Source organism: Hemiscyllium ocellatum, chromosome 18 (assembly GCF_020745735.1).
Source record: "Hemiscyllium ocellatum isolate sHemOce1 chromosome 18, sHemOce1.pat.X.cur, whole genome shotgun sequence".
Classification (NCBI taxonomy): domain Eukaryota; kingdom Metazoa; phylum Chordata; class Chondrichthyes; order Orectolobiformes; family Hemiscylliidae; genus Hemiscyllium; species Hemiscyllium ocellatum.
The window spans coordinates 50,797,028-50,854,463 of NC_083418.1; the positions used below are offsets into that span (position 1 = coordinate 50,797,028).

At 41.8% G+C, this 57,436-nt stretch overlaps 1 protein-coding gene across 1 annotated transcript; it reads right to left on the reverse strand.

The window, feature by feature from the left end:
- Positions 1-5,055: 5,055 nt before the first annotated feature.
- On the reverse strand, positions 5,056-44,120 carry si:ch211-210p4.6 (malignant fibrous histiocytoma-amplified sequence 1). The gene is made up of 11 exons (XM_060838532.1): positions 44,106-44,120; positions 39,751-40,636; positions 35,264-35,558; positions 34,411-34,597; positions 29,426-29,604; positions 24,811-25,298; positions 23,729-23,886; positions 11,258-11,420; positions 7,255-7,370; positions 6,548-6,645; positions 5,056-5,634 (listed from the first exon to the last, which is right to left on the reverse strand). The coding sequence occupies exons 2-11, from the start codon at positions 40,584-40,586 to the stop codon at positions 5,623-5,625; spliced, it is 2,532 nt and encodes an 843-aa protein (XP_060694515.1). The 5' UTR covers positions 40,587-40,636; positions 44,106-44,120; the 3' UTR covers positions 5,056-5,622.
- Between the last annotated feature and the right edge of the window lie 13,316 nt (positions 44,121-57,436).

Here is a 57,436-nt window from a genome sequence, read left to right on the forward strand (position 1 = left end):
GACTTGTAGTCGCTGTTGCAACTTGAAAAGATGAAAGTCAATTCCTGAACAAGCACGTCCCAATTACAGTCACAGGCAAATAATCCTGAAGGATCTCCTTCTTTGCAGTAAGCATTCTTTATCAGAGGTAGAGAGGTTTCGGAAGAGAATTCCAAGGATTTTGGTTCTGGCAATCTCCAGACTGGATCTCCAAACCAGTATGAAAATGTGTTGCTGGTCAAAGCACAGCAGGCCAGGCAGCATCTCAGGAATAGGGAATTCGACGTTTCGAGCATAAGCCCTTCATCAGGGCTTATGCTCGAAACGTCGAATTCCCTATTCCTGAGATGCTGCCTGGCCTGCTGTGCTTTGACCAGCAACACATTTTCAGCTGTGATCTCCAGCATCTGCAGACCTCATTTTTTACTCCAAACCAGTATGGTTTATTAACAACTTTGTGAAGTGACTCAGAGCAAGGCCTTCCATTGTGACAGGCTACAAGATATTCAAGAAGATCAACCAGCAGCCGACTCCATCACAAGCTCGATGGGGGAATAACTTGCTTCTGTGCAGTGCCCTTCCAGGATATAAACATTCTCAAAGTGTTGTAGATCATGATATCCACTGATCTTCAGAACACAATGCAATCCATGACCAGCAGCAAAGAGATATTAAGAACTGCAGATTTTCTTCCATTCCTTTCCAATATTTCAGCTTACTTACAGTTAAAATGTTGGAGAGGGTAGAAAAGACTGTTTGTCCATCAGGGCTGTGATAGAATGATGATGTGCAGATAGAACAGCAGACATTTGATTCACTAAAATAGACAAAGGTCTTCGACACAGGTACTACTAACTCTATACATTGTTCAAATGGAAACTGGTATTGAGTCATAGAGATGTACAGCACAAAAGAGACCCTTTGGTCCAACACGTCCACGCCGACCAGATAAGCCAACCCAATCTAGTCTCACCTACCAGCACCCGGCCCATATCCCTCCAAATCCTTCCACAAAATACACCCATCCAGATGCCTTTTAAATGTTGTAATTGTACCATGGTGGCACAGTGGTTAGCACTTCTGCCTCACAGCGCCAGACACCCGGGTTCAATTCCCGACTCAGGCAACTGACTGTGTGGAGCTTGCACGTTCTCCCCGTGTCTGCGTGGGTTTCCTGTGGGTGCTGTGGTTTCCTCCTATAGTCCAAAGATGTGCAAGTCAGGTGAATTGGCCATGCTAAATTGCCTGTGGTGTTAGGTAAGGGGTAAATGTAGGGGTATGGGTGGGTTGCGCTTCGGCAGATCGGTGTGGACTTGTTGGGCCGAAGGGCCTGTTTCCACACTGTAAGTAATCTAATCTAATCTACCAGCCTCCACCATTTCCTTTGGCAGCTCATTCCATACACATACCATCCACTGAGTGAAAAAGTTGCCCCTTAGGTCTCTTTTATATCTTTCTCCTCTCATCCTAAACCTATGCCCTCTAGTTCTGGACTCCCCCACCCCAGGAAAAAGACCTCATCTATTTATTCTACCCATGCCCCTCATGATTTTATAAACCTCTACAAGGTCACCCCTCCGCCTCCGATGGTCCAGGGAAAACAGCCCTAGCCTATTCAACCTCTCCCTATAGCTCAAATCCTCCAACCCTGGCAACATCCTTGTCAATCTTTTCTGAACCCTTTCAAGTTTGGCAACATCCTTCTGATAGAAAGGAGACCAGAATTGCACGCAATATTCCAAAAGTGACCTGACCAATGTCCTGTACAGTTGCAACATGACCTCCCAACTCCTGTACTCAACACTCTGGCCAATAAAGGAAAGCATACCAAATGCTGCCTTCACTATCCTAACTACCTGTGACTCCACTTTCAAGGAGCTATGAACCTGAACTCTAAGATCTCTTTGTTCAGCAACAGTCCCTCGGACCTTACCATTAAGTGTTTAAGTCCTGCTAAGGTTTGCTTTCTCAAAATGCAGCATCTTGCATTTATCTTAATTAAACTCCATCTGCTACTTCTCAGCCCATTGGCCCATCTGATCAAGACCCTTTGTATTTTGAGGTAACCTTCTTTGCTGTCCACTACACCTCCAATTTTGGTGTCATCTGCAAACTAATAACTTTCCCTCTTATGCTCGCATCCAAATCATTTATATAAATGACAAAAAGTAGTGGACCCAGCACTGATCCTTGTGGCACTCCACTGGTCACAGGCCTCCAGTCTGAATAACAACCCTCCACCTCCCTCTGTCTTCTACCTTTGAGCCAGTTCTGTATCCAAATGGCTAGTTCTCCCTGTATTCCGTGAGATTTAACCTTGCTCATCAATCTCGCGTGGGGAACCTTTTCAAACACCTTACTGAAGTCCATATAGATGACGTCCACTGCTCTACTCTCATCAATCCTTTTGGTACTTCTTCAAAACATTCGAGTTTGTGAGACATGATTTCCCATGCACAAAGCCATGTTGACTATCCCTAATTAGTCCTTGCCTTTCCAAATACAGGTGCATCCTGTCCCTCAGGATTCCCTTCAACAACTTGCCCACCACTGACATCAGGCTCACTGGTTTATATTTCCCTGGCTGTCCTTACCACCCTTCTTAAACAGTGGTACCATGTTAGCCAACCTCCAGTCTTGTGGCACCTCACCTGTGACTATCGATGATACATTTTATGGTTTGGTTTTAACCTAGACCCAACCATTCTGTTATTTTTATTGTGTTAAGCAGGAGGCTGGAAGAACACAGCAAGCCAGGTAACATCAGGAGGTGGAGAAGTCAACATTTTGAGTGTAACCCTTGTTCAGGATTGGGAGTGTGTATAGGGGAGCTGCAGATAAAGGGGGAGGCGGGAGGAGGGTGGTGAAGTGGGGCTAGGTGAAGACAGGTAGAGGGTATGTCCTGATTGGTCAATGGGAGAAATGAATCTGATAGGTGGCTGGGAGGAGTGGAATGGAGGGAGAGGGTCTGGGAAAGGAGTCAAGGAAAGGGGAGGGAGGTTCTTTGAAATTGGAGAACTCAATGTTGAGTCCTTCGGGCTGAAGGCTGCCAGGCGGATGCTGAGATGTTGTTCCTTCAATTGTGCTGTGATTCGTTGTGGCAATGGAGGAGGCCAAGAATGCTCATGTCGGAAAGGGAGTGGTTAGGGGAATTGAAATGGGCGGTGACTGTAAAGTCTGGTCAGCCCCTGCGGGCCCGGCTGGGATGCTCAGTGAACTGTTTCCAGGTTTACGTTCACTCTCCCTGATGTAGAGAAGACCACATCAGTAGCACCTGATGCAGTAAACTAGATTGGAAGAGGCCGGTGAATCTCTGTCTCACCTGGAGGGACTGTTTGGGGCCCTGGATGGAGCTGAGGGGGGTGATATACCGACAGGTTTTGCATCTTTTCCAGTTACAGGGGAAGGTTACTGTTATTGTGTTAGCATTTCATGTTACGGAAGCAACTAATTCCCATTCTCCAAACATTAACCCTTCCATTACCTCACCATCCAATAACTAACAGACGTCACAAATCTGAGCTCAGTGAGGAGAAAAGTAATTTCTTTATTGAGGATTTCCTCTCTTTTGTTTTCACAAAACTGAAGAGGCATTTTATGAGCAGAAACACTTGTTAATGAAACACTTTTCCAATGCTCAGTAATTTCCCACTGAGGGGGGACTGACCCTATCGCCCAGGCCAAAGATTCCTGCTGACACAGTCCAGGTGTTATCATTGTTCACATAAAAGTTACCTCATTAGGTAACAGTCAAAAATGAATCAGTGGCACAGAAATATACGATCAACTTAATTCAATCAAGCTGACATTAAATTAGTAGGTTTACTGAAACAGAGTCCAATTCTAACATTGAGGATGCAATACATCTCAGGAGATAGCACAACACCCTGCATAATCACTATCATTCATTTTGGACTTATTGCACAAAAGCAACACGTGTTTACATAGTGTATTTAACCATAAAGTGTTCCAAGGTGCTTTAGAAATATTATAATGCAAAATATACATTCAAGCTACGCCAGGTGATATTAGAGGAGCTGGCTGAAAGCTTGGTCAAAGTAGTAATTTCTAAGAAATATTTTGAGCCAAGAGCCAGAGGTAGAGAGGTGCTGAGGTTTAGGAAGGAACCTGGGTCCCAAATAGCTGAAAGCATAGCCAACAAACGTGAAGTGATTAAAGTCAGGGAGGCTGAAGAGGTCAGTATGAGAGGAGCTCAGGTCTCATGAGAGTTGAAAGGAAGAAATTACAGAGAAAGTAGGGGTTAAGGCAATGTAGGTTACCAAGCAGGAAATGAATCTCACCATCATAATCTCATAAGAGAAACACAATATTCTGATCACATGGCTCCTCAGTTGTGTAATCACAGTGCTGACAACAGCAACCAACTACAGTGGAAGTCGTCAGTTGGATTATGAGTCAAGGGGAGTACTAAGAAGAAAACAATGTAGCAATCACCACTTTCTAGCACTCTCACCTCTCCGAGTGTAGAGGCTACAACATCAACTACTCCTTATATAGTGTGTTTAATGTAACCTCCAAAAGATATGTCATAAATGTTCTAGATTAGATTACTTACAGTGTGGAAACAGGCCCTTCGGCCCAACAAGTCCACACCGACCCACAACCCACCCATACCCCTACATTTACCCCTTACCTAACACTACGGGCAGTTTAGCATGGCCAATTCACCTGACCCGCACATCTTTGGACTGTGGGAGGAAACCGGAGCACCCAGAGGAAACCCACGCAGACACGGGGAGAATGTGCAAACTCCACACAGTCAGTCGCCTGAGGCGGGAATTGAACCCGGGTGTAGGTTCTGGTGTAGGCTCCTTAGTTATGCTTCCATGCAACCTGCTTCACGTGCTGAGGGGATGGAAAATAAGATGAGCAGCCTCAAAAATATATATTGGAATGGTTGCAAAGATCATGGGGTGGCACGGTGGCTCAGTGGTTAGTACCGCTGCCTCACAGTGCCAGGGTTTGATTCCAGCCTCAGGCGACTGTCGGTGTGGAGTTTGCACATTCTCCCTGTGTCTGCGTAGGTTTCCTCTGGGTGCTCTGGTTTCCTCCCACAGTCCAAAGATGTGCAGATTAGGTGGATTGGCCATGCTAAATTTGCCCATAGTATTCAGGGGTGTATAGGTTAGGTGCATTAGTCGGGGTAAATATAGGGTTGGGGAATGGGACTGGGTGGGTTACACTTCGGAGGGTCGGTGTGGACGTGTTGGGTCGAAGGGCCTGTTTCCACACTGTAGGGATTCTATGCTGTTATCTAATTACAACTTTTTGGACGAATGAAGGGTCACAAAAGAATTGAATATGCTCAATTGTCTTCTCCTCATCCTGGTGTTGAATCTTCCTTGAGTCATTTCACAGGACCAAATGCTCAGGACACTCAGGAATAGTGTGCAAACAGACCTGCATAACATAGACTGACCAAGCAAAGTGGGTCCCCTGTGATTCAGCAGGGAACAGGCAGGTCCAGATTGAACAGCATGGGAGGAGAATGGTGTCGCTGAATGCTGCTCACATATGGATTAGAGGTTAAGGAAAATGTACTTGGTTTCTCCAAATCAATCAGTTCTTCATTTTCAATTCCAGAAATGTTGCCATCACTTTGACTTGGAATGGTTTTGACTATTAATGGAATTCCTGCAGAAATAAAATATTCCATTAGGTTGCAAACTTCTTAATTTGCAAAATAATACAAATATTTCCTAAAGTAGATCGTTAACATTATACCAGTAGGTAATATATTTACAGCCGGTAAAATGGTACATCAAGTACATGTTTTCTGTTCCATTTGGACCCTGTATCACACTTAAAAATAGCAGTGACCTTTCCAAGGTCTTGCATGATTCTGACACAATGAGCTCAATCTTTTCATGTGATTCCATGTTTCAATCCAGCTGAGATGGATGTGAAAGATTTTCCATTTCTTCCTACAACATGGGTTTGGTTGTCTCGATCTTACTTGAAGAGAGGCTGATGATGGAAAGTTGAATACCACTCGGCCCCAAACCGCTGCAGATTAATGTTGGTATCAGAGTGGTGCACAGTCAAGGTCATTCACCAAGTGACTTGTTCTCTATGGCCTTTGATGAATTCTCATCCAAGGTCCTCAATCAGCACATCATCCTCAAGCATTGACATCCCGTAACAAACAGACCACCACAATATGCAGTAGTAGATATGGCATTATGTCAATGCTGAAAAGGTGACCAGAGGTATAAGACGATGATTATCTGTAAATAGTGTTAACCTAACTGTGACATTTTTAATGACACATCTATATGTTTGCAGAGATGCTCATTTATTCAATGTAAGTGGGTTTAAGCCGATGCTGAGATGGTGACCAGTGCAAAATCACATAACTGGCTTAGTGTGGGTGAGTGAGCATTAAATAATGTGAAGATTTCTGTCAGTACTAATTGTGCAGTTCTCTAACAGGCATGGACATTCATGGATCAGCTGTGAGATACGGATTTGTAATAATAGGAGTGAGCAGTCTAGTTCAGCATTTTATTCTAACAGAGTTCTCTCACAACCAAACTCATAGATTTACCTGTTCGTTTATATTCACTGAGCAGGAGCCACTGACATAATTTCCAGTTACGTTGTAAGTGTTTTGGATAGTCTGTTGATTCACAAAGCTGTCTGCAGCTGTAAAATCAAAGGAATTAACTTTATCCCAAGAATCGGAAGACACTCGAGTTAGAATGTGCATACCCGACTTATTTTGATTCATCCGAAATAATTCTACACCCACCCCCACCCGACTCCTGCCCCATTAAACTATACATTCATTAGTTCAAACACACCTACCATCCTCTAACCAAACTGCACAGGCTGCCAGTATCTTACAATACTTACCATTATTTACACCTTTATACCTCAACCTTAAACAGATTATCGGGACACTTAGAAAAAACAATTATTATGTGGAAAAAGCAGGCAGCAGGAAAAATTGGGTTGTTCCTTCAATGAACGAGTACAGAATCAATGTGTCCAACAACTTTCTTTTGTAATGTGTAATTACCTGAGTTGTTTTGTTATTTCTGCAGTTTTATAGTGTGCAGGTTGGCCAGTGCAATTGTGTACATTACCACACTGGCTACATTTTTAAAGTAACTGGATTTAAATTGTTGCAAAGGCACTTCAGACATTCTGAGATCATCAGTGCTATACAACATCATAAAACAATGTGCCAAGAGGTAAAACAGACCATGTACATTTTGCAGCACTTAAGAACCCTGGAAGAGTATTACTAACCTTTAGTTGTCCCATTTGAACCCTGCGAGCTTTGCCCTGTACAGAACAGGAGGTTGGCCGGGAAATCTTCACCACAGTTCTCACATGTCTTTATCTTCTCCTCCCAGAACTGCTCACTGTTAACAGCAACAAAGTCCATTCATATGGTGCTTTTAAAGGAGTAATTTAGCCAATGATGTGTCACAGTTGCCCTAACACACAAACTTTGAGACTGCTGTATAAGGGGATTAGGACCCTGGAGTAACCTTGCGATGATGTGGGCAGACATAGAACATGTTAGTCTTTAGAGAGACTAGAAGGAACATTATAGAAGACACTCTCGAGTGAAACTGTCTGGAAGAAATATGAAGAGCACATGGACATGAACATATAGAGCATGAATTAGTCAATCCCCAATATAACTAAGTCAGAGCCTGGTACATCCAAGGTGACCGTATTTATCAGTATTCAGTGTGAATGTAAACTAAACAGTTACTTCAAAATCTAAGTCCAAAAAACAGTCCTTGATTTTGCATTTTCCTTGACAGACCTGTAAAGAATCCAAATTCATACTGTGGCATGAAATCACACAATAACAGAGACCAAATGCCTCCTGTGGAGATATTAGGACAGATGGACAAAAGATGTAGTTTCTATGGAGCACCTTTAAGGGACAGGAAGAGACAGAAATTGAAATTGGAGATTTGTAAGAGCCTAGAATTTGAAAGCTTTAGTAACAGAGGATATTCGAGTTAGACATGAGAGAGTTGAAGCCATAGAAGGGTTTGAAAACAAGTTTGAAAATTTCAGAGTTAGGTCCTGATTGACCAGAAGCCAAAATATCTTGATGAGCACAGGATGTTCGGAAATGGGACTTGGTGTGAGATAACAAAATTTTGGGATTACCTTAAGTTTACATAAGGTAGACCAGTCCAGAGTGCAGTGAAATGGTCACATTTATAGGTAACAAAAACCTTTATAAGAGCTTTAGCAACAGATGAATAATGCAAGTGGGTATTAGGTAATGCTACAAAGGTGGAAAGCAATAATCTTTGTGATGGCACAAATACATGATCAAGAAGCTCATCTCATGGCCAAATACAGAGATTATGAACAGTCCAGTTCAGCCTCAGAGATTACTAGAGAAGTGCCTGGCATTAATAATCAAGGAATTCAAATCTTATTTGTCAAGTACAAACACTTTGCAATCAAACCCAACCAAAGCCTCAGATGCTTTTGCCTGAAACATCAATTTTCCTGCTCCTCGGATGCTGCCCGACCTGCTGTGCTTTTCCAGCATCACTGTAATCAGCAACAGTCAGTAGGTCCAGCAACATCAGAAGGGACAACAGACTGATTAACATTTTGAACTCCTCACTTTATCCAGGAAAATAAAAATGAGTGATATTCAAATAGATTAGAATTAGGGAAGGGTGGGCGAGAGACAATGTCAGAAATAGAAGAGAGTCTAATCTAGAGGGCACCTCATGACAGCTCCACACCTGAACAGGCACTTTAACTCCACTTACTCACTCTAGCCTTCATCTGGATTTGCTGAAAGACCAAGATCTGCCTATCTCAGCCCTAAATATACTCAGCAATGGAGCATCCTTTGGGGTAGAGAATTCCAAAGATTCAGACCACTTTGAGTGAAAATATTTCTTTCCATCCCAGTCGTAAAAAATCAGTCTCCCAGGTAACCTCTGTGTCTAACCTGTCAAACCCCATCATATTTCAATGAAATACTCTCTTATTCTTCTGTATTCCAAAGAATATAGGTCCAATTTACTCAATTTCCCATCTGAGGTCAACCCTCTCATCCCAGGGACCAACCTAATGAATACTTGCTGTACCAACATCAATGAAAGAATATCCTTCCTTAAATATGGAAACCAAAACTGCATAAGTCCTCGAGGAGCCATGTACAATTGCAGTAAGATTCCTATACTCTGGTACTCCCACTTCAATAAAGATCAACATTTCTTTCGGTTTCCTAACTGCTAGCTTTCTCTGCTACTGTATGAGAACACCCAGGTCTCTCGGAACTTAAAAATTTACAAGTGCCGTGCCTTTTAAAAAAATTCTACTTTTCCATTCTTCTTACTAAAGTGGATAAGCTCCCACATCCCACATTGTACTCCATTGTTGTCCACTCATTTAACCAACTCATACCTTTGTCCCCTGTTAGGTTAGAGTCTAACAGGTTTATCTGAAACCACAAGCTTTTGGTGCTCCTTCCACATCTCGTGTTGTGTGATTTTTGACCTTGTCCACCCCAGTCCAACACCAGCACCTCCACAATTTTGTCCCCTAACCGAATACAATCCTACCTACTTGCATCATAAACTAACGTGCATATATTACTGTTGGCTTCTTTGTCTAAGTCATTAATATAAATGATGAATGGTAGATATATTGATCCTTACTGCACACCACTAGTCACAGTTTGCAAACTCACAAATGCCCTGTTTAACCCCAGTCTTTGCTTAATGTCCATTAGCCAATCCTCTATCCATGACAATCTCTCATTCCAAGGCCACGAGACCTTAGCCTGTTTTAACATTTTGTCAGACCTCTTCTCTCATACCTTTTGCTGCCAGACTGGTTAAAAAAACAATTTTGTTTTCCCCTACAGGACATTAGGAAACAGTTATATTTCTATTACAATCCCATGGTTTTATGGTCACTATAACTGATACTAGATTTTTTTTATACCAGATTTAATTAATTGGTTTTAAATGCCCACAGCTACTGGGTAGGAATAGAACCCTCGCTTCCAGATGATTACCAGGTGTTCTGGTTGTTAAATTAAAAACCAAAAGAACTGCAGATGCTGTCAATCAGAAACAAAAATCAGAAGTTGCTGGAAAAGCTCACTTGGTCTGGCAGCGTGTGTGAAGAAAAGGCAAACTTAATGTTTCCGGTCCAGTTCTCAGGAAGGGTCACCGGGCTCGAAATGTTACCTTTGATTTCTCTTCACAGATGCTGCCAGACCAAGTGAGCTTTTCCAGCAACATCTGTTTTTGTGCCCGGATTACTAGTCCAGTAATGTAATCATTATTCTACCATCACACGGACAGAGGAGCTGTGCTTTGGGTTTATGATGAGATTCAAAGGTACAGTGGAGGAAACCAAAGAAAGCAAGATCAGTGCAGATGGTTTAGATCTAGAATTCCCTGGATAGCCTCGGAGCATCCATCAATGCCAGCAATGTCCACCTGTCCCTACAGTGTGGAAACAGGCCATTTGGCCCAACAAGTCCACACCAATCCTCTGAAGGGTATCCCACCCAGACCCATTCCCCTTCCGTATTACTTTACATTTCTCCTGACTAGTGCATCGAACCTACACAGCCCTGAATGCTCTGGGAATTTTGCATGGCTAATTCACCTAACCTGCACATCTTTGGACTGTGGGAGGAAACCCACACAGATACGGGGAGAATCAAACCCAGGTCCCTGGTGCTGTGAGGCAGCAGTGCTAACCACTGAGCCACCATGCCGTCTATTGTATGAAGCAAGGAATTCAAGATCAGAGTTTCAAATTAAGTTGTATATTTTTCTTGTTGAAAATGGATCTGAGTTCTGCTCTCCTAATTTCTAAGAAATTCTCACTTAGAATTTAGAAATTGGAAAATTCAACATGAGGCTCCAATTGAGACTAAACCAGGTAAGTATGAAGGCTTGGTTCAACTTTCATTGTTCTTGTAATCTCTGTCTCCAGAAATCTACTTTCGCTATAGAAATATCAGCATGTACTGTGCTGGGAAAGCCCCACAGCTAATCTGAACAATCTCATGCCTGGGAAATACATATATGGTGTCAACCCAACTTTGTATTTCTCCCAGCTACAACTCTCTTGTTCACAGATCTGCAGTCTTCACGGGTTTTTTGAACCATTCCATGTTAGAATCTCTGCTGCATTCTCCCACCTGATGAAACATTCTAAGGACCAACTTACCAGCTTTTGGAATCAGCCCAACTAAAATTTTAATTTGAATGGATGATCTGAGGTGAAAACTTACATGTCTCTGTCTTTCTCATCTAAATCCGGCCAGTCAAAGTAATGCCTGCAGGAAGGGTTCCTGCACGGTGTTTTCAATGAATAATGGAGACCTGGCCAATCTTCTAACACTTTCTTCACTTTCTGAATGGCCATCATAATCAGGCACCATCGCCCTTCAAAATCTGAAATAGCAACACACGGGATAAGGTGAGTTCTGACAGCAGGCCATCGACCTGAAATGTTAACTTTTCCAGAGTCCATGCAAACCGCTGAGTCAGAGAGTCATAGAAATGTACAGCGCAAACACAGACCCTTAGGTCCAACCCATCCATGCCAACCAGATATCCCAACCCAATCTAATCTCACCTGCCAGCACCCAGCCCATATCCCTCTAAACCCTTCCTATTCATACATCCATCCAGATGTCTTCTAAATGTTGCAATTATACCAGCCTCCACCACATCCTCTGTCAGCTCATTCCATACACGTACCACCATCTGCGTTAAAAGGTTGCCCCTTGGGTCTCTTTTACATCTTTCCCCTCTCACCCTAAACCTATGCCCTCACTCCCCCCACCTCAGGAAAAATACCTTGTCTATTTACCCTATCCATGCCCCTCATGATTTTATAACCTCTATAAAGTCACCCCTCAGCCTCCAATGCTCCAGGGAAAATAGCCCGAACCTATTCAACCTCTCCCTATAGCTAAAATCTTCCAATCCTGTCAACATCCTTGTAAATTTATTCTGAACCCTTTCGAGTTTCACAACATCTTTCCGATAGGAAGGAGACCAGAATTGCACACAATATTCCAAAAATGGCCTAACCACCGCAACATAACCTCCCAACTCTTGTACTCAATACTACGATCAAAAAAGGAAAGCATATCAAACATCTCCTTCACAATCCTATCTACCTGCGACTCCACTTTCAAGGAACTATGAACCTGCACTCCAAGGTGTCTTTGTTCAGCAACACTCCCTAGGACCTTACCATTAAGTGTATAAGTCCTGCTCAGATTTACTTTCCCAAAATGCAGCACCTCGCATTTATCTAAATTAAACTCCATTTGCCATTCCTCAGCCCATTGGCCCATCTGATCAAGATCCTGTTGTAATCCGAGGTAACCTTTGTCGCTGTTCACTACACCTCCAATTTTGGTGTCATCTGCAAGTTTAATAACTAAATCTTTTAAGTTCACATCCAAATCATTTATATAAATGATGAAAAGTAGTGGACCCAGAACCGATCCTTGTGGCACTCCACTGGTCACAGGTCTCCAATCTGAAAAAGAACCCTCCACCAACACCCTCTGTTTTCAAGCCAGTTCTGTATCCAAATGGCTAGTTCGCCCTGTATTCCATGAGATGTAACCTTGCTAACCAGTGTCCTATGGGGAACCTTGTCGAACGCCTTACTGGAGTCCATATAGATCACCTCTATCACTCTGCCCTCATCAATCCTCTTGACAGTTGAAGATTCAAAATCATATTCTGTAATCCCTCAAATATGGAAATTAATGTCTCATTGGACCTTCCTGTCCTATTATGGTATTGGATACAAGCAAGAGAATCTTCAAGAAGAATGCAGAGGGAGATAAAAGGGGCAACCTAGAGCCCAACTCATTGTGCTTTTTGCACCTTCTTCAATGGCGTCTCAAGAGAGAACCACTTCAGTGAGACAACCTGAAGATGTGACGCAGCCTTAAAAGTGAATGAGTGGTTAAAAAAGTAGGCTAAGAGGTATAAGAGTCATCCTGTATCAATGCATGTGATGTATGTGTGTCCATACATGTTAGACTTCCAGCATTTTCTGTTTTTATTTCAGATTTCCAACAACTGCCATATTTTGGTTTTGTTGTGGGGTGGCGGTGCTGGCCATGTGCCACCGTGCCACCCAAAAACAAATAAGAATGCGGAATACAGCGTTAAAGGTAAGGTTCTTAGTAAGGTGGAGGAGCAGAGGGATCTTGGGGTCTATGTTCATAGATCTTTGAAAGTTGCCACTCAGATGGATAGAGCTTGTAAGAAGGCCTATGGTGCATTAGCACTCATGAGCAGAGGGATTGAATTCAAGAGTCGTGAGGTGATGTTGCAGCTGTACAGGACCTTGGTAAAGCCACATTTGGAGTACTGTGTGCAGTTCTGGTCGCCTCACTTTAGGAAAGATGTGGAAGCTTTGGAGAGGGTGCAGAGGAGATTTACCAGGATGTTGCCAGGAATGGAGAATAGGTCGTATGAGGATAGGTTGAGAGTGCTAGGCCTTTTCTCATTGGAACGGCGAAGGATGAGAGGTGACTTGATACAGGTTTATAAGATGATCAGAGGAATAGATAGAGTAGACAGTCAGAGACTTTTTCCCCGATTACAACAGAGTGTTACAAGGGGACATAAATTTAAGGCGAAGGGTGGAAGGTATAGGGGGGTTGTCAGGGGTAGGTTCTTTACCCAGAGAGTGGTGGGGACATGGAATGCCTGCCTGTGGGACTGGCAGAGTCAGAATCATTGATGACCTTTAAGCGGCAATTGGATAGGTACACGGATAGGTGCTTAAGCTCGGACAAATGTTCGGCACAACATCGTGGGCTGAAGGGCCTGTTCTGTGCTGTATTGTTCTATGTTCTAAGAGCTTGTCAGTACTTGAAAATCAACTCCCCTCTATCGCTGCCCATCAGTTTCTTTGTCTATAAAGAGAAAGTCCCTACATCTATCGCTTTGCCTGTCTTCCTCTCTCTCTCACACAGTCTCCTTGTTTTTCAATAGCTCTCTTCTCTATCTCTGCTGTTTTCAAATACACCTTTCTTTCTCAATTGTTCTGTGTCTCTTACTCTGTGTCTCTGTCTCTTCTAAGAGACATAAAGTGTTCTATTTCAGTTTCTCTGTGTGTCTCTCAAGTTCTGGTCTGTCATTCGCTTTCTCAGTCCTTCTGACACTCCCTATATCAGGTTGTAACCCTCTTGTTTTTTCTCTGTCTCTTCCTCTCCCTGTGTGTCTGACTCACTCTCTGTGTTTCCACTTCTATCTCTGATTATGAAAATAGGGATGGGTCGAGGCCATTTAGTCCCTCCATCCTGTTCCACCATCCAACGTGATTACAATCAATCTGCAATCCAACTTCATGTACCTATATTTGCCCCATATCATTTAATACATTTGGCTAATAAACATCTATCAATTTAAAATATACAATTGATTTGCATCGACTGACTTTTTGAGAAGAGATATAAATTCTATCAACTTTTGTGTTTGAATGTGTTTCCTTTGTGAAAACTCTGGTTCTAACTTTTAAACTATGCCCCATAGTGTTGGGCTCCGAAACCACCAGAAATAGTTCCTTATCTCTTTCTGTTCCTTTTAATACCTTTTTTCACTGTGTCCACCCCAGTCCAACAATGGCACCTCCTCATTATTTTAATACCTTGAAGATTTTGATTAAATCACCTTTCAACCTTCAAAAATATAGTGAGTTGTATCATCTTACCTCGTAGTTTATCATCTCTTCTTTTGGAAGAAAAACAGACAGAGGCAGATCTCCAGCAGATACATCATGATACAGGAGTGGGATAAAGACATGTCAGTAAGTGCAGCCTACGGACATACCCTCAAAGAGAGGAGTGGGCAGAGACAAACCTGCAGGAGATGCACAGAGCAGGGATAACGATAAATCTTGCCCAGGGAAGGTGGCCTACACTCCAGGCCTTTGGGGACAGAACCTGAAAGAGGTGGGTCTACAGAACTTACACAGGGTTGGGAAAAGGCTAACTATGCCGGGTTTGAAAAAAAAATCAAACAGAGACATCACAAAAATGTGTGAGCTGATTGGATGGTAAGTAACTACTGTTAGGGATGGTGATGACATGGAGGAAAATTTATTTTTTAAAGTTAGTACAGCAAAGGGTAGTGAGAAGAGACATTAATTTACTTAATAATTAATTAATAGCTAATTACTGAATTCAGACACAATAAACATGACAGAGCAAGTGGTGTGCTGCAACGACAGAATGTGGGTCTTCCCAAACGCCAACGTGGTCCAAGTCAAACATGTCGGCAGCAGTTTTGGCTAAGAGGTTATGAACTGGACATTCAACTACAGGAACCTCAACACATCGGGAAGGGGTAAGTTACCTGGACACTTTACTGCAGGAAGCGGCTACACCCTTAGGCTAGAGTCTTCTGATTTGGTCACGGGTCAGGGAAACAAGATTATGACTGTGACTGACACAGATCAGTGGATCCTGAGGGCAGTGGTGTAAGAGCTTCAATTGTTGCAGTTGTCCAATAGGTTTGAAGTTCTTTCAGCTTGTTTGGATGAGAGGGAGAGCTGCAGGATGTACAAGCTACCCTGATGATTGTAGACAAAGCCAATCGAATGGGAGGAATGTTATATTTGTAGGGGACAGTATAGTGAGGGGGAATGGTCATTATTCTCTGCAGCAGAGAGTGACAGTCTAGAAGGTCCATTGCCTGGCTAGTGCTAGAGTTTGGGAAATCTGCTCAGAGCTGGAGAGGAACCTGCAGTGAGAGGGGGAGGATCCAGTCATTAAGGTCCACATAGATGTCAATAACTTAAACAAGACAAAGAAAGAATGCTTGCATAGCCATTAAGAGGAGCTCGGCATAAAGGTAAGAATAAGAACATCAAAATTAATAACCTCTGGATTATTACTTAAACCATGTAAAAGTTGGCATCTGGAAAATCAGATAATATAAATAAATCGCATGCTGAAACATTGTCATGGTAGAAGTGGTTTCCAGTTCATGGGTCACTGGCATGAGGACTGAGGAACGTAAGGGATGTGCCTTTTGGATGGTCTACACCCAATGGTGCTGGAACCAGTGATCCAGTGAGGCATACGTAACTAGGGAAACAGTGAGGGTGTTAAAACAAATACTGGAGACACGGGATAACATTTGGGAAAATATAAACACTGAAATAATGGATGCAAGACACGAGAGAATTGTATGAATATGGGAAATGATAAACGAGCTGTGACAGGAAGGAATGGGGAGTACAACTTTGAGAATAAATTAACAGAGGAGGCGAGAAGTTACAAAGATGAGGAAGGTCAAACCTAAAGGCTCTGTAGCTGTATGCAAATAATATTTGAAACAAACCAGATGAAATCATTGTGCAAGTGGAAATAAATAACTAAAATCTGATAGTCATTACAGCTGCATGGCAGCAGGAAGATATAGATTGAAACATGCATATAGAAAGATGCATGAGGTTGAATAAAGAAAAGAAGCTAGGACTAGAAGTGTGAGATGGCTCTGTCAATTAATGACTGTATTAGCACAAGTGAGAGCAGGATAGGGTTAATAGGCAAAGTCTTTTCCCTGGGGTCGGGGAGTCCAGAACTAGAGGACATAGGTTTAGGGTGCGAGAGGAAAGAGATAAAAGAGACCTAAGGGGCAACTTTTTCACACAGAGGGTGGTACGTGTATGGAATGAGCTGTCAGAGGAAGTGGTGGAGGTTGGTACAATTGCAACATTTAAGAGGCATTTGGATGGGTATATGAATAGGAAGGGTTTGGAGGGATATGGGGCAGGTGCTAGCAGGTGGGACTAGATTGGGTTGGGATATCTGGTCGGCATGGATGGGTTGGACCAAAGGGTCTTTCCATGCTGTACATCTCTATGACTCTATGACTCTATGACCTAAGTTCAGGAAAGCAGGATGTAGAAGCTGTTGAGAAAAGCCCTTGGCTTATGCCCGGAACATCAATTCTCTTGCTCCTCAGATGTTGCTTGACCTGCTGTGCTTTTCCAGCACCACACTGTCAGCTCTGATCTCCAGCATCTGCAGCCGTCACTTTTCCCAGGATAAAGATAAGAAATGCTTGGGTAAAGGTGAGAAATGCTAATGGCAAGAAGTCTCTTGGTGGGATTGATGTACAGACCTAACAGTATAGTAGCATAGAATATAAAGAAAACAATTATGGAAAATTGTCCGAAAGGCTTAGCAATGAGGGGTTTTCATCTATGTGTACACTAGAAAAAAAAGTGATGAACAAAGACAGCCTAGATGAGGGCACACAGAATGTTAACAGGGTAGATTCTCAGAAGAGTACATTCTACAGTCAACCAGAGAGCAGAGCATTCTGGGCCTGGTATTGTACAGTGAGCTTTGGTGAGTTAATTACATCATTGTAAAGGTGCTCCTAGATATAACGTAACATGATTGAGTTTTTCTTCCAGTTTGAAGAAGAGGGATTCCAGGTTAATGTGTTAATTTTTAAAAAGGCAATTATGATTGCTTGAAAGTGAGCTTGCTAAAGTCAACTGGCAAATTAGATGAAGGGATAGGCCAATAGATTTGCAGTGGCAGACATTTAAGCAGTTATTTTAGAACAAACACAATAGATGGGCTATAATGAGAAAGGAAAGAATCCCTACAATGGACCCACCAGCCATGCTTCACCAGAACAACTCCAAGGCATAATCAAACTTAAAGAAATAACTTAAAAGAAAATGCACAAAGATGGGTGAAAGGATAGATGATTGGACAAAATATATTAATAAAAAGCAAAAAAATGACTAATACTTTAAAAAGGATGGAAAATTAGAGCACAGGAGAAAACTAACTTGACGCTTAGGATAGATTGTAAAGGTTTCTCCAGATTTCTTCTTAAAATGGAAGTATTGGTCCTATCGAAAGTGAGTGATAGGAATTTAAAATGGAATATATGGAGAGGGCAGATGAAATGGACAGTTATTTTGCATCAGAGTCAAAAAGGGTGGCACTGGAAAAGCACAGAAGGTCAGCCAGCATCCGAGGAACAGGAGAGTTGATGTTTCGGGCAAAAGCCCTTCATCAGGAATGTTTCTGCCTGAAATATTGACTCTCTTGCTTCTTGGATGATGCCTGACCGGCTGTGCTTTTCCAGCGCCACACTCTTTGACAGTGATCTCCAGCATCTGCAGTCCTCACTCTCTTCTAGGTGTTTTGCATCAATCATCACGACACAAGGAACAAATAATATCCTAGAAATAGCTCTAAGTTAAGAAATGGAAGGGAGCAAGAACACAAGAAAATTACAATCATCAGAGAAATGGTCGTGAACAACGTTTCGGAGCTGCAATCTGACAAGTCTTTAAATTCTGAAGGATTTCATCCTAGTATTTTAAATGATGTGGTTATGGAGACGATTAATGGGTTGGTTCTAATTTTACAAAATTCCAAAGATGTTGGGAAGTTTCCATTAGTCTGGAAAATAGCCGATACAACTCCGTTATTCAACCAAAGAGGGAGACAAAGTTGAAAACTACAAACCAATTAGCTTAATATCTGACAGTTGGAAAATATTAGAAACTACTATCAAAGATCTTATAATAGGGCATTTAGAAAAGTTCAAAGTAATTAGGCAGAGTCAATATTGTTTTATGAAAAGAAAATCATGATTTTTAAAAATCAATTCATTTGAGTTCTTTCAGGACATATCACGTGCTATAAAGAAAGGGGAACTGGTGAATATATTGTACTTAGATTTCTGGAAGACATTTCATAAAGAGCCACATCAAAGTTTATTGTAGAAAATAAAAGCTTATAACGTACAAGTTAACATATTGATGCAGAGGATTGTCTAAAAAGGAAGAAAACAGAGATTGGGAATAAACTGAGTCATTTACTGGCTGCAAAGATCTAAAGGGTGTTATGCCACAGGTATCAGTGCTGGGCTCTGAATCTGTACAATCTATATAAATGAATTGAATGAAGGGATGGAAGTTATGGATTCTAAATTTGCTGATGACACAAAGATAGGTAGAAAAGGAAGTTGTGAATGTGACATAAAACATTTAAAAAAGGCTACTGGTAGTTTACCCATGTGGACAAAGATCTGTCCAGTGGACAATGTAGGAAAATGTGTATTGTTTATTTTGGTAGGAAGAATAAAAAAGAAACATATCATTTTGACGGTGAGAGATTGCAGAGTTCTGAGGTGAAGAGAGATTTTCAGTGCCTAAGTGCATAAGTCACAAAAGATTAGTATGCAGGTACAGCAAGTACTTAGGAAATGTTTACTGAGTTATCATTTAGAAGAAAATGAGGAGTGTAGATGCTAGAGTATCAGAGTCGAAAAGGGTGGCACTGGAAAATCACAGCAGGTTAGGCAGCATCTAAGGAGCAGGAGAGTCAACATTTTGGGTGTAAGCTCTTCATCAGGAAATTAGCTTAATATCTGTCAGAGGGAAAATGTTCGAAACTACTATTAAAGATCTTATAATAGGGCATTTAGAAAAGTTCAAAGTAATTAGACAGAGTCAAATAGCTATATGAAAAGAAAATCATGTTTTTTCATCAATTCATTTGAGTTCTTTCAGGACATTTTTGTGCTATAGAGACAGAGGAACTATGCCTGAAATGTCAACTCTCCTGCTCCTCGGATGCTGACTAACCTGCTGTGCTTTTCTAACACCATCCCTTTCGACTCTAGGCTATCATTTATCATTTATCATGAGAAGAACTGAATACAAAAGTATAGAGGCAATGGTTCATACAGGTCATTGGTGAAACCACAGCTGGAGTACTGTGTCCAGTACTGGTCTCCTTATTTAAGAAAAGGTGAGGGTGTAATTGTGTTACAAGCAGTTCAGAGAAGGTTTACTTGATTAAATACCTGGACTGGGCAGGTTGTAATATGAGGAAACATTGGAGGGCCAGGGCTTTTAGCCACTGCAGTTTAGAGGATTAAGAGACAACCTAATTGAAACATATCATATTTTACAGGGCCTGGACAGGTGGATGTTTACTGTAATAGGGAGTCCAGAATTAGGAGTCACAGTCCTTTTAGGAAAAAAGGAGTTCTTATTTTAAGGCAGAGATGAAAAGGTTTTTTTCTTTCAGAGTCTTTGAAAATCTCTTCCTCAAATCACTTGAAACAAAGTCATTTGAGTTTTTTTTTAAGATAGAGATAGGTAGATTCTTGATAAACATGAGGATGAAAGGTTTTCTGAGATAGACTGGAATGTGAAGTAATCAGATCAGCCATGATCCTATTCATTGGTATAGCAGGCTTAGGAGCCCTGAGTGGCCTCCTCTACGCCTAGTCCATGTGGTCAGAACCTTGGAGTCCAACTATATCTTTCCAAGCCCAATATATCCTCCCTAATGTATGGTGCCCAGATGTGCTAACAATGCTCTGGGTGTAGTCTAATCAGGCGTTTGACTTGCTGTAACATGACTTCCATCCACTCATATTTCAGTGCTCTCAATATAAAGACCAGATTGGCCCATCAGCATTTGATTGATTTTCATAATACCTTTATGACCTGTGTACCCACATTCCAAATTTCATTGAGCATCCACTGTTTCTAGTTTTGCATCATTTATAAATCACTCTATTCTTTTCTTTATAGCTCCAAATATGGATGACCTTATATTTATTTACATTGAAATCCATTTGCCACAATTTTGCCTATTTATCAATATCACCTGTAATGCAATGCTTTCATCTAAATGATTTACAATATTGCTTCATATTCTGTAATCTGCAAATATACTTAAATGGTTATCACTTCATCTAAGTTATTAATAAGCATGGTGAGTAGTTGATGTTGGGTTTGGTCTCCCAGCTACAATACAGTATCATGGCATTTGACCTGATGAGGTCGACGTCTTAGACTCCCACCTTACTGTGGCTACCTGTAGTATGTCATATTGTGGAAGGTGTGGAAGTTTGTAATCCCAGACGGACATGAGAATGCTCATCATTGGAATCACTCATCACATCCTGCCAATTAGAGTACTTACTCTCAGCCCTTATCTCTGTCTTCTGCTACCCTGCCTATTTCCTAACCCAGGTGAAATAATTACCTTCATTTCCACGGACTTCAATTGGCCATTAGTCTCTTATGCAAATTGTATCAAATAAATGCAAATGAGGTTATGGGACAGATCAGCCATGATCTAATGGAATGGTGGAACAGCGTAAGAGGAAAAATGGCCACTTCCTTTTATAAAATGGTGAACAACTGGGAGGATGCTTCATGACACAGACACATTTTACATTTAAGCAGTGGGTATACAAAGTATAAAATCCTCCAGAAATCACTGTCACTCAGAAAGCCTGGTTCCACTGAGTGATTTTGGAAATGATGATCTGGCACTGTCGTTTGGGAGCTGCTCTCTGAGACTGGGGCTAAGATGCAGAGTGGGAAAACTACACTCGGCAACTGCTTGAGATGTTTCTGTCCCAAGCAGAAAATACATATTTGTGTGTTTTATTTGTGGGAAGTGCATTTTTGTTTAAGACAGTTAAAATATCCTACAAGCAAACTCCAAAATCAAAAAAAGGAACTTCCTGACTGCCAAATGTTCTGCAGTCAAAAGTGAGCATATAGATTTTCTCCCCATCATGTTCCTCACTGTTGCAGGACAGAGCCCAGAAATAAGTCATGTCCTGTACAAGGAGAAAGTTCACTATCCCTACTGCTGTTATAACAAAATCTCTAATACCTAATAATCACTGATACAATAGAGATAGAGATACAACAACAAATTGCAATTATATAGAACCTTTAATAAACTAAAATGTTGCAAGATGTTTCAGAGGATTGTCATCAATGAAATCTGACATTTGATTCACTTATGGAGGTACTAGGTCAGATCACCAAAAATAGAGGTCCTAAAACAAATTCTTTAGGAAGAGGAGAGGTGGGGACAGAGTTCCAGAGTTTAGGATCCATGCAGCTGATTTTACAGCCACCAATGATGGATTATGAAAATCAGGAATGCACAAGAACCCTCTTGTTGCCTGTGACCTACTCTCAGGAAATGTTTGACCACTGACATGTCCCTTCCTGGCCTCCATGTTAGCTCATATGGTTAACGGTTCCCTCTCTTCAAGTACTGTCTGACTCCACTTGAAAATCTTCCCTCGACCATCCTCTCCTCAAAAAGCTCATCCTCAACCTGTGACATTGCTAATTATGGTTAAAGGTGTGATATAAATGCCAATTGGTGTGTTTTAACTCTGGCCTCTTGTGTCCTTCAGATTTTCAGTGCCCCACTCTTGCTGACCATGCCTCCAGCTGCCTGGTCTCTAGGCTCTGGAATTCCCTCCATCTCTCCAGTACGTCTGCTCCTTTTCTGCTTCTCACAACCTACCACTTACAGTCGCCTGCTCTATTATTCTTTATGACCTCAATGTCAAAGTTTGTGACATAATATTCCTGCAAAACACCTTGGAACATGTAACCTTCTCAAAGGGGCCATATAATTGCAATACGTTGTTCTGGTGGTCATAGAATACTGAGTCTGTTTTCATCCAGCACCTCAGAGAAAGTGAGGACTGTAGATGCTGGAGATCAGAGTCTAGAGTGTAGTGCTGGTCAGGCAGCATCTGAGGAGCAGGAGAATCAACGTTTTGGGCACAATCCTTTCATCAGGTCCTACGTAGCATACCTTGTTCAGCTGAGGAGAATATAGTACATCTAATATTTTAAGGGTTTAGTGCATTCCCTTATTTCTTTAATTGATATTTTAACAATTGTAAAGGAATGGAAAACCACATTAGTCTCCTCTACCAGATTGTAAATTTGCTCGCTGAGCTGGTAGATTTATTCTCAAATGTTTCATCACCACGCCAGGTAACATCATCAGTGAGAAGTGCTGATGATATTGCCTAGCATGATAACAAAATGCCTGAGAAGAAATCTACCAACTCAGTGAGCAAACTTACAACCCGATCTACAACCTGAGCTACAAATCTTCTCCAAACTCGCACTCTCATCTACACTGGGGAGACGCAATGCAGATTGGGTGACCATTTTGCTGAACACCTACACTCTGCCCATAAAAATGACTGTGAGCCTACAGTTGCCTGGTACTTCGACCCAACACTGTGTTTCCATGCCAATGTCACTGCCTCAGGTCAGTTGCACTGCTCCAGTGAGACTCAACGCAAGCTGGAGGGAGAACATCTCATCTTCTGCGCAGGTACTTACAGCCATCAGGGTTCAACAACTTCAGAATGTGAACACCCTGAGTTATGTTTGTTACCATCACCCACACCTCTAGGTCCTGTTCTGTGTTGGCTGCTCCCTGCACAGCCAACTCATTTTCAACTATTTACTCTTCTTATTAGCATCCCATCCAGCATGTCTCTATCTCTTTCTCTCTCTCTCTCTCTCTCTCTCGACTTATCATCAGCAATCTCTTTGTTTGCCCATCCCTTTCTCTCTCTCTCTCTCTCTGGGCACCTTCTCCATGTACTCTATTTACGTCCACCCAACCTCATCATCAGCATAATTACCAATCCTGCCCTGCTATTTTAATTCCAAAGAAGGGTCTCTGGACTCAAAATGTTTACTCTGTTTTTCTCTCTACAGATGCTGCCAAACTTGTTGGGCTTCTCCAGTGCTTTCTGCTGTTGTTTCAGATTTGCAGCATCCGCATTTGTTTTCATTATAGATTATCCTAAGATCTCACTGTAACAGTTACCCCAATTCACAAAAGGGCAGGTGAACAAAAGGGTGTGACCAGACCTACCATTCTCCTCTCCCTTCTCCTTACAGCGGAATTCAATGTAACTGTTGGCTTCTTCATTGTGTTCCTTCAGGAGCAGTTTCCTCCCATTACATATAACTAGACATCGCTCCTTACCAACCCAGTGAGAGTAAATAAAATTACACAGTTTAATTGTAACCCTGTGAAAAGCAGAGATGGGAATTAGGAAAAAAATTGTCTTGCAAACACTTGCTAATAACCAACTGGTTTTCAACAGCAACAAAAATAACTACATTTATGTAGTACCCTTAAGACTGTAAAATTTGTCAAGGCACATCAAATAAAGCATTACCATATAATATTTGCCAAATAAGGAAATACTAAGGTCGGTGATAATTAGCTTGCTCAAAGAGGGTAGGTTTTAAGAAGCATAATAAGAAAGGCAGGAAGAGACAGAGGGATGGGGAGGTTTAAAGAGCAGGGATTTCCAGAGCTTAAACACCAAGCTACCAAATTTTGGAAAGATTAATATTATAGATGTTGGAGAATTCAGAAGGGCAGGAATGCAAATATCACAAATGGAGTAGAACAGTTTCTAGAGTTAGGCAGGGGCAAGGTGAAGGGATCTGAGAACAAGAGTGAAAAATTTTAAATCAAGGTGCTGTCAAGCCAGGAGACAAGTGCAGCATCACTTAACAAAATGTATTTTCAGTATGGCTACAATTAATATTATAATTAATATTACAATTTCAGTATGGCTACAATTAATATTCATTAAACAAATCCAAATCAGTTAAAACAAAACTGATTTAAAATGCAATTTAAATTAATTAATGTACACTTAATAAGAAGCCAAACTGCAAATGCTGAAGATACACAGAATTTCTGAAATATAAAGCTAGTTTGTGATACAGCTGTCTCATTAACAACATGGTGAAATAGGCTGAATAGCTCAGGCCTGTTCCTTTTCTCTGGTTTCCCAATCTCATCATTTAAACTCACACTAAATGGGCTAGATATTGTAGAGAGAACTGTTCCTCATGAAGCTTTTTCCCAGCACCCAGTAGCATTTAACAGAGGAGGGAAACATGGAACAGTAAAAAAAAGGTTAAGAGCAGGAATACCTGTGGAAGAATCCTTGTGGAATTTCAGGCAAAAAGAAAGCTCGAACATGGAGATCCTCATCACTGTCTTCATTCCACTGGTTTGATACCACCTTTGCATCAGTCAAGTAACTTGGGAATAGGTAGGTGAGAGGCGGAGCATTATCTGGCGGTAACCACTGGGAACCTGGTCTGAACTCACGTGCATCAGGATTTAGGGCCTGGGGTTTTGAAGAAAGACAGATATCAAAATATTCCAATATTTGGAAGAGTTTGCCTTTCTCTTTCTCGTCTCCAATCAGGTCCTCTGTAATTTCATGCAGATCCTTATTACCGTTTAGCCTCAATTGGTGCTTGACAAGTACTATGATGGCTTTAAGGTGTAGAGTTGCTTTAGTCTGAAAGTCAAAGATCCATTTTTGTTGGTCTGGCTTAACGGCTGATTCCTTTTTCAGTGTTCTGGCTGGGATATTGTTCAGCTGGTTTAACAGATCATGGCGGACAATCATCTGAAATAGCACAGAACTTGATTAGAAAGACATTCCAGTTGATAGAAACTTGAGTCTGTTTTCCCTATTACTCAGTAGTGGGTGTATTAGAGCATTTTCATTTGTGATTATTATTATCACTCATGTTATTTCATTTTTCCCGAGAAGGGGAGATTCTTGAAAGAAAAACATACAAAGATTTCTGTAGCAGAAAGCAAAATGCTGAGGAAATCTGAAATGACAAAGGCAAATGCTGGAAATGCTCAGCACAAATGGCAGCATCCATGGAGAGAAACACAGTTCACGTTTTAGGTCTGTGATTTTTGTTTTCACAGTTCTTGTGAATGGCCTTAGACTTGAATCTTTAACTCTGTTTCTCGCTCCATAGATCCTGCCAACTCTGCAGAGTGTTTCCATTATTTTCAGTTTTTAATTTCAGATTAGTAAAGGCCTTTCACAACATCACCATGTTACAGTGAACAAAGTATTTCTTTGAATTGTGATCATTGTTATTAAACACAGCAGTGAATTTGTAGACAGCAAGATTCCACAAAAAAGCAATGTAGTAATAAGCAGATAATGCGTTTGTGGTGAGATTAGTGGTGTGATGAATGCCAAGACACTAGGCAGAACTCCCATGCTATTCCTCCTTCAGTGGCAATAGGCTGTTCAATTTGCCAGGAAGGGGCAGATGAGGCCTCACCTTAAAATCTCATTAAAACACAGTATCTCTGACAATGCAGTGCTCGTTCTAGAAATTTTCTAATCAACCTGTTCAGAGATGTTATTTCAAGGTCGGACTTGAACCCAAGCCTCCTGACTCAGAGGTATGGATACGACCACTGCATAAGATGGCCATAAATGAATAGAACAAACTGAAGCTAAAACAGCACCCAGGCAGGAACATGTAGAAAGACTCTAGAGTGGAAAAGGAAGCTCTGGGTTTATTATTGGCACTTAAAAGTTGCCAAGTTCATGTTATCACTGTCACAACAAAACACAAATTTACATTGATCATAAATCCTTGGTCTTTGTAAATTTGAAATTCAAAACACTGAATTATTTTGTTGGTATTTTGCTAACGTAAATTTATAAGGTAAAAATTGTTCCAGATGCATCAAGAACATAACATGAAATGGAGTTGCCAGTGTTGGACTGGGGTTGACAATGTCAAAAGTCACACGACTCCAGGTTATAGTCCAAGTTTATTTGAAATCACAAGCTTTCAGAGCACTGCTGATGAAGAGGCAGCACTTTGAAAGTTTGTGATATCAAATAAACCTGTTGGACTATAACCTGGTGTCATGTGACTTTTGACTTTGAACAATATAATGGAACAGTATGGAGAAAGAAAACAAATGGTAACAAGAAACTGTATAAATCAGCCATGATCATCGTAAAAGGCAAAGCAGGCTTGAAAGGCTGAATGGCCTACTCCAGCTCCAAGTCTTTAATCTTTCTAAGTCCTCTATTAGGAGTCAATACTGATGAATTAATGTGACTTTCCTGCATTTACTTATATCAAGTCCACTTTGTGATGACAGATATTTAGGACTGATGTTTCATCCGAGAGTGGATGCATGTTAGAAAGACATATATATTTTTAAACTATGAGAAACTGAATATGGAAGACATTACTAGATTGAAGAGGATTTACCATTTGATTTATTAGAAACAAAAAGATAAAAGGTCAAATAGATATTGATTTACCCAATCAATTGACTTTATGGAAAGAATATCCAGGTAACTCTTAAGAAGCAATAGGAGAAAGATTTTTATGGATTTATTGTTCAACAAACAGATTTGGAAAAGCTGGATTTATGCTGATGGTTGCCAACTAACAGCTTCTAAACTAAAGTTGCTTTTTCAATACACACCCAGAAGTTGTAGCTGTGGAGAGGCTTACAAGAAGTAGCACTATCTCTGTCTCTCTCACCCACACACACACTCCCTCTCTCAGTCAGTAAGAAAAAGCTCTTAAAACAAAACCAGCTAAAAAATCTCTCTCTCTCTGAAAAGCAATTTGAAAAACTTGATGAATTATCAGGACTCCTAACCATTTCCCATCTGAAGGTGAAATCTAGGCTAAAGTTCTTCTATCATTCTGTGTCTGTCAGAAATTGAATCTTATTGACAGGAAATCACAGAAGTCAGTCCATTCTTCCTTCTGCATTCAAAACCTTGCCCTACAGAAACGTTGTTCCTTTTTTTTGCCTAAGTTTGAAGCCCATGATATCTTTGCAGAATTGTCCTTCCTTATCTGTGTATGAATTATATTTGTGTGGGATTTGGGAGATATGGATTAATTCTGTGTAATAGTTTAGTTGATAACCAGTTTTATCAGTTATTTAAAGCATAAGTTTGTTTCTAATAAATACGTTTCTCTTTACTTTATTAAATAATCAGGTGAAGGTTTTTTTTCCAGATAACAGTGGTAAAGAGAAATAATTTGACCATTTTGGTGATTAACTAAGTTATTCATACTTTTGGTGCAGTTCATGGAATAGTGGGATTTGACTAGAACTCATAACATCGAATGAAAGGTTATCAACCTGAAACATTAACCCTGTTACACCTGACAGATGCTCCCTGGCCTGCTGAGATTTCCATCCATTTATTTTTGGATTTTTTTTTCAGATTTTCAGCATCTGAAGAGTTTTTCTTTCATTTTACTATTTAATTCATGGCCACTTCTCTTCCAGAATGCCTACCCATTCCGCTCTCCACTCTGACTGGATTTCTATTTAGCTCTTCTAATCTGGCCATCTTCTTTCCTTTCCTCCTCGTGTTTGAGCAGGTGTCTTTTAAAAAAAACTCCTTTCACAGCCATGTTGCCTTCTCAGCAACTATCTCAGCTTCAACTCACTCCTTCTGGATTCCAACTGCATCTTTTATGTTATGATCACAGGTATGTCCAAGAGGCAGAAAATTCATCAGGCCTTTGCTCTCACCACACCATTTGACATCCTCTCAAAGCCACACACTACTGTGGGCTCACTCTCCCAATCTCGACCTTAAGCACACCAAATGTTCCATAGCTTCATTTCATCCTCCACCCTATTTGGAACTTTAACAAAGAAACATTTTATCTTCCTTTCAGGTGTGAAGGATCACAAAGAGAAAGTGAGGACTGCAGATGCTGGAGATCAGAGCTAAAAAGTGTGGTGCTGGAAAAGCGCAGATGGTCAGGCAGCATCCGAGGAGCAGGAGAGTCGACATTTCAAGCATAAGCTCGTCATCATTCCTGATGAAGAGCTAATGCTCAAAACCACACCTTTTGAATGATCACAAGCACACACTGACTCATGGGTAGCAGCACCCTTCTTAATCCCTCATCCTTCTTCCAATCCCCAAGTCTCACCCCTTTCAACACTCACAATACATCCTGAACGTCACCACTCTGAACCTGAGCACCCTGGCCTTTGAAAAGCTCTGCGTTGTCACTGGAGGGCCGAGATTTCATATGTTTGGCAAAGTAACTAGGGGGAAATAGGGAAGACTCTTCACATCGAGTTAAGATTCTGAGTTAAGATTACACTCCCTGAAAGCATTATGGAATTAGATTTTAAAGAAGTTTTGGACATGAATAAGAAACATCTGCAAGGCTTATAAAATCATGATGGATACGTAAGATGAATAGCAGATAGCTTTTCCCTATGATGGGGGGAATTTCAAAACTAGGAGGCATATTTTTAATGTGAAAGAAGAAAGATTTAAAAAGGACATGAGGGGCAATTTATTTACGCAGAGGATGGTTCATGTATGGAATGAGCTTCTAGAGGAAGTGTGGATGTGGGTACACTTAAAATGTTTAAAAGACATTTAGATAAGTGATAAGAATCATGAATAAGAAATATTTGGAAGGATATGGGCCAAGCTCATGCAGGTGGGACTAGTCTATTTTGGGATTATGGCATGCATGGACTGGTTGGACCGAAGGGTTTGCATGACTCTATGATTCTATGATGTGGGGAAAAACTGACAGACTGAATTAAATACAGCTCACCCAAAGGACTGGTACAGAGTGACAAATGCTTTCTGTGCTGTATGTTTTTATGATTTTATGCATGTGAAATGAGGAAGTCATCTAAGAATGGCAATCATCTCAAACAGAATAAAAACAAGAGTGATCCTAGTCAGACACTTACCTTAAACAAAGTGATCAGAAATGATGGCTTCAGGAATACAGTGTTTTCCAGAGCCTGCAGATCCTGGAACCACAGAATTAATCCAATCCGATGCAAATAACTCAGTATGTATTCCAGTTGTTCACTGTCAATGTTGTGAAGATTTAACATTTTCTGTAATTCATCGAGTGCTACAGTTCCTGTTTTTAAAAACAGACAACATTAAGAGTCAGTGTCAGTGGAACTTGTATGCCAATCTACGTGGATGAACTGTGTGCCAGTGGGAGTTACTTTTGTGGAACTGTACTCCAGAGTCAGTGCTTATAGAATCTATACCCAAGTGTGAATCTGTGTTGGTGGAACTATATCCCAGAGGGAACCAGAGTCTCTGGAACTATATCCCAATCTGAACTAACATGAGTGGAATTGCACTCTAATAAGAGTGTGTATGCGACTGTAATGTGAGTTATGATGTAAAGTGTGTGATTTAGCATATTAATATCATTTATTTTAGAGTTTGGATTTTGAACTAGTGACGTGTGAGTTTTAGTCAGTGTGCATGCAGTCATTTAATGATTAATTTGTTAGTATTTCTGAAGCATTGATTTATTTTACCAAATGACTATGATAGAGAGAGAGAGAGTTCCCAGAGTGATAATCGGAATCTTTTTACATTGTGAGACTTTATATGTATAAGGAGTGAACTTTGAAAACCACTAGCTTGCTTTCAGTTTAGAAGAGTCAGAAAATGATATTTTATCGCCTGAGGAAAACCACTTGACTTGGAAATATTTTGGTGGCAATTTGCCCATGTCTGGTTGGAGGTAAATGAAAAAAATATGGTTTCTGATGAAGAAAGGAGATAGATCAGAACAGTTTTAAAAGATGTTACCTTAGTGTAAGGGTTTCAGTTTGAAAACTACACACTAAAGTGTTTGGTTGGAATCCTGAAGGGATTATGTGCAGCTGAGAAAGTCTAAATTCAATTGTGTGAGTAATATGTAAGAGAGTATCAAACTTTCAAGGCAGTGAATTATAAGAAACAATTAAGTCAAACTTCTGGATGTGGTAGAAAAGTGACAATCTCTGGTGTTTGAGAAGTATAAAGTGATGGTGTTGGGATAAAAGGGATTGTTATTTTACCAAGTGTTTTGAAATATTTCAAACTGTAAATAGCTTGGCTTAGTCTATTTTATTTTCACTTATTTTGCGTAATACACTTCTAACTTTTTCTGCAGATTGTAAGCTTGTGTTTCAGTGAAATGCTGCCTCATTATATATTTTTTTAAAAAAACAAATTTGATCTACCAAGCCAGATTTCAGTCTGGGAGCTGACTTAAGACCATAAGACATAGGAGTGGAAGTAAGGCCATTCGGCCCATCGAGTCCACTCCGCCATTCAATCATGGCTGATGGGTATTTCAACTCCACTTACCAGCATTCTCCCCGTAGCCCTTAATTCCTCATGACATCAAGAATCCATCAATCTCTGCCTTGAAGACATTTAGCATCCCGGCCTCCACTGCACTCTGCAGCAATGAATTCCACAGGCCCACCACTCTCTGGCTGAAGAAATGTCTCCGCATTTCTGTTCTGAATTGACCCCATCTAATTCTAAGGCTGTGTCCGCAGGTCCTAGTCTCCTCGCCTAACGGAAACAATCTCCCAGCGTCCACCCTTGGACTTGTCCAGTGATAGCAAGAGTTGGGATCATAACAATTGGGGATTCTTATCTAATTTGCATTTGCTGGATTTAAGAGGGATCTGCGAGTTTCTTCTTATTATAACAGGGACAAAATGGTTAGAGGCATAAAATAACTGCATATTGTGATGTTTAATGCACAGAATTTGAAGGTGACTGTGAATGTTGCTGCGAGTTTTCTGAAAGTGAAAGATATAACAGTAGCTTGTCTGAATCCTTTGGCTAAAGCCAAATTGAAATGGCTGATAGATAAATCGAAGGTAGAAATAAAAGCAGGATCTCACAAGGGTGAGATGCTCCGTTATTTTGAATTGAAAGAAAGGAAACCTAAAGTTGGAGTGTTCCAGCTGAAATTATCTGAGATAAAGTTAGGAAAGGAAGCATGTGAGTTAAAGGAGAGCGGAAAGCAGACGGTAAGGAAAAGGACACAGAACTAAGGAAATTTGAAATGGAAAGTGAGGAAATTAGGAAATCAGAAATTGATGAGAAAGTAAACCAATCAAAGATGGAAAGTGAGAGAACCAAGAAGTAGGAGATGGAAATAAGAACAATCGAATTCCAAAGAGAACTTTAACGACATGAGTTGGCGAGAGAAAAAGCCTAAGGTGAAGTAGAAAGGACAAGGTGATAGTTCAAAGAATGATTCTGATTCCAATGAAGGACTTGGTTTAACTTAAGGCTCTCTGCTCAGAGACAACATTTCCTGAACATGGAGTCAAAAGTAATTTTACCTCATTTGAGAACGTAGACGGATTGATGAAGTGAAAGAGATATGTTTCAGAGTTTGACAAGTACAGGTATGGCTGTGTACCAAGTGACCATATCACCATAAGATATAGGAGCAGAATTAGGCCATCTGGCCTATTGAGTCTGCTCTGCCATGGCTGATCATGGCTGATGTTTCTCAACCCCATTCTCCTGCCTTCTCTTCCTAACCCTTGATCCCCATTAGTAATCAAGAGCCTATTTACCTCTGTCTTAAATACACTTAATGACTTGCTCTCCAGAGCCTTGTGTGACAATGAGGTGCACAGATTCACCACCCTCTGGCTGAAGAAATTCCTCCTCATCTCAGTTCTAAATGGTTGCCCCTTCACTCAGAGGCTGTGCCCTTGTGTCTTAGTCTCTACTACTAGTGAAAACATCTTCTCCCTATCCACCCTATCCAGACAAGAACAGGTATAGGTACTAAAATGGTAGCAGTACAGATCCTGTTTCCTTGGAATGTACTACGAAGGGAGAGATAGTTCTAGATAGCTGCAAAAAATCTTTGTTTAATATTGACAGAGAGAATCAGATCTCTAGAAGTTCTGAGTATTTTGTCTCAAAAGGAGGGTGACTCCTTGTGTTTAGAATCAAGGAGGTAAACCAATAAAGACATTGAGACACCGGTGCAAGTCAGTCACTGTTGCTGGCTAATAATACTATTTGTCTTACAGATGGGTTAATGAATGAGAAAATATTGACTGGATGTGTACATGGAGGTTACAAACCAGTCTCAGATACAGAGTGAGATTAAAGAGTGAATTGGTGAATGGAGACATTATAATAAAAATAATGGAATAAATGCCTATAGAAGGAATTGATTTTATTTTGTAAACTGACCTGGCAGGTTCAAGAATATTAACCTCACCAAGAGTGGTGATGACTGGTAGAGGTAAACTAAAAGGTTGCAGAAGGAATATCCTGTACTGTTCCTCGATTGTGTTGCAACCTAATTTCAGTGCATAGAATTAGACAGAAAGAAAAAGAGTCTATGAAACAGGTGGATGTTTGATTTTTAAATTCAGTTATCAAATACATTTTTCAAAAAAATTATCTCAAAAAGATGAATGTAAAGAGAATCAGACTGATATGTTTAACTCTTCTTTAATAGAAATGCCATCAACAGATTCAGAATTTAAAGAGTTATGTGAAACAGCCTATTCAGAAATTGATTCAGAAACAATACCTGAATGCTATTATTTGGAAGACAAAGAACTAATGGGGAAATGGAGATCAACTCAAATACCAGCCAATGAGGAATGGAAAATGGTCCATGGGTGGTAATTCTATCTAAATATCACAATGAAATGTTACTATGATAAGAGCCTTAGACGAGGAAAACACAGGCTAAAATATAGGATGTTTTGTATTGGCCAGGATTACTGAACATGTGGTTAAATTTGGCAGACATGCCACACATGTCAAGTAGTAAAACCTGTGCCTTTACTTCCAATACCAGCTTTTGAAGAACTACCTATCTGGGTCTTTGTAATACTTTATCAATGCAAAATCATCATTTTAGAACAAAACATGCACCAGCACCATTCCAGTGAACAACTCATAGTGACTGAAGGCTATGTAATTGCCTAGTTTTTAGCAAAACCTAGAAAACTTCTATACATCACTGACTGGTAGCAGTTTGTTAATGTCCTGGTTGGAATTAGATGCAAAGTCAGTCTCCCCTGAAGAAAGGAGACAGTTCAGAACCGTTGGGAAATAGGTTACCTCATTGTAAGTAATAGGTTTGAAATCTTCAGACCTGAATTGTTTGGTTAGAACCCTGAAGGGTTATTTGAAGCTGAGAAAATCTAGTTCAATTATGTGAATAATCACGAAAAAGTTATCAAATTCCCAAAAGTGGTGATAAAAAGAAACAATTGAGCAAACCGATGGATGTGCTAGAGAAGGGTTTCAGTATTTGTGGATACTGTAAATCGATGATGTTGGGATATGGGATTGTCATTTTCCTGTGTGTTTTGAAATCTCCTAACATACAAGTAGTTTAGTTTATTCAATTTGTATTGCATAATAAACTTCTGTTTGAGTGCTTGTATTTCAGTTAAGTAAAAATAGATAAAATATGATCTATAAAGCCAATGTAAATAAATGTGTGTGGAACTGTACTCCAGTGAGAATCATTACTTTTGGGAGTGCAGAAAGGGGAGAAGTGCTGGAAGAATGAGGAAAGAGCAGGAACTGGTTAGTGCTGGACCTATTCAGAAATGAGATGAAGAGATTTTTTTTCTTCAAAGATGGCACATCTTTGGAATGCTCCACCTCAGACAGCAGATGATTGAGTGTATTCAAGAACAGAGTTCAATTAGTTTTTGGTACTAAGAGAATTTAGGGATATGGATTATTTCAGACATTGTAGCTGAGATAGAAGAGCCATGATCACAATAATGAGGAGGTTTGCCAGGACAATATGGCATGTTTGAAGGACTGAATGGCTTTCTGCTCCTATTCCTTATTTTCTTATGAATGACTATTGCCAGCATTGAGACTAGATTCAGCGCAGAGTAAAATGAATAATCCTTACCATGAAATGGAACCTTTTCTGTTTCAATCAGTTCAGTAATAACTTTTTCCACTTTCTTGTAAGTGACTGGAAGTGTCCGGATTGCATTTGGGAAAATATCTTTATTCCGAACTGATTCCAGAATCTGCATCCAAGCGTTGATGATTGTATCATATTGAGTGCAGTCAACGGGAATGAGGTCCAGAACCTGCAAGACAATGATCACCAATTCTAGTTCAACCCTGTTCAAATTCTCAATTGCCCAAGAAGAAATGATGGAAGAAGGAATAGAAGGGAATTAAGGGGACAAAGGATGGATGAAAGCAGGGAGGATGGGAACAGAAGGAAGGGAATGAAAGAGGAAAGGAAAATGTGGAGAAAGGAATACAAAGATGGAGGGAAAGTCGAAGAGAGATGGATTGGAGAGAATGAAGAAGTGAAGAAAGGAAGGGAATGAGGAATTAACATTTCCTAATCTACTCAGGTTCAGACAGGATATGCCATATCTTTGTAAAGTGACTGAGGCTGTAGTGGGACCTGAGACTATTATAAAATAAAGTGGACCGAGTAATGTTTGAATAACACCATCTCTCTCTGTCTCCTCCTGTTTCTCCCCAAGAGCAGGCAGTGCCAGAAATAGTAATTGCCACTACTTGCTCCATGCCATTGTCTGCCCATTACTGAAGCACCACAATCCGGTGGCCTCAGCGCCAAAGGTCCCAGTCTGGTGTTACCATAGATTTGGTTTGGTCCTGTTTAACTTGATGTGCACAGGTGAAACAAAAGGTTTTCCAAACAATGCAGTGACCCTTTAAATGGTCAGCCTTCCCAACATGAACCTTATTCTACATTATAGAAACATTATTGTCTTCACCTTTAAATTGTACTTGACTAAATCATCCAGTTTATTCACTTGATCTCTGTATAATTCACACTGTGATTTCTTATTTAGTTTTGCCAGACGCTGATTCAAATTCTCGTGTCTTTCAATCAGTATCTCTTTGATCTTCTCTTCAATGTCCTTCTTCTTCATCTGGACCTCATCCTTCTCGCACAGATCCATGTGACTCCCAATAGGAAGTACAATGGAATCTGGGACTCTCATCAAAATATTATTGATCCAGAAACCAACCAGCTCCTTGAAGGAATCCTTGTCATCCATCTTATACCTGGAGGAAGATAACTAGCGTCACTTAAAGACAAAATGAGAGCCAAGTGCGCAACTCAGGAAGCTTGTTTATCTCATCAATGTTAGCACAGAAGCTGCCGTGTGATATTAATCTCGATAGGGGTTTGGTCCTCCCAAGATAAATAAGAAAACCTCCAGAATATTCATCCAACCTCACAGCTCCATTTTTCAGCCCATTTACAATCAACATTAATATCCATGTCATTGCCCAAACCTTGGCATTTGAGGTGCTGGGGATTGTTTGATCTTCCAAGTCTGTGATGATCCTTTAATTCCCAATACCAATCCAAGCCTGAGATTTATCCAGGCTCTTGCAGAAAGGTCAAGTCAGTGTGTCTTCACTGACAGTAAATCAGCTGAAAATAAACATGTTTGGGTCAATCCTTTTCTGTCATCAAAGTACCTGTGAGCAGAGAGAAGTTTGCTTTTTGGATATACTGATTATATTAGAGATTATACTGAATTTTTGGAGTCACAGTTTGTTTAAAGTCTCGATGAAATTATTTACTAACAATGCAATAATGACAACTACATTGGGATACTGGGATAGGGGGACATTGGGACAGGGACACACTAGGACGGGGTCACAGGGATAGGGGTTATTGGGACAGGGTCACACTGGGACAGGGGCCATTGGGACAGGGACACACTGGGACAGGGTAACAGGGACAGGGGTCATTGGGACTGGGGCACACTGGGACTGGGTAACAGGGACAGGAGCCATTGGGACAGGTGAAACAGGGGACAGAGGTATAACGTTACAAGTTTAAATGGGAATATCTCTCTGAAAACCAATGTAATATTAAAGGGTTAAACTGCAGAGAGTGAACATTCTGGAAGTGGGTGGGGACGACATTCAGGCACGAATGCGAATTACCCATATCTCAATTAGACAGTCATTTTCTACTACTCCCCCTACTATTATCAAACTAAACTATCATTCAAGCTCTTCCATTCAGAATTATTTTCCAGCCACCCCCTGAAGCAAGCATATTACACCTGCATTGCCTTGGGAAATTGTTTCCATAACGATTGCCCAGGATTATGGCATTTACATTATCTCTGAAGATGATCTCATCTTACCATTGTAGCTGGGGTAACATGTGACTGTGAGGGAGTGACTGGGGGTTGTCTTGAGTGGCATGTGACTATGGGGGAGTGGCCAGAGTATCTGGGAGCATTACCAACTGACCTCTATCAAGGGGATGTATTTTCTTTGTTCGGGGCCTCACTTTGACTCGACATTGCACGCCTGCGAAGAGGGTCAAGGTGGGTCACCACTTCAACTGTTTGCAGAGGTCGGTGTGTGCAAATTGCATCTTGTGAGCAAAACCTCGGGAAAAGAACCTAACATATGGTGGTAGCACTGGGATTCTAACATTCACAGAGCTTCCAGGTGGACTGAATAAGCGATCATCTGAGTATTGGTTGCGTGAGATGGATGGAACCACAAGGTAAGATTCACCTTGATCTCTCCCTCTCTAAACGTAACACTCAATCAACCCCTCATCTCCTGGGACTCGGTGGTGACAGAATCTTTGGAGGTAACTCGAACCCTTGCACACTAATGAGTCACTTTGCGCAAAAAGGGTTAAATTGGGGTTAGAGTCCCCATGGTTAATTCGGAGTTAGAATCCCCAGAGTTAAGTCGGGGTTAGAATCCCCAGAGTTAAAAAGGGGGTTAGAGTCTCCAGGATTAAAAAGTGGGTTAGAGTCTCCAGGGTTAAAAGAGGGGTTAGAGTCTCCAGGATTAAAAAGGGGGTTAGAGTCTCCAAGGTTAAAAGGGGGGTGAGAGTCCCAGTGAGAAGTAAAGTGAGAAAGGATGTTCAAGTCCTCTACAGACACAAGGTTTGAAGCTGCAGAACAAAGTTAGAATTTGGTACTTCTTAAAATTGTTGCCTTTGTCCCCCACACGTTCCCTTAGAAGTACTCTTAGACAACATAGTATCACCAGGAGAAGGGGGAGAAAGTGGAGCTGGTCCACTTGGGTCCCGACAGTAAAGTACATTAACTGCTGCAGAAGCTTTGTCTGGGTTTTGTGCCGTGGACTCGACTCTGGGGGAATGGAGTGGCATGGACTGCAGCGCCACGCGGTCCGCTGGCAGGCTTTTCTCTTTTAGCGGGTGTGATTTCATCAGGAGGGTACAGCTGGTCTTTCTTTTCTTCGTGGCCTTGTCTGATGGTGGGGTGGTGTTCCTCAGTCTAGTTTCCACTGAGGTGAGGACGTTTTAGTGATCTTTTTGCACACACCAACTTCTACAAACAGTTAAAGTGGTGACCCTGTTTGACTCTCTTCGCAGGTGTGCGAAGTCAAGTCAAAGTGAGGCCCTGAACAAAGAAATCCCCTTTAAACAGGTCAGTTGGTAATACTCACAGATACTCTGACCACTCCTCCATAGTTACATGCCACTCAAGACAACCCCCAGTCACTCCCCTACAGTCACGTTAACCCAGGTACAATGGTAGGATGAGATGATCTTCAGAGATAATGTAAATGCCCTAAGCCTGGGGAATCATTATGGAAATGATTTCCTGACTCACTGATTCTCCAAGACAATGCAGATGCGGCATACATAGCTTCAGGGGATGGCTAGAAAGCAATTCTGAATGGACAAGATTGAATGATAGTTTAATTTGATGGTAGTAGGAGGAGGAGTAGCAAATAACTTGTCTAATTGGAATGGCGCTCACTTGCATTCCTGCATGAATGTTGTCCCCACCCATTTCCAGAATGTTCATTCAGAGCACTTTAACTCTTTAATATTACATTAAGATCCAGAGAGATACTCCCATTTAATCTTTTAACGTTACACAGGGACAGGGGGGACACAGGGACAGGGGGATATTGGGATAGTGGGTCATAGGGACAGGGGATATTGGGACAGGGGCATATTGGGACGGGGGATATAGGGACAGGGGACACAGGACAGGGGCATATTGGGATGGGGGACATAGGGACAGGGGACACAGGGACAGGGGCATATTGGGACAGGAGGACACAGGGATAGGGGGATATTGGGATGGGGGATATTGAGACAGGGGGATATTGGGATAGTGGGTCACAGGGACGGGGGATATTGGGACAGGTGGATATTGGGACAGGGGGACATTGGAACAAGGCGATATTGGGACAGGAGACACAGGAACAGGGGGATATTAGGATGGGGGGACACTGGGATAGGGACACAGGGACGGGGGATATTGGGAAGGGGACATTGGAACAAGGCGATATTGGGACAGGAGACACAGAGACAGGGGCACACTGGAACAGTGGGGCACTGGGACAAGGCATAGGGACAGGGGGATATTGGAACAGGGACACACTGGGACAGGGGGATATTGGAACTGGGGATATTGAGACAGAGGGATATTGGGACAGAGGGATATTGGGACATTGTAACATTAGGACATGGAAACCATATGATATTGTGATACTAAGATATTTTGACACTAGTGTTTGGACCCTATCAAAAATATGAACAGCATGGAGTGAAAAACATTCAAATGGAATTTGTTCATCTTATTTTAGACACAGGGAGAAGGAAACAATGAAGAGAATGAAAGGAAGGCAATAAGAGATGGAGGGAAAGAATGAAAGTAAACTAATTAGGGTATTTTTTTAAATAGGAGAAAAGGAAGAGAATGTAAGCTGGAGTGAATAAAGCAATCCAGCAAAAGACAGGGAGAGGAATAAAACAGAAAGAAAGAAAGAGATGAAAGGGGTGATGAAGAAAGAATGAACAAAGGATCTCCAGATACTGATTCACATCAGGAGATTTGGTTGATCTGCTTCCCCTTGCTCCAGTGATTCAGTTAACTGTAGTTCCACAAATGAAGCTGATGCATTGTGGATCTTTAATGCTTGCTGTCATGCACCGAGCTGTGTTCACTCAGTGAGACACTGGGCTGCTGAAAAATACTTTTTACAAAGGAAGCATTGTGATTAAATCAACACTCGAAGCAGATCAGGCATCTCCCAATCTCAAGAATAAAAGTGAAATACTGCCGGTCCTGGAAATCTGAAACAAACACCTGGAATGACAAATAGACTGCAGAGGAGTCACATGGGACTTCAGACATCAATGCTGTTTCTCTCTCTACCAAAGCTGCTATGTTTCTGCAGGATTTCTCTGTGTTTGTTCCTGATCTCTTGATCCTAGCCGTCTGCTCACCTGTGCAAGTCAATAACAAGCACAACCAGGGCTTGTGGTGTGATGAAGACATGGTGAGTCAGATAATACTCCAGCTGCCCAGCGAAATCCCAGCACAGGAAGGAGAAGTCTTCCATTTGAAACTCGCTGATCTCAATCCCAATTGTCCTGTCCTTCTCTGCAATTGTCACCAATTCCCGCTTGGTCAAACTTTTACACAGAGTTGACTTGCCCGCCATGGATGCGCCCAGAAACATGGTCTTGACCCGCTTGTCGTTCAACGACTCGTTGTTTTGGAGTTGTTTGAAATAACTGCGGATATGCTGCAGGCCTCCAGCACAGACTTCATCAGGGGGCTCTCGAAGTGGGTTTGCACGGGCACTGAATCTCCTGAGAGAGCAGCCTTCAAACAGCTCAGGAGGCAGTTCACACAACTTGTTATTTTCAATGTAAAATTCCTCCAGTTTTCCTAACTTGGCAAGTGCTTTGGGAAGTTTCTTGATAAGGTTGTGAGACAGGTTGAGGTACTGCAGCTCAGTGCAACAGGTAAGATCTCCCGGGATGTCACTGAGCCGATTGTTGTTGAGTTTAAGCTGCTTCAGAAGTGGGAGGTAGGAGAAAATCTCTGCTGGGATCTGCGAGATTTTGTTCTGGTTTAAATGCAGCTTTTCAAGATATCGCAGTGAGCCGATCTCTGAGGGGAAATCCACCAGCTCATTCTTAGACAGGATGAGGGTCTTCAGATTCCTCAACTTCGAAACGTCTGTTATATTCTTCAGTCTGTTGCGGTCTAGATTGAGATGGTCGATCTGAGGGTTCTGCAAGATCTCCAAAGGTAAAACTTTCAGACGCTTCATGGATAGGTCCACATCTCGATCTTGGGTTTGCTCAGTTGCCTGGTTTTGCTCTGAAAGACAAACACACTTTCAAAAAATGCATTCAAAACTTGAGAATTAGAAAATCTCAGTGATATATTCCTGAACAATTGCTGTACCCTGATTTATTTTAAATAGATATATAAAAGATCGATGAGTCATGCTACAAAAATAAGGGTAGTGTCATCTTTCCTGGCTGGACAGAGTTTGGGTTTAACTGAGTAAGTCTTTGTGCAGCATCCCAACCACTTAACACATTACTGACAACCACCATCCGATAGAAATATGTTAATCAGGGGAGTGTAAATCCTGGAGTGTGTGTGTGTGTTTGTGTGCATGTGTGTACATCCGGGGAGGGTAAATTAAGAACGTATGCCTAAATGAGGGATGGGATGGTTTAATTCAGCAGAGTATAATTTGGGGAGCTGAGTGTAAATCACGGATGCGTAAATCTGGGAATTCAGGACTGTAAATTCAAGAAGCATAAATCAGAGAATGTATATACACCAGAAGAGTGTAACTCATGATTGGGGCAGTGTAAATAGGTAAGTGTAAATCATTAAGCTCTAAATCAAGAAGTGCGTAAATCAGGAATTATAAATCCGGTGATGTAAATTATGTGGGTATACATTAGGGATGTAGCTGAAAATGTGTTGCTGGTTAAAGCGCAGCAGGTCAGGCAGCATCCAAGGAACAGGAAATTCGACGTTTCGGGCATAAGCCCTTCATCAGGAATGAAGGGCTTCCTTGTTCCTTGGAGGAACTGCCTGACCTGCTGTGCTTTTCCAGCAACACATTTTCAGCTCTGATCTCCAGCATCTGCAGTCCTCACTTTCTCCTCCTACATTAGGGATGTAATTTGTGTTATACATCAGGGAGTGTATGGTGTAAATCCAGAGGGTATAAATTGCAGGGATTCAAATGTGTAACTTGTGAGAATATAGATCAGAGGCAAGGAAAGTAAAATGTGTATGAAATCACTTCTTTTTTTCTCATGTTCAATTTCCACCCAATGAGCAGTGGAAACTGCTGAAGATATGGGAGGGTGTGCTAATGGTGACTGATGAGTGGACCAGGGTATCATGGATGGAGTGGTCCATTTAGAATGCTGATAGGGAAGGGCAGGGGAAGATATGTTTGATAATGGCATCATACTACACTGGATGAAATAATAGAGGATAATCCATTAATCTGAAACCTGGTACATGGAAGACAAGGGAGCCTGAGAAAAGGATGAGAAAGGAAGGTGGGAAATGTGCTGGACATGGTCAAAGAGCCTCTGTGAGTATGCAGGCTGTTGGTGAGCTAAAGATTAGGCTCAAAACAAAATGTGCTGGGAAAATTCAGCAGGTGTGCTGGCATCTGTGGAGTGAATTAACTCTTTTTCAGAACAAAAGGGGGCTAGAAAAGGATACTTCTTATGTTGTTAACGGGGAGGGAGGAGGAATGATTGGAACAGATTGTGAGAGTGCTCAGAGTAAAAGGCAGAGTGAGTGTTAATGCTGTAAAGGAGGGACAGAGATGGAAAATAGATGTAGATATAAGTAATATGTGGGAAAAGGAGAAAATGGGTCCACGCTCCTGGAACAAAGTAAAGAACAAGACATGGTCAGGAAGGCTAGGGAGATGTCAGACAAATAAAGGAGAGAGTTATACTCTAAAGTTGTTGAATTCAATATTGTGTGCCTAAGTGGAATATTAATTGTTTTTCCTTCAGCTCATGTTATCTTCTTAATAGGCCCAAGATGGAAATATCACTGTAGGAACAAGACAGTTTATTGAAATGTCAAGCAACTGGAAGGTTGCGCTGATTCCAGTGGGCAGAGCGGAGGTGCTCAGTAAAATGATCACTCAGTCTGCATTGGGTTTTTTCAACATGAAGAAGGCTGCATTGTGAGCAGCAAATACAATAAGACAATAGACAGCAAATACAAGTCTGAAAGAAGCACAAATGATTCATTGCTTCACCTGGAAGGCAATGTGAGGCCTTAGATAGTAGGAGGTGAATGGTCAAATGTTACATCTGCTGTAGTTGCATGGGAAGGTGCCACGGGGGATTAAGGAACTGTTAGGAGTGATGGAGAAGTGGACCAGGAAGCCCCTGGAAAGAACTATCCCTGTGGAAGGGCTGACAATGGAAAGGAAGGAAAGATGTGTTTAGATTTCCCTACAATGTGGAAACAGGCCCTTCGGCCCAACAAGTCCACACTGACCCTCCGAAGAGCAACTCATCCAGACCCTTACTCTACAGTCAATTTAGCATGGCCAATTCACCTGACCTGCACACCTTTGGACTGTGGGAGGAAACCAGAGCACTCGGGGGGAAACCCACGCACACACGGGGAGAATGTGCAAACTCCACACAGACAGACCGAGGCGGGAATTGAACCCGGGTGAAGCAGCAGTGCTAACCACTGAGCCACCATGCCGAATATAGTGGAAATGGTGAAGGATGATCCTGATGAGACTGGTTGGTTAGAAAAGGAGGGAAGCAAGGGAAAGGGTGAGCGTAGAAATATGGGAGATGGGTCCGACCCAGTTGAGGGCCCTGTCAACCACAATGGGAGAGAGTATCCTTGGTTGGGGGAAAAGGAGCACATGTTGGAGACACTCCTGTGGAAGACAGCATAATTGGAAAGGATGCAATGGAGGCAGAGGAACTGACAGAATGGACTGGGAGAAAATGAGGTCTGCAGATGCTGGAGATCAGTCGAGAGTGTGGTGCTGGAAAAGCCCAGCAGGTCAGGCAACATCCCAGGGGCAGGAGAATTGGCGTTTCTGGCAATCAACGTTTCTCATCTGGATTGAGGCTGAGGTCCTTGCAAGGAGCAGGGTGTGAGGAAGTGTAAAATTGAAAGCTGTGGGAGTCAGTGGGTTTGTAATGGATTTTGGTGGACAGCCTATCCTCAGAAATGGAAACAGCGAAGTCAAGGAGGGGAGGGAAGGGTCAGAGATGAACCAGGTGAAAGTGAGAGAAGGATTGAAATTGGAAAATATGTTTTCTTTTCCATTCTGAAAGACTGTAGACTTTGACTGGGAAATTTTGCTCAGTTACCAATATGATTGTTTTATGCAAATAAAACTCTTTGAAAGCAGGAACTGGAGGCCGAGAAAGTAGCTTACTCGGTTCCCATATTCCACAGGGAGACAGACTCAAGTGAAGGACAGCTCACAGATAGGTCAGCATCAGGCAGAGGCGCTGGAGCTGGGAGAGAGGGACAGGGATAGGTAGTGCCACCAACTGGACACATCTCTGAGGCAGAGTTTGAGAGTGCGGGCCGGCAGCGAGAACACCGAGCCGCTGGGCTGGGCTGCCACTCTGAGCGCTGCAATCAGCAAAGAGCCTCGTGGGTCAGCTAGTGTGGGTCCAGTCCCATCCCAGGGACTGAACCCGCGGGGGGAGAGTCCGGAGAGCGCGGGCAATGTCTGATGCGGGGCTAGGGTCAACCAAGCAGAAGGGAGAAGGTGAGGGAGTGGAGAGGAGGACACTGGTTCACTCACCCGCTCTCCCGGCCATTCTGCTCCGAAAAAGGGAAACGAAACTGAAAGTGGGTGACGTGTTGGGCTGTCTCCGAGACTATCATGGAGCGAGAGATGGGGGAATTGTCTCCGAAGGGGCAAGTGTAGCCCACCCACCCCATCAAACACACACACACACAGGTCTGCTCCTGTCAGGAAGGGTCAATATTATCCCAGAGTAGGGGGTTTTTAACCCCGGCAGTTTATTACCAATACTGCAGCTTTGTCCCTGGAGAGGCTACATTTACAGTTAGAGAGACAACTTGATGATTTCCAGGGCCATCGTGAACAGAAATGGACCGGGCCAGGCCACATAAAACCACAATGACCAGCTTCCTTTTCCTCATACCGTTGCCACTGTATCGGTTGGGCGAGTGAGAGGGAAGGAAGATGGCTCAGAGCTACAGCCAATTGCAAACTGGAGGGACCGTGTTTTCTAATCAACCCGACATCCGAAAATTGGACAGGCTGTAATTCTGTGTGCAACATGACCCACACAGTGGATTTGTCGCTGACATGGCGAGAAATCCCTACACATTAGGGTACTTTTTACAGACTCAGCACTGTTCTGCCAGGAAATTGTGTCAAAAAAAATCACACAACACCAAGTTATAGTCCAACTGGTTTATTTGGAAGCCCAAGCTTTCGGAGCGGGCTTTCATCAAGTGGTTGTGGGTCGCCTAATGAGGGAGCAGTGCTACCAAAGCTAGTGCTTCCAATTAAACCTGTTGGACCATAACCTGGTGTTGTGTGATTTTTAACTTTGTCCACCCAGTCCAATACCAGCTCCTCTACATCATGACTGCCAGGAAATGCCCATTATCCTACTGATGCAGTGGAGAGGAAAGCTCTTCAGCCATTCTGCTTGGCCTGTATAAGTTGTCCATGCCTTGTCAGTTAGTGTGGACATGCTGGTCTGGACTGGGGTGGACAATGTTAAAATCACACACCAGGTTATAGTCCAACAGGTTTATTTGGAAGTACAAGCTTTCAGAGCGCTGCTCCTTCAAGTAGCTAGTGGGGCAGGATCATAGGGCAGTAAAAGATTACAGTATAATACAACTGATGCAATGCATTGAACAAACCTATATAGCTGTTAAGTCTTCAATCACTTAGAATGGGATTGCAGGTTTCGATTCATTAATGTGTAAATCACAGAACTTCTTTCAACTCACATTTCCAAGATGACTTAAGGTTTTATAAAAAGTGAATTCTCAGCTCAGACAATGTATCAAAGGTTTGAGGTTAGAGTTGTTGTGGAGAAAATATAGAGAACCACCAGGAGACGCAGAGAGTTCTTCAAGAAGTCGGTCTTTTATTTGTAAACAAAAAATCGTGAAACTGAGAAAGCAGATTCTCGAATGCCCACGAACCTCATGGTCCATGGATCTTTATATTTTTTATCGTGTTTCTGTTAGCTTATCAGCACGTCCAACCATATTAATCAAAGTACCTCACTCTAGCTACACAATAAACCAGTGATGTTAGCATTGCCTTTTGTGAAGGACGCTGCTTGTCTCTGGCCACTCGGGTGTTTTTCTATCTTCCTGGTGGTGGAAATTGAATAAAGATTCATACACCTTGTGTCTCTCACTGAGTTTCATGCCTGCATACACACAACATGGGTGCTGAGGAAAAAATAAGCACTACCACAGTTAGGCGGTTGTGTGGGGGTTTAAGAAGAAAAAAAGAAAAAAAAACAGGAGTGTCAGGGGTTCTGTTCATCCTGAGAGCTGGAAAAAAATAAAGCAGTGATGTTAGTTCCCATTATCTCTTTAGTTGTACATTCCACTTAATGTTATTCTCATGTCATGGTTAGATATTTATTGCTAACTCTGCTACAATGGTCTTTCATTCCAGACCATACTTAATATTTTCCTAATGGCATGATTAGATATTTATTATCACTTCTGCTACAGTGATCTTCCATTGCAGATTAACGTATCATGATAGATATTTAGCTATTCCATCTATTACAATAGTCTCCTGTCTCAAGCTGACTCTACTAACTATAATTAGATATTTTAATGTCATGTCACAAATATTTATGGTCCCAATCCTGTCATAACACTTGAGAGAGAAACTTGTTTTATTACTTGTGTTATTTCATCTCGCTATAGTGACCTTTCAGCCTTAACCTTACGTTGCAAATTGGTGTAAGAAAATTCAACAATGGTTATCCCATCTTACCTTCCACAGACCACAGATTGCCAGTGGTCTTCAAGCTTTAACCCTTCCCATGATTTCATGTTCTTTATTTTCCATATTCCCCCCTTTGAGACCTACTGGTCTCACCCAGAGAAAGAAGATAATAAATTCAGTCTGTCTTATGTCCAATACAAACAATATATGTCCCAATATGGGCTAAATAATTTTTGGAATCTAGGACTTAAAAGGTTTTTCCTCCATTCCAGGGTCCCTTGGACCAAAAACCTGTCCTCCGATAACCAGAACAGGAAAAAAGACCCAAGATCCCTCACAATCTAGGACCAGCGCGTTCTTCAGAAGTATCATCGATATCCCCATGTGGACATATTCCTTGCACCGTGGCGGTTGCTAGGTCATAATAGTAGCGCAGTGGGGTTCCATCAGAGGAGTAAGTGCTTCCTGGGGTAGCTGTTGCCGTGTAGTGACGCGAACTAAAAAGGACTTCATAAAAGGTAAAGCACAACAAAAGACGAAGGTGACAACAAGCAAAACAGCATCTACAATAAGTCCATGCTCCCCAAGACCCTAATATATTATCCAGCCAATCAAAAGCCTGATGACCAAACCCCATATTGTCTTTTAGCTCCCATCTTAGATTCTTTAGTTTTTCCATTGCTTTAGTAAAAGATCCCCCAGGGCTCGTGTTGTTAGGTAAAAAGGTACAGCAATGTTCCCCAAACATCACAAAAACCCCACCTTTTTCTGCCAGTATCCAATCTAAGGCCTGTCTGTTTTGCCATGTCACTTTAGTAGTAGCATCCAATTGTTCTCCCAAGACCACAGTATAATTGATAAATCTGTGCTGGTTGTAATAAATGTAATTAATCCATTCAGTATTCTTGCTAACACTCTATCACTGGATGAGACCGTCCCGCAGCAATCTCATTGCGAGCCTTAAATTCATTAGAAATACCTCTTGGCCGTCCTATGCTATCAATCCGAATCATCGGATCAGGGACATACCATCGCTTAGTTCGGCGCAAAGCTGACTGTGACATCGCATCAATCTGCATGTGTGGCGATATAGCTACCTTGTGTAGGACATTACATTGGCACAGCTGCCACTCCAGTCAACGAGCAGCGTCGGGTGTAACCCTCCTTTCTTACACAGCCACCAAGTATCTGCCAGTGGGACGTGTTGAGAATTTAAAACAGCCCCAAATGTGGTGTCCACCTTGAGTTCAATCATATTCCCGCAAAGACCCTTAAAATAGCCTACTGGTGTGGAGCCATTTCGCTTAAAGTATTCAAAACTCAACCCTTCCTGTATCCTGAAAGCAACCACAGGGAATGTGTAATTAGTCTTACTGATGGACCATGGGGTACTATAGCCACACCATCATTGGAGTTGCTGCCTGTCCGCATCATCCTGCTGATAGAATGTAGAGGTCTGAAATAGGAGGCACTAAAAGGGGCAACAGGATTGCCTGTAAGTTGATGGATCATCCGGGTTAAGAGGTCGGCTAGAATGCTGCAGACACCATTGAGTATAGGTGGTCGAATTATAAGGCATAGGGACAATGTAGCATGAGGGGGTTGCCTTAGTACACGAGAAACAGTCCTGACTAGCCATCATTATGGCCATATAGTTTGCCCATTGATACCAGTGATTGTCATGGGCGCATACCCATGTTAGGGCAGCAAAGTCTGCAATTCTAATAGGTCTTTGCCTCCCAGCCTGAATGACCCTGGCATTACCAGTCCAGGTTTGCCAAATTAATGGTCTCCAAGTCTGAGTATACAGGCCTGGCATCAGAGAAGGGGGGGTATCAGGGGCATCCCCCATGTCTTCCCCATCCCCACTGCCAGGAGAACTATGTTTCACGTCTCCATCACTACCATTTCTGGAATGATTAGTATCCCCAAAGCTTCACCTGTACCTTGTTCGGAACCCTGCAGAGGGGTACGAGCGTCCTATGTGGTCTGCCCGTGTCCAAGTTCCTCAGCCTCAGCTCCACTTACCTCAGTGTTAGAGTTAGCTTGTGTTGGTGGGAGAGCTTTAGTACAATGATTAAGATGGTACCATATGTGTTGTACTTCCACTTGGATGGCGGTAGGTGATGCCTTAGTCACTACGAAAGGTCCCTCCCTCCTCAGCTCATTCCAGCATCTTTGAAAAACCCGCATGTACACCCACTCCCCGGGTTTAGTAGGTCCTTCCTCGTTGACAGATGTCGGTTCCCTTTGTGTTTCCTGCGGGTGAATAGTCTCATGTATCATAGTTAGCTGCTGCAAATATTGTTTAAGTTCTAAGCTTAACTGCTCCAAGTTAGACCCTTCGTATGGGTCTCTCCACCAGGGCACTGGCATAGGTCTACCTGTGAGCATCTCATGCAGTGTTAGGTTGGTCATGCGATTAGTCTGCATATGATAACTCATTAGTGCCAGCGGCAATGCATCAACCCAATTAAGGTTGGTGCTTGCACAGATCTCGTTTAGTTTGGCTTTCAATGTCCCATTAAACCTTTCCACCATACCCTCTTACTGAGGATGATACATGCACTCAAACATCTGTTTAATTCTCAAAGACTGCAGCACCAACTTAACTACTTTCTGAATGAAGGCAAACCCATTGTCTGAACTGATCATTGATGGTATACCAAACCTTAGGATAAATTCATTCGTCAGAAATTTCACTACTGTCCCAACTCCTGGTTTCAACCTTATTTCCAATGGGATAGCTGATTTCACTCTCCCCAGATCTGTATTATGCTGTGACCATCTAATTGCTCATTACCATATTGATCACCTTCCTCCACTGTCACTGGTATGCTCCGCTGGGGTGTTACCTTGACTTTCTCGGGATTCCCTGTCAAGTTGCAGCATGCTAGAATTTTAATATAGCTGCCATCCCTGGATTCCCAAACCCCTGTTGTGAGCATATGCCATTCCCTGACTGTTTCTACAAGCCTGGCCATAGGTCCGAAGTCTTTAGATTGATATCCCTTATTTACCAGTAAGGTTACATGTGGTGTGGTGCCTAATATACTGTACCACTTTTCCAGGAACACATGTCTCTCTATTTGCAGGATCACTCCCTGCTCCCCTAATACTTTTGCTTCACTTCTCAAATATTGTGAAGTAGTGAGTTCCTGCTGCCACTGCCTCTCTAAAACCTCATACTGAGACTCATCAAATATCACTGTATAGTGCAGCTCAGACTTAAGTGGTCTTGCTTTAGTCAACATCGTCAACACTTAGACTCAGAGTCATGGAGATGTATAGCATGGAAACAAACCCTTCGATCCAACACATCTATGCCGACCAGATATCCCAACCCAATCTAGTCCCACCTACCAGCACCCGGCCCATATCCGTCCAAACCCTTCCTTTTCATATACCCATCCAAATGCCTCTTAAATGTTGCAATTGTACCAGCCTCCACCACTTCCTCTGGCAGCTCATTCCATACACGTACCACCATCTGTGAGAAAAAGTTGCTCCTTAGGTCTCTTTTATATCTTTCCCCTCTCACCCTAAACCTATATCCTCTAGTCCTGGACTCCCCGACCCCAGAGAAAATACTTTGTCTATTTACCCTATCCAGGCCCCTCATAATTTTGTAAACGTCTATACAGTCACCCCTCAGCCTCCGACGCTCCAGGGAAAACATGCCCAGCCTGTCCAGCCTCTCCCTGTAGCTCAAATCCTCCAACCCTGGCAACATCCTTGTAAATCTTTACTGAACCTTTTCAAGTTTCATAACATCTTTCTGATAGGAAGGAGACCAGAATTGCATGCAATATTCCAACAGTGGCCTAACCAATGTTCTGTATAGCCGCAACATGACCTCCCAACTCCTGTACTCAATACTCTGACCAATAAAGGAAAGCATACCAAATGCCTTCTTCACTATCTTATCTACCTGTGATTCCACTTTCAAAGAGCTATGAACCTGCACTCCAAGGTGTCTTTGCTCAGCAACACTCCCTAGGACCTTACCATTAAGTGTATAAGTCCTGCTAAGATTTGCTTTCCCAAAATGCAGCACCTCGCATTTATCCGAATTAAACTCCATCTGCCACTTCTCAGCCCATTGGCCCATCTGATCAAGATCCTGTTGTAATCTGAGGTAACCCTCTTCGCTGTCCACTTCACCTCCAATTTTGGTGTCTTCTGCAAACTTACTAACTGTGCTCGCATCCAAATTATTTATGTGAATGACAAAAAATACTTGACACAGCACCGATCCGTGTGGCACTCCACTGGTCACAGGCCTCCGGTCTGAAAAACCACCCTCCACCACCACCCTCTGTCTTCTGCCTTTGAGCCAGTTCTGTATCCAAATGGCTAGCTCTCCCTGTATTCCATGAGATCTAACCTTGCTAATCAGTCTCCGGTGAGGAACCTTGTCGAACGCCTTACTGAAGTCCATATAGATCACATCTACCGCTCTGCCCTCATCAATCCTCTTTGTCACTTCTTCAAAAAACTCAATCAAGTTTGTGAGATATGATTTCCCACACACAAAGCCATGTCGACTATCTCTAATCAGTCCTTGCCTTTCCAAATACATGTACATCCTGTCCCTCAGGATTCCCTCCAACAATTTGCCCACCACCAAGGTCAGGCTCACCGGTCTATAGTTCCCTGGCTTGTCCTTACCGCCCTTCTTAAACAGTGGCACCACGTTAGCCAACCTCCAGTCTTCTGGCACCTCACCTGTGACTATTGATGATACAAATATCTCAGCAAGAGGCCCAGTAATCACTTCTCAAGCGTCCCACAGAGTTCTCAGATACATCTGATCAGGTCCTGGGGATTTATCCACTTTTATGCATTTCAAGACATTCAGCACTTCCTCGTCTGTAATATGGACATTTTTCAAGATGTCACCATCTATTTCCCTACAGTCTATATCTTCCATATCCTTTTCCACAGTAAATACTGATGCAAAATACTCATTTAGTATCTCCCCCATTTTCTGTGGCTCCACACAAACGCTGCCTTGCTGATCTTTGAGGGGCCCTATTCTCTCCCTAGTTACCCTTTTGTCCTTAATGTATTTGTAAAGACCCTTTGGATTCTCCTTAATTCTATTTGCCAAAGCTATCTCATGTCCCCTTTTTGCACTCCTGATTTCCCTCTTAAGTATACTCCTGCTTCCTTTATGCTCTTCTAAGGATTCACTCAATCTATCCTGTCTATACCTTACATATGCTTCTTTCTTTTTCTTAACCAAACCCTCAATTTCTTTAGTCATCCAGCATTCCCTATACTTACCAGCCTTTCCTTTCACCCTGACAGGAATATACATTTTCCGGATTCTCATTATCTCATTTCTGAAGGCTTCCCATTTTCCAGCCATCCCTTTACCTATGGACATCTGCCTCCAATCAGCTTTCGAAAGTTCTTGCCTAATACCATCAAAATTTTCTTCCTCCAATTTAGAACTTCAACTTTTAGATCAGGTCTATCCTTTTCCATCTCTATTTTAAAACTAATAGAACTATGGTCGCTGGCCCCAAAGTGCTCCCCCACTGACACCTCAGTCACCTTATTTCCCAGGAGTAGGTCAAGGTTTGCACCTTCTCTAGCAGGCACATCCACATACTGAATCAGAAAATTGTCTTGTACACACTTAAGAAATTCCTCTCCATCTAAACCTTTAACACTATGGCAGTCCCAATCTATGATTGGGAAGTTAAAATCCCCTACCATAACCACCATGTTATTCTTACAGATAGCTGATATCTCCTTACAAGTTTGTTTCTCAATTTCCCTCTGACTATTAGGGGGCCTATAATACAATCCCTATAAGGTGATTATCCCTTTCTTATTTCTCAGTTCCACTTCCCAAATCCTCCAAATATCTTGAATATCACTTGCTATATCCCCTATCCAATAAACATTAACATCTTTAACTTCTTGCATCACTAATTGCGTATTGGCCTTTCTAAGACCAAGCCCTGCTGTGTGCACTCCAATCTTACCTCTAACTGTAGTAAAGCATCCCTACCTAACAAGTTAATTGACGTCTCTTTAGTCACTAATATTGGCAGAACTATCTCCCTACCTTCCATTTCTAATCTTACTGGAGCTGTGAGTAAAATGGGAGTTGATGGGAAGGGTGAGGACAGTAACAAATTAAAAATACTATACATGAATGCACAAAGCATTAGAAATAAGATGGATGAGCTTGAGGTTCTTTTGGAAATTGGCAGATATGATATTGTGGGGATAACTGAGACGTGGCTTCAAGTGGACAGGGCCTGGGAAATGAATATTCAAGGCTACGCGTGCTATCATAAGGACAGACTGATGGGCAGAGGGGGTGGGGTGGCCATGTTGGTAAGGGATGATATTCAGTCCCTTGCACGGGGGGGTACCTAGAATCAGGGTATGTAGAGTCAGTGTGGATAGAGCTGAGAAATACTAAGGGTAAAAAGACCCTCTTGGGAGTTACCTACAGGCCCCCAAACAGTAGTCTGGATGTCAGATGTAAGTTAAATCAGGAGCTGAAATTGGCCTGTCGCAAAGATGTTACTACAGTTGTTATGGGGGATTTCAACATGCAGGTAGACTGGGAGAATCAGGATGGTATTGGACCTCAAGAAAGAGACTTTGTGGAATGCCTCAGAGATGGATTCTTAGAACAGCTGGTGCTGGAGCCGACCAGGGAGACGGCAATTCTGGATCTGGTATTGTGCAACGAACAATAATTGGTCAGGGACCTCAAAGTGAAGGAGCCATTGGGAAGTAGTATCCATAATACAATAAGTTCAATCTGCAATTTGAGGGGGAGAGGGTACAATTGAAAGTGACAATATTTCTGTTGAATAAAGGGAACTATGAAACTATGAGGGAGGAGCTGGCCAAAGTTCAATGGTGCAACGTATTAGCAGGGATGACCGTGGAAGAACAATGGCGGATATTTCTGTGTATAATGCAGAAGTTGCAGGATCAGTTCATTCCAAAAAGGAAGAAAGATCCTAGGAGGAGGCATGGGTGGCCATGGCTGACAAGGGAAGTTAAGAAACATATAAAGTTAAAAGAGAAAAAGTATAACATAGCAAAGATAAATGGGAAAATGGAGGACTGGGAAGCTTTTAAAGAACAACAGAGGATTACTAAGAAGGAAATACGCAGAGAAAAAAATGAGGTACAAAGGTAAACTGGCCAATAATATAAAGGAGGATAGTAAAAGTTTTTTTTAGGTATGTGAAAGGCAAAAAAATGGTTAAGACTAAAATTGGGCCCTTGAAGACAGAAACAGGGGAATATATTACGGGGAACAAAGAAATGGCAAAAGAATTGAATTGGTACTTCAGATCTGTGTTCACTGGGGAAGACACAAGCAATCTCCCAGAGGTAACAGTGGCTGAAGGACCTGAACTTAAGGGAATCTATATTTGCCAGGAATTGGTGTTGGAGAGACTGTTAGGTCTGAAGGTTGATAAGTCCCCGGGGCCTGATGGTCGACATCTCAAGGTAGTGAAGGAGGTGGCTTGAGAAATCGTGGATGCGTTGGTGGTTATTTTCCAGAGTTCGATAGATTCGGATTCAGTTCGTGTGGATTGGAGGGTGGCTAATGTTGTATCACTTTTTAAGAAAGGTGGGAGAGAGAAAGCAGGAAATTACAGACCAGTTAGTCTGACCTCAATGGTGGAAAGATGTTGGTGTCTATTATAAAGGATGAAATTACGACATCTGGATAGTAATAACAGGATAGGTCCGAGTCAGCATGGATTTATGAAGGGGAAATCATGATTGACTAATTTTCTGGAATGTTTTGAGGATGTAACTCTGAAGATGGACGAGGGAGATCCAGTAGATGTAGTGTACCTGGACTTTCAGAAAGCTTTTGATAAAGTCCCACACAGGAGGTTAGTGAGCAAAATTAGAGCGCATAGTATTGGGGCAAAGTACTAATTTGGATTGAAAGTTGGTTGGCTGATAGGAAATAAAGAGTAGTGATAAACGGCTCCATTTCTGAATGACAGGCAGTGACCAGTGGGGTACTGCAGGGATCAGCACTGGGACCACAGCTTTTTACAATATATGTTAATGATATAGAAGATGGTATTAGTAATAACATTAGCAAATTTGCTGATGATACTAAGCTGGGTGGCAGGGTGAAATGTGATGAGGATGTTAGGAGATTACAGGATGACCTGGACAAGTTAGGTGAGTGGGCAGACGCATGGCAGATGCAGTTTAATGTGGATAAATGTACGGTTATCCACTTTGGTGGCAAAAACAGGAAGGCAGATTACTACCTGAATAGAATCAATTTAGGTAAAGGGGCAGTACAGAGAGATCTGGGTGTTCTTGTACACCAGTCAATGAAGGTAAGCATGCAGGTACAGCAGGTAGTGAAGAAGGTTAATAGCATGCTGGCCTTCATTACAAGAGGGATTGAGTATAGAAGCAAAGAGGTTCTTCTGCAGCTGTACAGGGCCCTGGTGAGACCACACCTGGAGTAGTGTGTGCAATTCTGGTCTCCAAATTTGAGGAAAGATATTCTGGCTATTGAGGGAGTACAGCATAGGTTCACGAGGTCAATTCCTGGAATGGCGGGATTACCTTACACTGAAAGACTGGAGTGACTGGGCTTCTATACCCTTGAGTTTAGAAGACTGAGAGGGGATCTGATTGAGACATATACGATTATTAAAGGATTGGACACTCTGGAGGCAGGAAACATGTTTCCGTTGATGGGTGAGTGCCGAACCAGAGGACACAGCTTAAAAATACGAGGTAGACCATTTAGGACAGAGATGAGGAGAAACTTCTTCACCCAGAGAGTGGTGTCTGTGTGGAATGCTCTGCCCCAGAGGGCAGTGGAGGCCCAGTTTCATGAATTCATTTAAGAAAGAGTTGGATAGAGCTCTCAAGGATTGTGGAATCAAGGGTTATAGAGATAAAGCAGGAACAAGATACTGATTTAGGATGATCAGCCATGATCATATTGAATGGTGGTGCAGGCTCGAAGGGCAGAATGGCCTACTCCTGCATCTATTGTCTATTGTAAATTGGTTAACTGTGATTTCCCTGAGAACCCTAAGTTTTAACAAATTTACTTGACATGGGAAGGTGACAGACATACTATGGCTGTACACAAGTTAACATCTGCACTTTTAACCAAATAGTCAAGGGAAAGTCATTGGTGATGCAGCTACCACCGGTAGCAATTTCCTGGTACTCATACGATTGGCCTCCTACCATCACTTGGATCTTCCTTTGGGACTTTAGTTAGTAGAGGTTTATTCCCAGATCCCAGACATTAATACAACAACCTTTTGATTCCACATTTGGTCAAATGCTACCTTGATTCTCATCTCATTTTTGCACTTTCCTCTATTTTTGGACTAAGGCTGTAATGAGATCTAGATTGGAATGATCAGACTTACCTAGAATATTTTCCACTTTGTTAGATAGATGCAGCAGCAGACTTGGGTGGAATACAGATTGCCAGCATGACATCCAGGTGTAGAAATGTTTTTCTTACCCTCAATTCTTATGAAATACCAAAAGTGAAACAACATTTATATCGTACAAGTGCTGATTGGTACAGGAGTTACGTTGCAGAACGCACAAATAACAGATGACTAATCGTTAGCTGCCTTCATATCCATCCTGAAATGACATGGCCAGAATTGAACACAATGGTCTATCACTTTTTCCCTTTTCAAGCATTTATTTCTTTGAAAACTACTATTAAATCTGATTCCATCATCCTTTCAGGCAGCACATTTCAAGATCATCATAACTTGTTAGAAAACAAAATTTCATCAGCCCAGTTTCTTTTCATGGATAATTACCTTAAATTTGTGCACTCTGGTTATTGGTATTTTTGACAAAAGAAAATGTGAGAAGACACCACAAATTATTTAAGCCTGGAATCTGTCCCCAGTCAATCACGGTCACAGGACTCAAAGCAATTCTGTCTTCAATTAGGAGGGTTTTGATTTCTTTGTGCTGTCTTGTTATAAAATGTAGAGGCTTGAAACAGACTTAATAGTGATGCATTCTGCAGTCAAATAGCCAACCAAAAGTATATAAGCGCAAACACCATAAAACAATTTGGATATGTATTGTAGTAATTATCAAGTAGTTAAAGAAAATAGTTATTTCATTAAAAGACTTTTTTGCTTGAAAAGCGTGAAAACAGCATTTTTACATTTAAGATGATAAACATAAATACTCCCCAATCTGGTCCCTTATTGAAACATACAAAATTCTTAGGCGCTTTGACCATTTCCTCTTGAGTCTAGAACCAAAGAACACAATCTCATATTAGGCGGTCATCCATTTAAAACAGACAAAAAAAAATTCATCTCTGAGATTAATTATGCTGTGAAATTTCCTTTTACACAGAGAGCTGCAGTGGCTGCGTCATTAATTACGTTCAAGGCTGAGATAGGTTTTTACTCAGCAAGAGAATTTACAGTTATGGGGAAAAAGCAGTTGAGGATTATCAGACCAGCTGTGATCTTATGGAATGGAGTGGCAGAGTGGAGCCAAATGGCTCACTTCTGCTCCTGTTTCAATGATTATTCTCTAAAAAGATGGCATGGTCTTCCCAGTGTCCCTACTGAAATTTGCCCCTCAACCAACATCAAAATAGATTACAGTATCTGGTAACAGCTCATTGTTACTTGCGGGATTTGTTTGTGTAAATTGGATGAGTTTCCTATATTATAAACATGACTATACTTCAAAAGTATTTGATTGCCAGTAAAACAATTTACGACATCCAGGGGTTGTAAAATGCATTATAGAAATGTGTTTGTTTTTAAAAGATACCAATGAACCAGTTATGTTTTCCAATTCAACAGTTTCAATGAGATCAGCATTTTATCCTTTGGATTAAACACGTCAGTCAACAAGGAGTACTAGCTCATGGTGCATTTCCCAGCCATTATTACTTTCAAAATGATCTCACAACCATCTATAATTTCTGGCTGCACAAAAACAAATTATGCTTTTTGGAAAAGAAGTTTCAGCTCCACCAGCAGAATATTTCAAACCATTCCTCTAATATGTCACTGAAAAGCTGATGCAGCTCGGATGTGATTAAATGCTTGGATGTATCAAGTTGCATCACTACAGAATGGGTTCTCCAATGACCTTCACTTAGTGCTGAAAATAGTGTGGCAAAA

Bases quoted from the DNA above. Each gene is read 5' to 3' on its own strand.
- si:ch211-210p4.6 (XM_060838532.1), bottom strand. From the start codon at position 40,586: ATGAAGCGTCTGAAAGTTTTACCTTTGGAGATCTTGCAGAACCCTCAG. The intron at 11,421-23,728 runs GTAGGTCTGGTC...TTGCTATTTCAG, and splicing joins GGAGAAGGGAGAGGAGAATG to ATTTTGAAGGGCGATGGTGC. The intron at 6,646-7,254 runs GTTAGTAATACT...TTGATTTTACAG, and splicing joins TTCAAATGGGACAACTAAAG to CTGCAGACAGCTTTGTGAAT.